The following is a 52900-nucleotide window of genomic DNA, read 5'->3' as shown; positions in this document are numbered from 1 at the left end:
GCCTGACAAACATGGAGAAACCCCATCTCTACTAAAAATACCAAAAATTAGCCGGACGTGGTGGCGGGCGCCTGTAGTCCCAGTTACTCGGGAGGCGGAGGCAGGAGAATTGCTTGAACCTGGGAGGCAGAGACTGCGGTGAGCTGAGAGCGCGCCACTACACTCCAGCCTGGGTGACAGAGCGAGACTCCATCTCAAAATAACAATAATAATAATAAAAACCCCAGGGAAATAGGTTTGTCGGAGGCCGCACAGCCAGCATGGACAGAGGTGGGCTGGGACTCAGGCAGGCTCTGAGCATTTCTTCATTATGATTTATTGGTCCCCTCCCTGTCCCTCCCACCCGTCCTCACCCACCCCACTGCGCCCCTGTGGAGACAGCGAGGGGTCCCCGTCACCCCAGGGCATCAGGCTGATCGGCCGGTGACCTTCCTGATCCAGGACACATACGGCAACACAGCGGTGACCACGGGGGGCTTGAAGATGTCGGTGCAGACCCTGGAGCTGAAGGACAGGACTCCGGCCAACACCTGGCCTTTGCCACACACCAGGGGCCCGCCTGAGTCACCCTGCGGGGACGACACACCACAGCTCAGCCTCTGCGCCCGCCGAGGGGACGAGGGGAGGAGGGGACGAGGGGAGCAGGGCCTGCCGAGGGGAGCAGGGCCGGGCCTGTTATCCCCAGGCTCAAGGAGACACAGGGGCTGCTCCCAGCCCACGCGCGTCCCCTCCCCCGCTCCCGCTGGCCCTGTGAACCCTGCTCCTTCTTCCCACCCTGGACCGTCTTTGATGGAGCAGAAGTCACAGCTCTGCCGCTTCCCGGCTGTGTGGCCTTGGGCAGGTTGCTAAACCTCTCTGAGCCTCAGTTTCTGCACCTGAGAAACGGACCCCTGCCAGTGCTTCCCCGCCCCCCAGCCCCTGACAGCACTCCCCAGAGAACGGGAGAGCCAGGAACCTGCCCGGTGGCTGTCCTGGCCCCGGCCCTGCCGCCAGCCTCATTCCCCCAGCCCCACCCGGGCGCCCCTCACCTTGCAGGGAGCCTGGTCCTTGGAGTCGCCCGCCAAGCAGACCATGCCGGGGGAGAGGCTGCCGTTCCAGAAGCGGCTGTTGTTACACATGCGGGTGTCCAGCACGTGGAGGTCCAGCTCCCGCAGCACTCGGGACAGGTGCCCGCCCTGCTGGGTCAGCCCCCAGCCGGCCATGCTGCACCGAGTCCCTGCAGCCACCACCTGGCGTTTACTGGGCAAGGCCAGCGGCCGGATGGTCCGGCTGGGCTTCACTTTCCCGTCCAGCTACGAGTGACAGGAAGGGGCAGGTGAGCAGGGGGAGGGGGTGAGAGTGCGGGGGGAGGGGCGGCAGCGGGGAGGGGAGGGGCGGCAGCGGGGGGAGGGTGGGCAGTGGGGGAGGGTGGGCAATGGGGGAGGGGGCAGCAGTGCGGGGGAGGGGCGGCGGTGGGGGGAGGGGTGGCAGCGGAGGGGGACGGGTGGCAGCGGGGGGAGGGCGTCAGTGGGGGTGAGGGGCACCCGTGGGGTGTCCAGTAGGGTGCCCAGTTCTCCCTGTCCCGTCCCTGCACACCTGAAGCAGCGCGAGGTCGTTCTCCAGGGCAGGAACCGGCTTGTAGCGAGGGTGCTGGACCACTGCCTTGATGTGGAAGGGGAGACCGGGGCTGTCCAGGGTGTGGAGCCCCAGCACCAGCCTCAGCCGGGCCGTCCTGGGGACAGAGGGAATCAGGGTGCTGCAGCCTGGCCCGGCGTGGATGACCCGCCACATACAGTCCCAACCCCCACTGTGCCCGTCGTCCACGGCCATCACTCACAGCCGCTGCCCCTCACAGGCCTTGGCTTGGCCAGTCCTTCCTTGTGTCTTCGCAACCCACCTCCTCCAGGAAGCCCTCCCCGCTCTCACCCCTGCCCCAGACTTCTGCCTGGCCCTGGCCCCAGGCAAGGGCTGTGTGTCCAAAAATCCAACCCCAAGCCTACAGCTTCACGAAAACCAGCCCTGGGAATTCCCTTCACTTGGGGCCCCAGGCTCAACCACAGTGATTTGTGCAGGGGTTGACACATGCCAATCTTCCTAAGTGTGCCCCAACTATAGAGCCAAGCCCTCTTTCCACGGGACTGAGGGGGGTCAATCTTTCCACCTTGTGAGACAGGCTTCCTGGTAGTGCAGCAGAGCTGGGAGACAGACGGGCTCCAGAGCGCCTCCTGTGAGCACCTGGATCAAGCCGCACCTGAAGCTAGACCTCCTCCTAGACTTTGCAGTTACACAAGCCGGTAGATCCCTTTTTGTTACTTTGACCATCTTGATCTGGGCTCTGTATGACGGGCCAGTCCTGAGGTAGGGCAACTCCATGATGGGTCATTTAGCGGCTTCCTGATCCCCGGGAACCAGGTCGATTCCCGAGCCACTCTCGAAGGCCGGCTTTGACCTCCTGGCCACAGGTGGCAAACACCCCCACCTGACCCTCCTTCCTTAGAGCAGAAGTCCCGGACTAAGTTGGGTCCATCAGCGGGTGAATGGACAGACACAATGCACTCCGTCCACACCAGCACTGTGGCTCAGCCGTGAAAGGAGCCAGGCTCTGACCCAGGCTGTGGTGTGGAAGGAGCTGGCCCTGCCAGTGCCTCTTGCAAGGAGTAAACCTTCTCCAGGAGTCCCACAGCCGCAGCTCACTTAAACCTGCCTAAGAGGGGGTCCGATAATGGGCCTAAATCTCCCAGAGCCCACCCCCTGCGGAGAATGGGGGCCGTCAGATGGATTCCCCGGACCCCTGGGGTGGGCAGGGCAGGGTACTCACCGCTGGGCCAGGCAGTGGGCAGCCGTCAGCACCCACTTTGGGTGCACCAGGACCCCCCCGCACAGGTGGGAGCCATCTCTCTGCAGTGAGGCCATGTACGGGCGCGAGTGGGGGATCACCTCCCGGCCCCCGATGATCTGGGTCTCAAAGGAGATGCCTGCCGGGATGGGGGACGAAGAGCCAGGTTGGGGCTACATGCCCCCCGCCGCCTGCCGCGACCGTCCTTGCCCAGCTCAGAGGCCCAGGACCCCAAGCAGATGTGCCATCCTAATGAAGTCCCCAATGTTCCCTGAAACTTTTAGGCTGACACGTGTGGGCTGCGCTTCATCCCTCCCATCCCCGTCTCATCCCCCCATCATGTTCCCCCCAGGCCACCTCCCAACCCCCTCTCCAGGACCTCCCCAGGCCCCACTGGGCCCCACAGCCAGAGGAGTCCTTCAAAACGCACATCAGGCCGGATGCGGGTGGCTCACACCTGTGATCCCAGCACTTCAGGAGGCTGAGAGAGGATCACTTGAGGCCAGGAGTTCGAGACCAGCCTGGGCGACACAGCGAGACCCAGTCTCTAAAAAAAACTTTTTTTTTTTTTTTTGAGACAGAGTCTTGCTCTGTCACCCAGGCTGGAGTGCAATGGCACGATCTCAGCTCACTACAAGCTCCGCCTCCTGGGTTCAAGCGATTCGCCTGCCTCAGCCTCCCTAGTAGCTGGGATTACAGGCACCCGCCACCATGCCTGGATAATTTTTGTATTTTTAGTAGAGATGGGGTTTCACCATGTTGGCCAGGCTGGTCTCGAACTCCTGACCTTGTGATCCACCCACCTCAGCCTCCCAAAGTGCTGGGATTACAGGTATGAGCCACTGCGCCTGGCCTTTTTTTTTTTTTTTTTTTTTTGAGACGGAGTCTCGCTCCGTTGCCCAGCCTGGAATGCAGTGGCGTGATCTCAGCTCACTGCAACCTCTGCCTCCTGGGTTCAGGCGATTCTCCTGCCTCAGCCTCCCAAGTAGCTGGGATTACAGGAGCGCATCACCACGTCTGACTAATTTTTTTGTATTTTTAGTAGCGACAGGGTTTTGCCATGTTGGCCAGGCTGGCCTCAAACTCCTAACCTCAGGTGATCCACCCGCCTCGGCCTCCCAAAGTGCTGGGATGACAGGTGTGAGCCACTGTGCCCAGCAAGAAATGTACTCTTTAAATAGGTAAATTGTCTAGTGCGTAAATTATTTCCTAATAAAGCTGTACAAAAATTATTTTAAATCAATCACAAATTTAAAAGGATCGATTTCATAATATAACGTAAATCAGTTCAAAATCTTCCTCTGAATCCCCATCATGCTTTGAAAATCGAGTCCCTGCTTGGGGGCCAGGTGCAGTGGCTCATGCCTGTAATCCCAGCACTTTGGGAGGTCAAAGTGGGCAGATAGCCTGAGGTCAGGAGTTGGAGATCAGCCTGGCCAATGTGATGAAACCCTGCCTGTACTAAAAATACAGAAATTAAAGCCGGGCGCAGTGGCTCACACCTGTAATCCCAGCACTTTGGGAGGCAGAGGCAGGTGGATCACGAGGTCAGGAGATCAAGACCATCCTGGCCAACATAGTGAAACCCCGTCTCTACTAAAAATACAAAAATTAGCCGGGCGTGGTGGCGGGCGCCTGTAGTCCCAGCTACTCGGGAAGCTGAGGCAGGAGAATGGCGTGAACCCGGGAGGGCGGATCTTGCAGTGAGCCGAGATCACACCACTGCACTCCAGCCTGGGCGACAGAGCGAAACTCCGTCTCAAAAAATAAAAAAATAATAAAATAATAAAGAATAAAAATACATAAATTAGCTGGGCGTGGTGGTGTGCATCTGTAATCCCAGCTACTTGGGAGGCTGAGACAGGAGAATCGCTTGAACCCGGGAGGCAGAGGTTGTGGTGAGCCGAGATCGTGCCATTGCACTCCAGCCTGGGCAAGAAAAGCAAAACTCCATCTTAAAAAAAAAAAAAAAAATAGGCTGGGCGCAGTGGCTCACGCCTGTAATCCCAGCAGTTTGGGAGGCCGAGGTGGGCAGATCACCTGAGGTCGGGAGTTTGAGACCAGCCTGACCAACACAGGGAAACCCCATCTCTACTAAAAATACAAAATTAGCCCGGCATGGTGGCGGGCGCCTGTAGTCCCAGCTACTCAGGGGGCTGAGGCAGAAGAATTGTTTGAAACCAGGAGGCGGAGGTTGCAGTGAGCCGAGATGGCACCATTGCACTCCAGCCTGGGTGACAAGAGCCCAACTCTTGCTGTGCCTGCAAGTTGCCTGCACCCTGGGCCTTTGTCTGTCTCACGCAGCTGCCTGTGTGCCTTTCCCCCACCGGCTTCCTCCCTTGGTTTATGCTCTTGTCTCCTGCAACGGCCCCCACCCACCCTCTTGCCCTCCGTGCTTCCTCTGCTCTGCTGGCCTCCTAGGACCAGCCCCTCCCAAAGACTGTTGCACACAGTCTCGTGCCTGGCCTCTCTTCCAGTCAGACAGGAGGGCAGGCCTAGAACAGCACGAGCCCTGCAAATTCGGATGGATACACAGAAGCAAAGGAGAAAGGAAGGAGCGACACAGGGAGGGAGGAAGGAGGGATGGAAGGAGGAATGGATGATGGATGGATGGGAGGGAAGGAGGGAGGAAAGGAAGAGAGAGGCATGATGGATGGATGGGTGGAGGGAAGAAAGGGGAGATGAAAGGAGGGAGGGAAGGATGATGGGTGGAGGGAACGAGCGAGGGATGGAGGGAGGGAAGGAGGGAGGTTGAAAGGAGGGATGGATGATGGATGGATGCGTGAGAGGAAGAATGGGAGGAAGGAGGAATGATGGGTGGATGGACGGGTGGAGGGAAGGAAGGGGGGATGAAAGGAGGGAGGGAGGGATGGATGATGGACCCATGGGTGGGGGGATGGATGATGGATGGATGGGTGGGTAGAAGAATGGGAGGAGGAATGATGGGTGGATGGATGGGTGGAGGGAAGGAAGGGGAGATGAAAGGAGGGAGGGAGGGAGGGAGGGATGATGGACCCATGGGTGGAGGGATGGATGATGGATGGATGATGGATGGATGGGTGGGTGGAAGAATGGGAGGAGGAATGATGGGTGGATGGACCGGTGGAGGAAAGGAAGGGGAGATGAAAGGAGGGAGGGAGGGAGGGAGGGAGGGATGATGGACCCATGGGTGGAGGGATGGATGATGGATGGATGATGGATGGATGGGTGGGTGGAAGAATGGAAGGAGGAGTGATGGGTGGATGGACCGGTGGAGGGAAGGAAGGGGAGATGAAAGGAGGGAGGGAGGGAGGGATGATGGACCCATGGGTGGAGGGATGGATGATGGATGGATAGGTGGGTGGAAGAATGGAAGGAGGAGTGATGGGTGGATGGACCGGTGGAGGGAAGGAAGGGGAGATGAAAGGAGGGAGCGAGGGAGGGATGATGGACCCATGGGTGGAAGGAAAGAAGAATGGGAGGAAGGATGATGATGACTGACGGCTGGATTCCTACCTCTGTCCATCTTCTTGGGTCCCCAACTCATCAAGAGCCCCTGTCACAGTCCAGCTGGAATGCAGGGGAGCCGCCACCCACCTTCTTCCTCCCTCACTGCTGGGCACCTAGTCCCAGCCAAGCCCTTGGTGGTGGCAGGCAGCGGGCGGGGATCGAGTCCCAGCTCTGCCCTCCCAGCTGGGCAGTCCTAGGTCAGTATCTCCTTTGCCGAGTGTCAGTTTCCTGCTCTGCACCTCGGGTGTGAGCGTGACCCCTGCCTTCTGGCTGCTGCCGGGAGGATGGACGAGGTGAGCCGGTGGACACCACACACTCCCACGGTCCCGGGATGTCCACTCAGGGTGAAGCTTAAGGAGCTCGGGATGCCCCAGGCCTCAGTCCCCTCCAAACAAGGATGAATCTCCGCTCTTACACCCAGGATGTCGGCGCCCACGCCCAGCCCTCCCATCCAGGGACCCACCGAGAGCGCTGGGCCTCAGTGTCCCCCCTGCATTCTGGCTCTCACTCACCTACCAACAGGGCCCCCAGGGCCAGCACCAGCAGTGAAGACACACAGGCCTCCATGCTGCTGTGGAGACCCAGTGTGGGTGCTGGCCCCAGCCCCGAGCCTCCCCACATGCGCTTCCTGTGGGGGAGGTGACGGTCACAGCCCCGCCCACCGCTGCACACCCTCCACCCTCCACCCTTGAGCATTTTAGAAAGTGTTTCTCAAAGAGGACTCGAGATGAAGCCGCACTCCATCATCACACCTGAAAAAGTAACACCTTTTTTTTTTTTTTTCCAGAGACGGAGTCTTGCTATGTCGCCCAGGCTGGAGTGCAATGGTGCGATCTCGGCTCACTGCAAGCTCTGCCTCCCCAGTTCAAGCCATTCTCCTGCCTCAGTAGCTGGGACTACAGGCGCCCGCCACCACGCCTGGCTAATTTTTTTGTATCATTAGTAGAGACGGGGTTTCACCGTGTTAGCCAGGATGGTCTCGATCTCCTGACCTCGTGATCTGCCCGCCTCGGCCTCCCAAAGTGCTGGGATTACAGGCGTGAGCCACCGCGCCTAGCCAAGTAACACTTTTATTATTTTTAGAGACAGGATCTCCGCTGCCCAGGTTGGAGTGCAATGGTGTGATCATGGCTCCCGACAGCCTCGAACTCCCAGGCTCAGGCAATCCTCCTGCCGCAGCCTCCCGAGTATGTGGGATGACAGGTGCTACCACCATGTGTGGCTAATTTTAAAATTTTTTATAGAGGCCAGGCTCCCAGGTTCACGCTTCTCCTGCCTCAGCCTCCCAAGTAGCTGGGACTACAGGTGCCCACCACCACGCCCAGCTGATTTTTGTATTCTTAGTAGAGATGAGGTTTCACCATGTTGACCAGGCTGGTCTCAAACTCCTGACCTCAGGTGATCCACCCGCCTCAGCCTCCCAGTGCTGGGATTACAGGCATGAACCACCGTGCGCAGCCACTACTTCCTGTCTCTGAATCGGACTCTAGGGACCTCTCAGGAGTGGAATCACACAGGATCTGTTGCGTTGGTGTCTCTCCGAGCATGATGTCCTCAAGGTGCATCCAGGCTGTGGCCTGTGTCAGGGCCTCGCTCCTTTATGTGGCTGTGTCACATCCCGTTGTGTGGATGGACCATGCTGTGCTTATGCATTCACCAGTGGACGGATATTTGGGCTGTTCTAGTTTTTGGTCTTCATGAATAAAGATACTGGCCGGAGGTGGTGGCTCACGCCTGTAATCCCAGCACTTTAAGAGACTGGGGCAGGAGGATCGCTTGAGCCCAGGAGGTTGAGGCTGCAGTGAGCCGTAATTGCGCTACTGCTCTTCAGCCTGGGTGACAGAGCAAGATCCTGTCTCAAAAATAAATTTAGGCCGGGCGCGGTGGCTCATGCCTGTAATCCCAGCACTTTGGGAGGCCGAGGCGGGTGATCACTTGAGGTTGGGAGTTCGAGACCATCCTGGCCAACATGGTGAAACCCCGTCTCTACTAAAAATACAAAAATCAGCTGGGCGTGGTGGCGCGAGCCTGTAGGCCCAGCTACTCGGGAGGCTGAGGCAGGAGAATCACTTGAACCCGGGAGGCAGAGGTTGCAGTGAGCCGAGACTGAGCCACTGCACTCCAGCCTGGCGACAGAGCAAGACTGTCTCAAAAACAAAACAAAACCAAACCAAGCAGCTATGGATGATCCTGAGACTTGGGTGTGGCTGTGCCAATAAAACTTCATTCACAATAGGGGCGGATGCCAGGTTTGGCCCTGAAGGCCATGGTTTGCTAAGACCCCAGGGCCCCATTTTCTGTCCGAACTTGGTGGGAAACCTCATCCTCACAGCTCCTTGACCCTGAATCAGCCACTGTGAGACTTTTCGGGTGCCCAGAAGCAAGGCCAGGAGCTTCTGGAGAGCCGAACGCAGGCAGGTTCCTGGAAGGCGGTGTGCCCTGGGAGGGCAGGGAAGCTCCGAGCTCTCCTCCATGACATGAAATAAAATGATGCTGGGGACTTCCTGACACCAGGATGTGAGGTGCCTGCCCTGTGTGCCTAGGGCCACGGCTCCCCACCCCAAGGGTGTGCCTGGACGGAGCTGGAGCCACCGGAGTGCTGATCGGGGGGCATCTGTGGCCCTGGGAGCCCTGAGCTGCTAAGATCAACGCCCAGGCGGCTGTGGACCCAGGACGAAGCTTCGCTGGATGCCTGCAGAGGCAGCTCCTGTCCCACTAGATGCATCTGGTCACAGGGAGGAACTCTGGGGGCCTTCTGGCCGCCCCTGTCCCACGGGCTGGGGGATGCTGCCCAGGCCTGTCTGACCCAAGTCATGAGAGGGTACAGGCTGCGGGACCCGGCTGCTCCCCGTGCCTCCCAGATCCACACCTGGCGTAGCCAGGGTCCCAGTGGGGCTGGCCGTGTGCAGTCACTCATGGACCTGGAGGCTGCCTCTCCCTCCCAAGCACAGCTTCTCTGGCCTCTCATAAAGTAGTTTTATTTAGATTTCAAACAAACCAAAGCAGGGAGAAGAGTCAGCCACGGTGAGTCCGTCCACCCTGTGCTGGATGTGGCTCCAGGCCTGGAGCTGACAGGCGGGACCAGGCCCCTCGGACCGATACACCTGGGCCTCCCAGGCTGGCAGTGTCAGGGAACGGCCCCCGCCCACATTCCCAGCAGCACCCCCGTGGCTCCTCCGGGGTGCGGCCAGTCTGGAAGCTGGGGGACCCCGGTAGAAGTCGGGCTCAGCTCCCCTCCCGAGAGGACAGGTGGGCCGGCCACTCCCACCCTGGGCCCCTGCCCACTGAGCCCCGAGTGACGTGAGTGGCGGTGGGGCAGCCCCTCTTCTCTGAAGCACGTGAAAACCCAGAACAGACATGGGGAAGGAGAAAAAGAGCCAAAACGAAACAACCAGAGGAGACGGGGACCAGCACAAAACCTCCGTGAGGTAGTCTGTCGTCAAGGAGCCACGGGTCCGGCCCTAGTGAGGTAAACTCTGCAAGTTTATTCTGGTGGTGTCAGGACTCCTCCGTGCCAGAGTCATCCTCATCGTCCCCGAAGCAGCTGTCGGCCTCCTCCTCCACCTCGCCGTCCTCGTAGTAGTCGTCGTAGAAGAGGTCCGAGCCCTCGTCGGGCGCCGGCGCCTTGGTCTTCACGCAGTACTCAGCCAGCGTGGTGGGCACCTTCACACCATCCCGCTCCGCGTCCACCTTGGTCCCCAGGACCTGCTTCCTGGGGGGACAGGGTGGGTGAGGGCGCCACCCACGTGCCTGGACCCGGCCCCTGCCCGGCCCCCCTCCCCCAGGTCCCACGCTCATCCCAACGCTCAGGTTTCTCTTAAAACGGCGTGTGGCGACCACTTAGGACAAAGCCCTGTACATGAGGAGCTCCAGGGGGAGAAATGACAGAGGAGGGGGCTCGGGAAGGGCAGGAGGTGCGGGTGGGAGGCTGGACGGGCACAGTGCAGTCACAACCGCCCGCCCTGCCCCGAAGCACACCCCACGGGGACCCATCAGGAGCTAGGAGAAAATAACGATGCCGGCAACAGGGAGGGCCCATGCAGCCCCATTAGGGGGAAAAACCCTTCCTGAGCGCAGGAGCAGAGGAAGCAGCTGAGGGGGGGCCCAAGGACAAGAGGCAGGACCATCCCTGGAGCCGGGAACCAGCACAAGCGCGACGGGAAACGCAGAAACGGCCTGAGCCTCTGCGTGGCCTCCCAGGATTCTAAACCTGGGGGCCTGGCCACCCCGCCTCTGGCAGGAAGGGAGGACAAGTTAGCCCAAACTTCCTGGAGGGCACCGTGCACACCCGGCCCTACGAGGGGCCGCACCGCGCACACCCGGCCCTACGAGGAACCTGCCCCCAGCTCCATCTCCAGGACACGCGTCAGGAACGAGGCTGCAGCCTCAGGCAATGGGCTCGGGACTCCAACCCGGCCCTCGATCCCCTATCACCGACCAGGCACGGCTCTGTTCTGGGCCTGGCTGCTACCGGGGTGTGCGGGTCCCACAGTGCCCGCATGGGAGGGCACCAGGAAACGGACAGACAGCCCCAAGCCCAGCCCACAAGCCCAGTGCTTTCTATGGGGATGCACGAAGCGTGGAGAGCAGGCGTCTGGCCTCAGGGACGTCCCTGGGCAGCGGGACCCAGTGGATGCCATGCTTTGCTTCCCAAGCTCTCCGACGGGCTGGGGGGGTGACGGTGCCCTGGGGACGGCACTGCACGGGTGGCAGCCGTGGGGAGACGCAGGGGAGGGCCAGGGTGGGAACCGACCTGCGCCGTGGAGGTGCCGCCGGCACACCGCCAACATGAGCTGGAAGACCGTCTGGCGGCGCTGTTCAGCAAGACCAACATCCCTGACCAAGCTGGGCTCCATGGCAGCCCGCCTGGCACAGCTCAGTGGGACTTGGGCTGCCACAAGGCCAACACACACACAGATTTAAAAACAGGCAGAAACAGCGACCACAGCAGTCCACATGGCACATGTGAGTTGGCCCGCAGGGAGTTTTGAGGGATAAAAATAGCGTGGCTTTTATTTCTGTGCTGGGATCTCAGGGGGGAGGTGGCTGGGAGGAACATGGGCCAGGTGACACGGCCGGGCCAGGGCCACTGAGGACATCGCACAGAGGGACGGCCAGGACAGCTACCGAGACCTCCAGAGGCCGGCAGGTGCTTGCAGGGCACTTCCCAGGACGCCACGCGGGGCCCGCCCACGACGGCTGCTCAGAGCCGAGACCGCCCAGCACCAGGATGCTGCCCCAAGATGACCCCATGACACCAGGTGCCAGTGAGTGCAGGACGGAAGGTGCCCTGGATGCTCGTGGGTCCTGGGGCGAGGAAGACACATGCATTATGTGTACAATATTTTAAAGGTTGTTTTTAAGATTCTGCTTATACAAAATACCAACAAAAATAGGTGAGGCCTCTGTGAGGAAATCTATGCAATTTCACTCTGAGAAAAAAAAAAAAGGATAGGAAGGGCCTCTACGTAACAAGAAGGGCAGGAACCATTAAGGCCGTCGACCCGTGAAGAAAGCCTCGTCTGTGTACACAGACACGCACGTGTTTACACATTCATGTGAACACAGGCACCCAAGAGAAGGGGCTGTGGGGCTCAGCTCTGGGGCACGAGGGCGACAGGAGGAGAGGGAGAGCCGTGGGTCACCACACACAGCCACGCAGGCGAAGTGGACCTCAGGAACAGAAGGCGCCGGGAGGCAGCTGCACAGCCGTACCCAGAGCTCGCCAGGCCAAGAGCCTGCAGGGACGCACTCCGGACACGAGTAAGGCCAACACCCCTGACTAACAGTCAGTCACTGGGCACACACAGCACGACCCCATCTCTTCATTAAAGCACAGACATGCGTTAAACTGAAAAGCCTGGAAGAATCTATGAAAACATTAACCACCAGGACAGGTGCAGTGGCTCACGCCTGTCATCCCAGCACTTTGGGAGGCCGAGGTGGGGAGATCACCTGAGATCAGGAGTTTGAGACCAGCCTGGCTGAGATGGTGAAATCCCACCTGTACTAAAAATTACAAACATTAGCCAGGCGTGGTAGTGGGCACCTGTAATCCCAGCTACTTGGCAGGATGACGGGGGAGAACTGCTCGAACCCGGGAAGTGGAGGCTGCAGTGAGATGGCACCATTGCACTGCAGCCTGGGCGAGAGAGTATAACTCTGTCTCCAAAAAAAAAAAAAAAAAAAGGGCCGGGCGCGGTGGCTCACGCCTGTAATCCCAGCACTTTGGGAGGCCAAGGCGGGTGGATCACGAGGTCAGGAGATCGAGACCATCCTGGCTAACACGGTGAGACCCCGTGTCTACTAAAAATACAAAAAATTAGCTAGGCGTGGTGGCGGGCGCCTATAGTCCCAGCTACTCGGGAGGCTGAGGCAGGAGAATGGCGTGAACTCAGGAGGCGGAGCTTGCAGTGAGCTGAGATTGCGCTACTGCACTCCAGCCTGGGCAACAGAGCCAGACTCTGTCTCAAAAAAAAAAAAAAAAAAAGAGGAAAAGGGGCAAGAAGCTGGGCTTGAACCTGGCTGGACCCTCTGCCACTCGGCCTGGCCTCCATCTGTGACTGGCACCCTGTAAATGGGCACCAGGAAGCTCCGCCACCCTCACCAGGACGGTGGGGCTGGGCGGCCCTGGGACCAGGGGCCGGGGTGCAGGCCGGATCTGAGTCTCTCCTCCCGTGACACCCCCGCCCGCCCTCACCGGATGATGTCTGTGTACTCCCGATCCTTCCCCTTGCTCTCTTTCCACTTCCTGTACATCACGGAAGCGTCCACGTTGGCAGGCGAGAAGGTGTTGGGCTCGTTCAGGAGGGAGATCACACTCAGGAGAATGGTCCTGCGGGGAGAGTGGGTCGGAGTGGGGCGGCCCAGGGCACCCCAGCCTTCCGGCTCTTCTCTGGCCCTAAGGGTCACGGGGACACCTGCACCCGCCCAGCAGGTGATCATCTGGCCTCACGGCCTCTGCTTGTCTCAGGCCCCAGAACAGCAGGGGCTGGACCTGCATCAGTCTCCTCCCTCCCACGCCAAGACCCCTCCGTCAGACCCGGGGCTGCCCTCACGCCCGCACGTCCCGCCTGGACTACACTCCAGGACACACGGGCAACACGGCCCAGTGCCTGTACCTGGAGACGAGGCCTGGGCAGCACACGTGGCACGAGGCGACCAACCCAGAGACGGCTGGGGAAGGAGAAGGCCCCAGGACTAAGGAGGGTGGGACACCTCTAGGTGGTTCCAGACGGTGGGGCCGGCCTGGGGTCCTGGTGGGAGTCTGCACCGACACCACAGTGCTGCAGGCCCCATGAAAGCACCCACCGTGCAGGTATAGTGAGGCCCAGGACCGCCAGCTGGCAGGTCCCGAATCAGGCCTCGGCACCACGGCCTGCAGGGGAGCCCAGCCTACCTGATGTTCTGGGTGGACACGGGAGGGAGCCTGGCCTACCTGATGTTCTGGGTGGTCATGGAGGGTGGGGTTCCACCTCTCTGAGGGCGGGCAGCTCCCCACTCTGGGGGTCGCCCACCGGCGGGTGGGGCCGGCCTACCAGACGTTCTGGGTGGACACGGTGGGTGGGGCTGGCTTACCTGACATTCTGCGTGGGGTTCCACCTCTCTGAGGGCAGCTCCCCGCTCTGGGGGTCGTCCACCGGTGGGTGGAGGATGGAGATACACACGTCCCCCGTCTGCACAAGGAGAAGACAGATCAGAACAGGTCAGAGGTCAGCACGGGCTCCCAGCGCCCCGGGTCCCGGTGGATGAGGACGTGAGGCCCGTGGGGGTCGCGCTCACCTCGTAGATGTTAGGGTGCCACATCTTGGTCAGGAACCGAAAGGCCGGTGGAGAGTACGGGTAGTCGATGGGGAACTTGAGGCGCGCCTGCAGGGGCAGAAGGCGGGTGGCTCAGCCCAGCCCAGCCCCAGGCCATGCCCCAGCTCACAAGGTGCCCAAGCCCATCCCACTCCCAGTGCTGGTGCCTGAGGGTGTGTGTGAGGGACACCCTATCCCGCCCAAGGCAGGGACTCTCACGGGCCTGGGGTCAAGTCCCCAGAAGGCTGCCTCGAGCCTTTTCTGAATCACCTGAGCTGATCCCAGTTCCTACACAGTCCAGGTGGCCGGGACCCGGCCCAGCACAGCTGCTGGGGAACATGGGCACTGGCTGCACACGTGGCTCCAGGCCCACTGCAGCCCAGGTCAGGCACATGGGACCCAGGCCAGGGGCACCCACCAGCAGACAGAATGGACTGGCAGGGGCTCCAGGCTCCCCTCGGATGGAGCCGAAGCCCAAGACCAGGGCTGCACCTCCAGGGCCTCGGCAGCCAGGGTGTGGGGAGGGTTAGCACAGATGACTGCTCACCTAGCAAACACTCGTGACACCTGCCCTGGCCCGGGGCTGTGGGAGGGGATGAGTCAGTATGGCCGTCTGCCCTCAGGTGTCCGGTCTTGGTGGGTCAGGCAGGCAGACCCATAGGTCACAGAAACCTGGCAGGACTCCTTCCCTGTCAGCATCGCCCCCTGTGGTCACCCAGGCCCTGGGGGTCCAGACCTGCTGGTTCCCTGTCAGCATCGCCCCCTGTGGTCACCCAGGCTCTGGGGGTCCAGACCCGCTGGCAAGGACGGTCACAGAGGGAGGACTGAAGCCACGTGTTGGGTGACAGAGCTGTCTGGCCTGTAGCCTGGGGCGTGATGCCACCCACGGCCCTCCTGGGCCACAGCAGGTAAACAAGGAAGCCTCACTGTTTTCCTGCTGGGTCCCAGTGCCAGATACAGGGGGTGTCTGGGTCAGGGGTCCTGGTGGCACTCAGCACTCCAAGGCACGAGGACAGCACCCCCAAAGAGCGATCGTGGGCAAGGCCTGGACAGGGAGGGAACTCGGGGGGTCTTGGATCGTGGGCGAGGCCTGGACAGGGAGGGCACTCGGGGGGTCTTGGGGGGTGTCCTCTGTTTGACAGGGAACTCACTGGGACCCCGTGAGGCAAGTGACTTGGCCGCGGCCACAGAGCAAGGCTGGAACTTCAGTCTCACAACTGCCCAGCAGTTCCCCAAGACTTCAGGCCCCCCAAGACTGGTGCTGGGTTTCAGGCGGCAATCCTTGACAACAGCCAAAGCCTCACCTCTACCAAACCCCACCAAGTACCAATGAGCCTCTTATTTTGGGCACCTCTAAGAATGTCTTTCACCCGGAGCAAACCCAGGCTCAGAGAAGGAAAGCGCTCTGCCAAGGGCACACAGCAAGTCGGCTATGGAGGGCTCTCTCTGGCCGCCCCTGCCCCAGGGCTCACTCCGGCTCCTGAAGGAACAGCGGTTGCAGGCAGTGGCTGGGCAGCAGCGGCCCTGGGCACTCAGCAGGTTCTGTATTTCCACGCTCCCCCACCCAGGCACAGCGGGAAGGGAGAGTCCTCGTGGGTGGCAGCACCCCCGTCTCAACGCTGGCTTCTGAGGACTGACCCTGCAGCAGATGTCTAGAGGCCCCCTCCCTGGGAAATCCGGAAAACCGGATTATCCCCTAATGCTGGCCCAGGAGGCTCTGCCCACAATCCCTGGCAACCAGTCTGGTGGGCAGCAGCCAGAAACCCGCATCCCTTCCTTCCAGAACAGCAGCCGCCTCACAGGCCTGGCTTCGAGGTGGGGCTGCCACTCCTCATAGCCAGCTGCTCCCCCAAGCAGACAAAAAGGGCTGGGGAAGGGGGCTGCTAAAATCATTTGGCAACCTCGAGACCCAAACTCTGTTCCCTGTGTGGGGACGCAGGATTCCAGATGCAGAACCCACGGGAGTCCCACCCTCTGCTGTAACCCAGAACCTCAGCTCAGGAATCGCCCCCAGCAGACCAGGCTGCTGCCCTCACAGCCGCTGAGCGGGTGCGGTTCAGACACTAATTAGCTCGGAGAGCAGACACGTATCGTGCGGGAGGCATCGGTCCCTCGGCCCCACGTCCGCAGCTGGCCGGGGCAGAGCGGCCAGCTCTTGGCTGTCGTGTCGTGTCCAGGCTCTTGGCAGGAAGTGATGGCGAGAGGGAGAGATTCCTGGACAGGGTGCTCGTTCCCCACCTCTCACACAGGGCCCCTCGCTTTGTCCCTCTGGCCCCAAGAACGAGGTCCCTGAATGCCAAAGGGAGTCAAAGGTCACGTCTGGATCGTGAGATCAAGAAAACTGCCCTGGTTTTGGCCTGAGTCCTTTTCACATGGGACAGAAACAGCCTCCCTGCTCCCAACAACAACAAAAACATCAAGAAACTGCTTGGAATTAAACCGCCAGAGGGCAGAAGAAATGGCCCAGAACTCGGGGTTTGGGTCACAAGAAGCCACCTGTTCAATGGAATCTGAGAAAGGCCAAGACCAGCTGGGATGAGCGAGCCCGGAGCTTCTGAGGTCGGGGTCCGGGACGCGGGCCCGAGCCGGGAGGCCTGGGGAGAGCTGCAGGGAGCAGGTGGGAGGGACGCTCCTACCTCGGCCTTCCCGAGGGCGCAGGTTACATAAAGCCGGGGATGGAGCCCAGGGCGCCTGGCCGGCTGCTATTGGCAAGGGTGGCCGCTTTCCAGGCAGGTCCTGGCTGCCAAGGCTCATCCGGGCCTTTGTTGGAGCCTGAGCGAGTGGCCGCGCCAGCCACCCCCAGGCTGGCCTCGCTCCCCCGCTCACGGGCCCAGCTCCCCAACAATAGCAGCTGCGGGGTCTGGGGGGGCCTCTTTGTCTCCTCCGGGGAGGGCGGGGAGGGCAGCTGAAAGGCCGGCGCGGCCTGGGCTCCGCTCCCTCTTTCCCGCAGGGGCGGAGGGGGAAGCAGCCGGAGTCGAGCCGCCGCCAAGGAGAAGGTGGGCAAGAGCCCCACGCCCAGATGCTACAGGGAAGGCCCCCGGCCACCCCTCCGGCGGCCAAGAGCCTAACAGGGGACCGGACGGTGCCTTAAAGGGAACTGGGGATTTTCGGGGACTGCAGCAGAGGCTGAAGGTCCCCGAGACCGTCCGAGGAGGGGGCCGGGCAGAGCTGGGTGGGGGAATCTAGCCATAGAAGGGAAACGAGCCCAAGCCAGGAGGCTGCGGGGCTCGCCCAGGAACAGCGCTAGGACCGCGGGGCAGGGAGCTGGTTCCCGGCGCCCGAGGTTGCTCGTGGGCTCCGGGACCCGGGCGGGGGTCGCCGCGCTCACCTTGAAGTAGCCGCCCTCGTAGTAGGTGTTGGGGGGCCCGAAGATGGCCACCTCCCAGTTGTATAGATCGCCTTCGTCCACCAGTGTCACGCGGAAGCCCTCGACAGGCTCTTCCTGCAGCCCCTTGAGCTCCAGCAGCAGCGCCTTCTGCGAGCTGGGCACCAGCGGCCGAGCCATGGCGGCGGCGGAGGGGCCCGGGGTGGGAGCCGTGCGGGGCCGCGCGACCACCGCGAGTTCGCGAGACGGGCCGGGCCGCGCACCGTCCGGGGGGGAGCCACCGGGGCCGCCGCCTGCCTCCTCCTCTGCGCCGCCGCCGCCGCCCGGGGACCCCGAGCGCTCCACCAGCTCTGGCGCCGCCGCCCCACCGGCGCTTGCCTTGGCCGGGCCCGCGCGCCCCGCCCCCCGCTGCGCCTGCGCGCTCCGCCGGGCCCCGACTGCGCCTGCGCGCCGCGGCCAGGCCCGACTTGCGCCTGCGCGTCCGCCCGCGGGGGACGCCGGGAAGTGGAGTCCCGGCCCCGGTCCCGCCTACCGCGCTGAGCGCCGCCGCCGGGAGGGAGGGTTCGAGCGCGCAGCCCCGGGCTTTTCCGGTCCCCGAGGCCGCTGCCGTCGCCCCCAGCTCGACCAGCACCGCGGACGCTGTGCGCAGGGAGGCGGGCAGGGCTGTTCTGCGCCGTCGCCGGCCCAGTCCCCCGGCTTTGGGGTTGTTTTGTGACGTTCCGGCGCGGGGCGGGGCCGCGGGCGGTGAACAGGGCGCGGCGCGGGGTCCTGACCGGGGCCGGAGGGGCAGGGCCGGTCCATCTGGCGCGACCCCGCGTCCCCGCCTCCGTTTCCCCGTCTGTACAGGGGACAGGCGCGAAGTCTGTCCTCGGGTCGCGCTGGACACGCGGAAGGGAGGAAGGGGCGGGAGCGAGGCGGGATCCGCAGACCTGGCTTCCAGGCGCGGCGCTGCCTCGGTTCCCCCGACAGCGGGAGTTCTGAGAAGTGGGCGAGGTCAGGGAGGGCTCTGAGGGGCGGGAGGGGCGAGGGCTTCCCTGGTCCCCGTTGAAGTCACCGTGTGGTGTGAGGCGAGTGCAGGCGCTGGAGCCATCAGAGGTTGGCAAGGTGCTCCTGCCCCCCAGAGAAATTGGGAAAAAGGCCCACCCCAGCCAGCATCGGCTCAGCACCTGTCCCGGGAGAGGCGCCAGCCCCACGGAGCCCCCACCCCAAGCTGAGCCGGAGCCTGGCTATGCCTTCCTCCCAGCCTGACCTTTGTCCTACCCGAGTCTTTTTTTTTTTTTTTTTTTTTTTTTTTTTTAATGAGACAGAGTCTCGCTCTGTGGCCTAGGCCGGAGCGCAGTGGCACAATCTCACTGCAACCTCCGCCTCCCGGGTTCAAGCTAGTGTCCGCCTCAGCCTCCCGAGTAGCTGAGATTACAGGTGCCCGCCACCACGTCCGGCTAATTTTGTATTTTAAGTAGAGATGAGATTTCACCATGTTGGCCAGGCTGGTCTCGAACCCCTGACCTCAAGTGTGTTGTTAGGTTTTGAAAGGAAGGGGAGGATGCAGTTTGGACTAACAAAGTGATCCGTCTGCGTCGGCCTCCCAAATGCTGGGATTATAGGCATGAGCCACCACGCCCAGCCCACCTGAGTCTTGACCCCAGCTGATTCCAGGCATCACTGTGACCGCACCTGACTTCTGACCTGGCTCAGTGGCTGCCCAGACACCCACATGCTCCTTGCCGTGAAGCTTGGTAAGGAGAACTGGCCGTGGTGAGGACGGGGCAGCCCAGCCTCCCCTGAGTCGTGCCCGTGACTGGGGTGGCCCTGCCCTCGGACTGTGCTAGTGGCATTGTTGCTATGCCCTGGGTACACACAGCTGCATCAACACACAGGCCGGGCGCAGTGGCTCACACCTGTAATCCCAGCACTTTGGGGGGCCGAGGCAGGTAGATAACGAGGTCAGGAGATCGAGACCATTCTGGCTAACATGGTGAAACCCCGTCTCTACTAAAAATACAAAAAATTATCTGGGCGTGGTGGCTGGCACCTGTAGTCCCAGCTACTCGGGAGGCTGAGGCAGGAGAATGGCGTGAACCCGGGAGGCGGAGCTTGCAGTGAGTTGAGATCGTTTGAGATCGTGCCACTGCGCTCCAGCCTGGGCAACAGAGACTCTGTCTCAAAAAAAAACAAAAACAAAAACCACAGTCTGGGACCAGGGCCACTCCGTCCCGCAGGTGCCCCAACACCTGCCCCCAACCTCATGAGTCTGGTCCCCAGCAGAGGACCAGCAGGCAAACCTGTCTGGGGAAAGGAAAACACCATCAGGAGTGGAGAGGGAGGGAGGGATCTAAGAAAGAGCTCTGGGCCGAGCGGTCACTTCCAGAGCTGTCCAGGGCCCAGGCCGTGGCGTCCTTGCCCGTAAGGGCCTCTGGGTCTCCTCCCTCAGGCCCCTCTGCGCGGCACCCTGGGGGCCTGGAGTAAAAGGAGGGTCTCGGGACTAGTGGGGCCCTCTGGCTGTGGCCCCTTCACCAAAGTTCCCAGGGTTTTCTGAGCCTCAGTCTCTTCCGTGGCACAGGTGGCGGATATATTGCCAGCACCATGGAGCGGGCAGGCAGCAGCTCATGGGTAAATTAATGCTAATTAGAATTAATCACGATTCCTCCTCTAAGGGCTCCCAAGATCTCTTCTTCTGTACACCCACATCCCAGGAAGCACTGTGTGAGTGAGGGAGGTTTTCTTTCTCTCTCTCTTTTTTTTTTTTTTGAGAAGGAGTCTCACTCTGTCGCCCAGGCTGGAGTGCAGTGGCACGATCTTGGCTCACCGCAACCTCCGCCTCCTGGGTTCAGGTGATTCTCCCGCCTCAGCCTCCCGACTAGCTGGGATTACAGGCGTGCGCCACCACGCCCAGCTAATTTTTTGTATTTTTAGTAGAGACACGGTTTCACCATGTTAGCCAGGATGATCTCGATCTCCTGACCTTGTGATCTGCCTGCCTCAGCCTTTCAAAGTGTTGGGATTACAGGCGTGAGCCACCGCGCCCAGCCTAGGTGGGGGAGATTTTCAAGCCCCTCCAGCTTGTCCCACACGGCCCAGACCCCCAGGGAGGTTCAGGCTCACACCACCCTGGAGCGGTGGACACCAGGGGCTTCCACCTGCCTGCTTGGGGGCTCCCTACTCTGTGGGAACGGGTTTGAATTGGACTGACCCAAGCCCTGGCTGCAGGGAGAGGTCATCCCATCAGTTCCCAGGGCCCCCACCCTGGGCTGCAATGATTGGTTCAGGAACAAGCATGTGACTCCTGACGTCCAATGAGATTCAGCCCTGGGACATTTCTCTGGGATCACAGTGCTGGGGTGGCTGAGCTGGAAGGACCTGGGCCTGGAGTTACCGGGTCATGGTGTCACCATGGGGCTGCGAACAAAGGCGGCATCACAGGAAAGCTGAGCCGGCTGATGAGAGGGGAAACGTTGATAATCCTATTAATGATCTTGGATCCAGCTGTTACCTGACCTCCCCTAGATGTTCCAATGATGCAATCCCATAAATTCTTACTCTCTTAGTTTGTTTGTTTTGAGATGGAGTCTCTGTGTCACCTAAGCTGGATTCCAGTGGTGCAATCTCAGCTCATTGCAACCTCTGCCTCCCAGGCTTAAGCAATCCTCCCACCTCAGTCTCCGAAGTAGCTAGGATCACAAGTGTGCACTGTCACACCCAGCTAATTTTTGAATTTTTATAGAGATGGGGTTTTACCATGTTGGCCAGGCTGGTCTCGATCTCTCAGCCTCAAGTGATCCTCCTGCCTTGGCCTCTTACAGTACTGGAATTACAGGCTGAGCCACCACGCCCAGCCTTTTTAGTTTATTTTCCTTTCCTCCCTCCCTGCCTCCCTTCCTGTTGCTCAGGCTGGCCTTGAACTCCTGGGCTCAAACAGTCCTCCCACCTCAGCCTCCCAGGTAGCTGGGACCACACGTGCACACCACCACAACCAGGTTAAATTCCTTCTTCGTGCCGGGCGCGGTGGCTCACGCTTGTAATCCCAGCACTTTGGGAGGCTGAGGAGGGCGGATCACCTGAGGGCAGGAGTTCCAGACCAGCCTGACCAACATGGAGAAACCCCATCTCTACTACAAATACAAAATTAGCCAGGCGTGGTGGCACATGCCTGTAATCCCAGCTACTAGGGAGGGTGAGGCCCAAGAATTGCTTGAACCTGGGAGGCGGAGGTTGCGGTGAGCCGAGATCGCGCCATTGCACTCCAGCCTGGGCAACAAGAGTGAAACTCCGTCTCAGAAATAAATAAATAAATAAATATAAATAAATTCCTTCTTCATTAATTAAGCCAGTTTGAGTTAGGTTTTCCATCGCATGGCACAGAAGAACCTTAAATTCAAATCTAGTTTCTGCCATGACCTTGGAAATATTCCTCAAACATTAAACCTAGTCTCAGATTTATTTTTATTTATTTATTTAATTTTATTTTTGAGATGGCGTCTTGCTCTGTCACCTGGGCTGGGTTGCAGTGGCTCCTTCTCGGCTCACTGCATCCTTTGCTTCCCGGGTTCAAGTGATCCTCCTGCCTCAGCCTCCCAAGTAGGTGGCTTGTGCCACCATGCTGGCTAATTTATATTTTTAGTAGAGATGGGGTTTCACCATGTTGCCCAGGTTGGTCTGGAACTCCTGACCTCAAGTGATTCACCCTCCTTGGCCTCCCAAAGTGCTGGGATTACAGACGTGAGCCACCGTGCCTGGCCTATGAGTTTCAGTTTTTTATTTTATTTTATTATTTTATTTTGAGACAGAGTCTCACTCTGTTGCCCAGGCTGGGGTGCAGTGGCACGATCTTGGCTCATTGCAATCTCTGCCTCCCGGGTTCAAGCGATTCTCCTGCCTCAGCCTCCCGAGTAGCTGGGATTACAGGTGCGCCACCATACTCGGCTAATTTTTGTAGTTTTAGTAGTGACGGGGTTTTGCCATGTTGGCCAGGCTGGTCTCGAACTCCTGACCTCAGGTGATCCGCCTGCCTCGGCCTCTGAAACTGCTGGGATGACAGGCGTGAGCCACCGTGCCTGGCCCAAGTTTCAGTTTTTTAATCTGAAAGTGGATTAGATAAGATAGTTGTGCAAAGCTCCTCCTGTGGAGCCCGAGATGTCACTGAGACTCTTATACGATGGCGTCTTGCTGCTCTCGTGCCCTGTAGGGAAGAAAGACATGACCTCAGAAGGCAGAGGGGTGCATGTGGGAGGATATGGTCCTCAGGGAAGAGGGACACGGAGCCAGGACACAGCAGCTGTGGGGCCTTGGGCAACATGGCCAGACCTCATCTCCACACACACACACACAAATGTTTCTTAAGCAGCCAGGTGTGATGGTACACACCTGTGGTCCCAGCTACTTGGGAGGCTGAGGCAGGAGGATCTCCTGAGCCCAGGAGTTTGAGGCTGCAGTGAGCTGTGATTTTACCACTGCACTCCAGCCTGAGCCACAGAGCGAGACCCTGTCAAAAAAAAAAGGAAAAACGCAAAAGGCTGTGGGGCCCGTGTGCTTCCAGATGCATCAGAACTGGCTTCCAGGTCAGCTTTCATCTGTGCAGTCACAGGCCAGTTCCTCACCGTGGAAGAGGGAATAAGGCCCCCAAGACAGCCACATCCTGATCCCCAGAATCTGTGGCTGTGCCACCTCAGGTGGCAAAAGGGACTCTGCAGGTGTGATAAGAACCCTGAGATGGCAGAGCATCCAGGGTGATCGGGGGCCCATGTCCTCACAGGCTCCTTTTAAGAGGGCGGTGGGGGGCGGGGGCCGGGAGTCAGAGACTGGAAGAGATTGCACTCTTGGAGGTGAAGGGGGAGGAAGGGCCTGGAGCTGAGGGATGCGGGTGCCTCTGGACTCTGGGAAAGGAGGAAACAGGTTCTCCCTGGAGCCCCCAGGAGGGACCAGCCCTGTTCATGCCTTGATTTTAGAAGTTCTGCCTTCCAGAGCTGTGAGATGATACGTTCGTGCTAAGTCACTAAATTTGTTACTGCAGCTACAGGGATTAACACACCTCAATGACTTCCAGCTTCTTCCTCGGGGAAAATTGCTTCCTTCTTTCCCTCCCTTCCCCTCCCCCTCCCCTCCCCTCCTCCTCCCCTCCCCTCCCCTCCCCCTCCCCTCCCCTCCTCCTCCCCTCCCCTCTGCTCCCTTCCCCTCCCCCTCCCCTCTCTTCCCGTCCCCCTCCCCTCCTTTCCCCTCCCCTCCCCTCCTTTCCCCTCCCCTCCCCTCCCCTCCACTCCCCTTCCCTTCCCTTCTCCTTCCCTTCCCTTACCCTCCTTCCCTCTCTCCTTCTCTTCCTTCCCTTCTATGTGCAAATCTAGGTTCTGGGGATTGAGCAGTGAACAAAAGCAGCAAACTTCTTGCCCTTGGGTTCACAGGGAGAGAGGCCACAAACCAGCATAGAAATACATAAATAGTTTCTAAAGAATGCCGGGGGTAAAGAGCCACCAGGATGGTGTAGGAAGGCATCTTGAACTCAAGAGGTGACATTTGAGCAGAGACCCAGCTGGCGTGGGGAAGCAGCAGGCAGGTCTGCGGGAACAGTGCTGCAGGGAGAGGGAACAGCACGTCCAGGGGCCCTGAGGTGGGGACAGCCCGACTGGCTAGAGGCCCAGGGTCTGGGTGGTCAGTGCGGGACAGAGGTGAGAAGACACTGGGGAGCCTCCCGCTCAGCTGTCCTGAGTGCCGGCTTTGTTCACAGACATGGCGGAGGTGATGGCTGCAGAATCTGGCCCATGCACCCAACCCAGGCGCCCAGCACTGTGCTCCTAAAAACAGCTCCCGGCTGCATCTGACTGGCCAGCTGGGTTTCTCTGAACCCATCGCTGAGGCTAGGGGAGGGAATGCTCTGACTGGCTGGTGGGGACTGGGGGTCCAGGTGGGCGAGGGTGTTGGCTGGACCAGCCAGGGGCGGTGAAGAGCTGGGGGTCCAGGTGGGCGAGGGTGTTGTCTGGACCAGCCAGGGGTGGTGAAGGGAGGGCAGGCACGGTGCCTCAGGATGAGGTGCGGTGAGGGCTGCTGTGGAGCCCGGGAAGGCGTCTGGCTGTGGTCTCAGTGCTCAGTGGATCGGGTGAGAGGCTTCCACGGAGACCAGAAACTCTGGAGGAGCCCAGGGTCCAGGGAGCTGGCCGGAAGCTCCGTCTTGGATGTGTCAGGCTTGGGATGTCCCCAGGGATCCAGGAGAGGAGAACTCTTGGGAGGCGGGGAGGCCCTGGACGGTGCCACCAGAGGAGCTGGGGAGAGAGAGGAAGCTTCCAAGGGGGGCTGTGGGGTGGGGCAGGAGCCTGTGGGTGCTGCCGGAGGGGACTGCCGTGCTCTACGCTGCTGTGAGGCAAGGGAGGACGGGTCAGCTTCCCGGCTGCACTGACGAGGGTCACGCCGGGATCAGGACAGACGGGGTCCTTGGGACCTGAGGGCAGGCACAGTGGGCGGCACAGGGTCAGGGATCAGGGGAGGCCCCAGGGAGCTGGGCGGGGCGGGGGAGCTGGGCAGGGCGGGGAGGTGGGTGGGGCAGGGGAGGGGGGCTTCTGTTGGCCTTGGCCTCAAGGGACCGGGGCAGAGTGTGAGCTGCACCCTGGGACCAGCTTTGTTGTCCTCTGATTGGTCACTCCTGGAAGCCTCCATGCCCTGCGTCCCTGTCTGGGTGTCCAGGATTTAAGCCCACCTCAGCCTGCCTGGCTGTGGGCTTTGGGAGGACAGGGGCCTCTCCTATGTTTTTTTTTGTTTTTTTTTTTGAGATGGAGTCTCCCTCTGTCGCCCAGTCTGGAGTGCAATGGCACAATCTCGGCTCACTGCAAGCTCTGCCTCCAGGGTTCACACCATTCTCCTGCCTCAACCTCCCGAGTAGCTGGGACTACAGGCGCCACCACCACGCCCAACTAATTTTTTGTATTTTTAGTAGAGACGGGGTTTCACCGTGTTAGCCAGGATGGTCTCGATCTCCTGACATCGTGATCCGCCCGCCTCGGCCTCCCAAAGTGCTGGGATTACAGGCGTGACCCACCACGCCCGGCTCTCCTGTGTTTTGTGTCTTGTTGCTCAGCCCCCAGCCCGTGCCCACCGGAAATGCTGCTCAGCCCCCCAGCCCATGCTCACCGGAAATGCTGCTCAGCCCCCAGCCCATGCTCACTGAAATGCTCTGGTGTATGACCTGTAAGGGGCGCTTGTGATAGCCTAACAGCACCTGTGGATGGAGTGGGCACCTTTCATTAATCTTTGTTACCCATTGCTGCGTAATAAATCACCCCAAATTTAGTAGCCTAGAACCATGACTGTCATTTATTCAGCTCCTGAGTCTGCACAGCAGGAGCTGCCGTCAGCACAGGCATCGCAGCTGGTGCCCAGTCCAGAGGGTGAGCGTCCTGCAGGGGCCCTGCCTTGGAAGGAGCTCCAGTCCCGGAGGGGGATGCGGATTCTACCTCTCCATCTGCCTCTGCAGCGGGGAGTGTAAACATTATTGTGGCTTTTTTTGGGAAACAGGCGATTTGCCAGGATTCATTCCTGTATTGATTCATTGGTTCATTCATCACCTACCCTAAGCCCAGCTCAGTGCTGGGAAACTGGGAGACAGGAGCAGTCTCTGCCATTGTGGAACTTGTAAAAATTTAAAAATTCTGTTCCCGGCCAGACACTGTGGCTCATGCCTGTAATCTCAGCACTTTGGGAGGCCGAGGTGTGTGGATTACAAGGTCAGGAGTTCAAGACCAGCCTGAGCAACATGGTGAAGCCCCATCTCTACTAAAAATACAAAAATTAGCCAGGCATGGTGGCACGTGCCTGTGATCCCAGCTACTCAGGAGGCTGAGACAGGAGAATTATTTGAACCTGGAAGGCAGAGGTTGCAGTGAGACAAGATTGAGCCACTGCACTCGAGCTTGGGCGACAGAGCAAAAAAAAAAAAGTCCAGGCACGGTGGCTCACGCCTGTCATCCCACCACTTTGGGAGGTCAAGGCAGGCGGATCATGAGGTCAGGAGATCATGACCATCCTGGCTAACACAGTGAAACCCCATCTCTACTAAAAATGCAAAAAATTAGCCGGGTGTGGTGGTGAGCGCCTGTAGTCCCAGCTACTTGGGAGGCTGAGGCAGGAGAATGGCGTGAACCCAGGAGGTGGAGCTTGCAGTGAGCCGAGATCACACCACTGGACTCCAGCCTGGGCGACAGAGCGAGACTCTGTCTCAAATAAAAAAATTAAAAAAAAATAAAATAAAATTCTGTTCCCGTGTGTGGTGTTAGGATAGATGGTAGTTTTCTTCTTCGGTTCCTGGATCATAGCTCCCGAAGCCCTAGTTGCAGTCTCTCGCTGCACTGCTGAGCTCGTTAGGCCTCAGGAAATAATCTCCCACCCTCCTCTGAGCTGCAGAGCTCTAATCTTCTTACCTTTTTGATTATGGGTCTTGGGACCCTCCCCAAAGAGGGTCCTGCCCTATACCCCTGGGGAAGTAATGTTGACATCATGAAGCTTCCATAAAATCCCTAGGCCGCGTGTGGTGGCTCATGCCTGTAATCCCAGCACTCTGGGAGGCCGAGGTGGGTGGATCACCTGAGGTCAGGAGCTTGAGACCAGCCTGGCCAACATGGTGAAACCCTGTCTCTACTAAAAATACAAAAGTTAGCCAGGTGTGGTGGCGGGTGCCTGTAATCCCAGCTACTCAGGAGGCTGAGCCAGAAGAATTGCTTCAACTCAGGAGGCGGAGGTTGCAGTGAGTTGAGATTGCACCACTGCACTCCAGCCCGGGTGGCAGAGCAAGACTCCGTCTCAAAAATGAACAAACAAACAAAAAACCACGAAACCCTAGAGAACTGGGTTCTGGGGAGCTTCCAAGAGCTGAACACGTGGAGATGCCTGGAAGCTCCGAGATGGTGCCCTGTGCATCCTCACGGCACTCCAAGCCCCACCCTACACGTACCTCATCTGTGGTCCCTTCTTCTGTTATCTTTGCCACATCCTTTATAGTAAACCAGGAAACACAAGTGTTTCTGAGTTCAGTGAGCTGCTCCAGCAAATTAATTGAACCCAAAGGGGTGTTGGGAACCCCAACTTGAACCCAGTCAGACCGAAGTCCTGGAAGCCCAGATTCGCAACTGGTGTCTGAAGAGGGAGCAGGCTCGGGCACTGAGCCCTCGGCCTGTGGGATCTGACGCTATCTCTGGGTAGAAGGTGTCAGAGCTGAGTTAAGAGGACACCCAGCTGGCAACTGCTAGTTGGTGTGTGGGAAAAAACGCTCCCACATGTGGTCACAGAAGTCTTTTCTGAGTGGATGACTGTGATGAGGTGGTGAGACCAGAGGAGAAACAAGGCTTGAGTGTTCCCTGTGTCTGATTGGACCCTCCACAGGAACGGGCTGTCGGGACTCCCCTTTAACAGGAGACACTGAGGCCAAAGGAGTGAAGTCACCTGCCAGCAACCATTCGGAGCTAGGGTTCTGGATTCACTTTTTTTAAAAATTTTTTTGAGATGGAGTCTTGCTCTGTCACCCAGGCTGGAGTGCAGTGGCGCGATCTTGGCTCAGTGCAAGCTCTGCCTCCTGGGTTCACGCCATTCTCCTGCCTCAGCCTCCAGAGTAGCTGGGACTACAGGCGTCCGCCACCACGCCCTGCTAATTTTTTGTATTTTTAGTAGAGACGGGGTTTCACCATGTTAGCCAGGATGGTCTCGATCTCCTGACCTCGTTATCTACCTGCCTCGGCCTCCCAAAGTGCTGGGATTACAGGCGTGAGCCATCGTGCCCGGCCTGTTTTTTTTTTTTTTTTTTTGAGACAGGGTCTCACTCTGTCACCCAGATTGGAGTGCAGTGGCTCAATCTCGGCTCACTGCAACTTCTGCCTCCTGGGTTCAAGTTATTCTCCTGCCTCAGCCTCCTGAGTAGCTGGGATTACAGGCGCCTGCCACCACAGCCAGCTATTTTTTTTTTTTTTTTTTTTTGTATTTTTAGTAGAGACAGGGTTTCACCATGTTGGCCAGGCTGATCTCGAACTCCTGACCTCAAGTGATCCGCCGCCTTAGCCTCCCAAAGTGCTGGGGTTACAGGCGTGAGCCACCGCGCCTGGCTGGATCCGCTCTCGCAGTCTGAGAAGTGATTCTGGTTGGTGGTGGTGGGCACTGGGGGTTACCGGACGACCCTCCCCACCGGTGGTGAGTGGGAGGCCCTGTGCGTTCTAGAGTAGGCCGGGCGCAGATCCCAGCTGAGCCCTTGCTGAGGGTGTAACCTCCGCTGCCTGGGCCTGGGAATCAATCACATGAGGCACTTCAGTTCCTGGGAAGTGTTGGGGCTGTTGTCTCCCCAATGTCACTACCATCTGCCCAGCTGGCCTCTTCGTTTGACATCTGGGGAGACTGAGGTTCAGGGAGGATACCTGGGCCGGGCGGGGCTGGGGGGCCCGGGCCCTGCGTTCCAGAAGAACCGCCTGCTCTCCGGCCTCAGGCTCCGCAGGGCCCCGTGGGGCGTCCCCCTCCGCTGCTCCCACCAGGCCGGGTCCAGAGGTCCCGGCGTTTCCGGCCTCGAATCCAGCCTCCAGCCGCCGCGGTTCCGGGGCCGTGGGGGGCCTGCTGGGGAAAAGCGTCTTCTGCGGGCACCGGGGCTGGGAGGCGGGCGCGCACACACACACCAGCGTCAGCCTCGCAACAGATTTTATTAGCGTGGGGCAGGGGCTCCCGCGGGGGTGGAGGGCGGCCGCGGCGCTGTGTGGGGACGGGGCGGCTGCTTCCTGGGAGCCCCGGCCGCCTCCGCAAGGCTGGGCGCCTCGTTACGGCAGGCCCTCACCGGGGCGAGGGGAAGGCTCCGCGCGCCCCGCACGCGGGGACCCCCCCCAGTGCAGATCCCGGATCCGCGCGGCCCACGGGGCTCAGCCCACCGGCTTGACCTTCGCGATGAAGAGCGCGGCGGCCCTCTCCAGGAACTCCTCGCGGGTCATGGGCGCGCTGGGCCGCCGCCCCCCGACGGCGCGGTCCAGCGCCAGCGCCAGGCTGTCGGGCCCCAAGCGCGAGCCGGCCTCCAGGAAGCGCGCGGGCGCGGCGGCGTCGCTGGCCTGCAGCGCGCCCTCCAGGGTGTCCAGCACGGCCTGGCCCACGCGGCGGTCGGCCACGGCGGCGGCCGGGTCCTCCAGCAGCTGGAAGAGCGCGCCGGCGCGCGCCACGAACTCCAGCAGCACGAAGCAGGTGAGCGTGCCCGCGCGGAAGACGCTCAGCGGCACCGCCTCGTGATCACGGCACTGCACCTTGCGCAGCAGCGGCGCCACCACCTCCTCGGGGGCCTGGCCGTCCCGGCAGATGCGCCTGAGCAGTTCGCTGTAGGTGCGCCCATCCAGCCCCGGCCTCTTCCTGCGCCCGCCGGCGCTCAGGCACTCGTAGGCCACACTCACGTTGTTGTTGAAAGCGGCCCTGCGGAGACGGGGACGTTGGGGGCCGGCAGAGCCCTCGCGCCCACCCAGCCCCAGCCTCCCCTCCTCGCCAGGCCTATGCCCTAGCCTCCCCTCTCCCCCTACCCCCCATCTCCGGCCTCCCCTCCTCCTCACCCTCTATCCCTGCAGCTCCTCTCTTGAGCCCCCGCCTCCCTCCTCCCAGCCCAGGCCTCCTCCTCCCAGCCCCCTCCTAGCTCGGGCCTCTCCTCCCCCAGCATCCCCAGCCCTGGCCTCTCCTCCCCCCAGTATCCCAAGCCCAGGCCTCCCTCCTCCCAGCCCCTACCCAGCCCAGGCCTCCCTCCTCCCAGCCCGGGCCTCCCTCCTCCCAGCCCCTACTCAGCCTGGGCCTCCCCTCCCCACCCCACCAGCACCCCCAGCCTGGGCCTCCCTCCTCCTAGCCCCTACCCAGCCTGGGCCTCCCTTCCTCCCAGCTCCCACCCAGCCTGGCCTTCCTCCCAGCACCCCCAGCCCGGGGCTCCCTCCTCCCAGCCCCCACCCAGCCAGGCCTCTCTCCTCCCAGCACCCCCCAGCCTGGGCCTCCCCACCCCACCAGCACCCCCAGCCTCAGCCTCCTCCCAGCCTGGACCTCCCTCCTCCCAGCCCCTACCCAGCCTGGGCCTCCTCCTCCCAGCCCCCACCCGGCCTGCCCTCCCTCCTCCCAGCACCCCCCAGCCCAGGCCTCCCCTCCCCACCAGCACCCCCAGCCTCGGCCTCCTCCTCCCAACCTGGGTCTCCCTCCTCCCAGCCCCCACCCAGCCTGGCCTCCTTCCTCCCAGCACCCCCAGCCCGGGCCTCCCCTCCCCACCAGCACCCCCAGCCTCGGCCTCCTCCTCCCAACCTGGGTCTCCCTCCTCCCAGCCCCCACCCAGCCTGGCCTCCCTCCTCCCAACACCCCCCAGCCTGGCCTCCTCCTCCCAGCCCCCACCCAGCCTGGCCTCCCTCCTCCCAGCCCCCACCCAGCCTGGCCTCCCTCCTCCCAGCCTCCACCCAGCTCAGGCCTCTCCTCCCCGCAGCTCCCATCCAGCCCTGGCTTCCCAGCTCCAACTGGACCGGCCTCAGGGCCTCTGCAAGGGCCATGACACTGCTCAGATGTCGCCTCCCGACCCCTAACTCCTTTCCTCCTGTTTTCTTCCTAGTGGTCATCCTGTCTTACTCGCTGTCCCACATCCCTGTGAGCTTCATGTTTCCCACCAGAGTGTGAGCACATGCCCTCCAGGGCCGGACGTTCATCTTGGTTATAGCCCTGGTGCCTAGAACACTGTCCTGCACACAGTAGGTGCTCAGTAAATGTCTGTTGAATCAACCAACAGGCATCTGTCTGGGGCATCTGGCCCCAGTGAAGAAGGAATTAATGAAATCAACTGTAACCTAATAGTAGTAGTAACAAATTTTAAAATCCTCTTAAAGTTGCTGCAAAGCGTGACCCCCCCCCTTACACTCAAAAGAGAATGTTAACAGCCTGTCTTCTCTCTGTAGTTAGTGGACCTTATCTATACTCTCCAACTCCACATTCCTCAGTTTATTACAGGCCCAGCAAGTTCCTGCTTACCTCCCTAGCACAGCTGCAGGGTCACAAGACTGATAAGTTTAGGTTGTAAGACATGTTTTTCTCAAGATGTAAGAAATGTTGGCCAGGCACGGTGGCTCACGCCTGCAATCCCAGCACTTTGGGAGGCCGAGGTGGGAGGATCACAAGGTCAAGAGATTGAGGCCATCCTGGCCAACATGGTGAAACCCCGTCTCTACTAAAAATACAAAAATTAGCCGGGCGTGGTGGTACACGTCTGTAGTCCCAGCTACTCGGGAGTCTGAGGCAGGAGAATCGCTTGAACCTGGGAGGTGGAGGTTGCAGTGAGCCAAGATGGCGCCATTCCACTCTAGCCTGGGCGACAGAGGGAGACTGTCTCAAAAAAAAAAAATAAATAAATAAATAAAAATAAAAATAAATGCCGTAATGCTTAACTGCCTTTGTTTCTCGCCTCTGTAACTTACTTCCCGCCTCACGTAGTTCCCGCCTTACCATGTTTAAAAGTAGGAAAAGCCCTTTGTTCGAGGCTCAGAGTTTCTGGACGTATGTCCGGCTGAGCCGGTGATCACCTTGATAAACTCTCCTGAACCTTTTTCGGTCTCTCCAGTCTTTGTCCCGCAACACCAGGACCCTCTGGTCTCCCTCCCTGCAGCAGCAGCACCTGTTTACACGTGGCCAAATACTGTGCTCAACATTTAACACAACTGACATTTCTTTTTTTCTTTTCTTTTCTTTTTTTTTTATTTTGAGACAGAGTCTCACTCTGTCATCAGGCTGGAGTGCAGTGGCATGATCTCAGCTCACAGCAACCTCCACCTCCCGGGTTCAAGCGATTCTCCTGCCTCAGCCTCCTGAGTAGCTGGGATTACAGGCATGTGTTACCACACCCGCCTAATTTTTGTATTTTTAGTAGAGACGGGGTTTCACCATGTTGGCCAGGATGGTCTGGATCTCGAGTGACCTCGTGGTCCGCCCACCTCGGCCTCCCAAAGTGCTGGGATTACAGGTGTGAGCCACTGCGCTCAGCCTGTGCTGAACATTTAACACAGCTGACATTTTATTTTTTCTTTTATTTTTTTTTGAGACAGGGTCTCACTGTGTTGTCCAGGCTGGAGAGCAGTGGTACAATCAGGGCTCACAGCAGCCTCCACCTCCTGGGCTCAAGCGATCCTCCTGCCTCAGCCTCCCAAGCTGCTGGGATTACAGGTGACAGCTGCTGCTCGGGGCCAGTGGTGGTATTTCTCTCCCCACAATCCCCCAGACAAGGCCCCACAGTCAGCCTGAGGGTCAAATCCGACCTGCTGCCTGCCTTTGTAAATAAAGCTTTATCGGAACATAACCACGTCAGTCTGCTGACATGTGGCCTGTGGCAGCTTCAGACCAGAACCGTACAGCTGAATGTCAGGATGGAGGCTGCTGCGCACAGCTGAAATGTTCACTATCTGGCCCTTTACAGAAGAAGGCTGTCAGCCCTGCTGCCGGCTCTGGGGTGGGTTCGATTCCTTGCCCCAGTGAGGAGCCTGAGGCCTTACTCCGTGCTACTCGTCTGCTGGTAGTGTGACACACGCTCCCGTGGAGGGCACCAGGGAGTGGCCAGTGTGGGGGCCGCTGCAGGACCCTGGGTGGGCTGCTTAACCCTCCGGCCTCACTCCCCCCATCAGTTCCCGGCCAGGCCTCATGCTAGTGGCCTGTTACTTCCTCTGGGACACATAGGGAAACTGAGGCTCAGGCCAGCCCCCATGGTCTGGCCAAGGGTCCCAGAGAGGAAGTGGCCAACCTCAGGGCTTACGCTTTTCCCTTCTGGGAGCTCAGCTTCATGGTGAGGAGGGCAGCCTTCCCTCCGGCATGACCTGGGCACACGACTTCACCTTTCTGTGGGCCACCTGTGGTAGGTGCCGGGGAAGTGCTGAGCCAGCATGCAGTAGGTGCTCAGTAAATGCAGGGTTGGTGTGCAGTAGGTGCTCAGTAATGCAGGGCTGGTACACAGTAGGTGCTCAGTGATGCTGGGCCAGAATGCAATAGGTGCTCAGTAAATGTGGGGCTGGTGTGCAATAGGTACTCAGTAATGCTGGGGCGGTGTGCAGTGGGTGCTCAGTAAATGCTGGGCCAGCATGCAATAGGTGCTCAGTAAATGTAGAGTCAGCGTGCAGTGGGTGCTCAGTAATACAGGGCCAGTGTACAGTAGGTGCTCAGTGAATGCAGGGCCAGTACACAGTAGGTGCTCAGCAAATGTGGGGTCAGTGTGCAGTGGGTGCTCAGTAATGCTGGGTCTGTGTACAGTGGGTGCTCAGTAAATGCTGGGCCAGCGTGCAATAGGTGCTCAGTAAATGTGGGGCCGGGGCAGGTTGGTGTGCAGCAGGTGCTCAGTAATGCAGGACTAGTGCACAGTAGGTGCTCAGTAATGCTGGGGTTGTGTGCAGTGGGTGCTCAGTAAATGCTGGGCCAGGATGCAATAGGTGCTCAGTAAATGTGGGGCTGGTATGCAGTAGGTACTCAGTAATGCTGGGCTGGTGTGCAGTATGTACTCAGTAATGCTGAGCTGGCGTGCAGTAGGTACTCAGTAATGCTGGGCTGGTGTGCAGTGGGTGCTCAGTAATGCTGGGTCTGTGTACAGTGGGTGCTCAATAAATGCTGGGCCAGCGTGCAATAGGTGCTCAGTAAATGTGGAGCCGGGGCAGGTTGGTGTGCAGCAGGTGCTCAGTAATGCAGGACTAGTGCACAGTAGGTGCTCAGTAATGCTGGGGTTGTGTGCAGTGGGTGCTCAGTAAATGCTGGGCCAGGATGCAACAGGTGCTCAGTAAATGTGGGGCTGGTATGCAGTAGGTACTCAGTAATGCTGGGCTGGTGTGCAGTAGGTACTCAGTAATGCTGAGCTGGTGTGCAGTAGGTACTCAGTAATGCTGAGCTGGTGTGCAGTAGGTACTCAGTAATGCTGGGCTGGTGTGCAGTAGGTGCTCAGTAAATGCCAGGCGGGTACACAGTAGGTGCTCAGTAATGCTGGGCCGGTGCACGGTGGGTGCTTGGTGAATACGTGCCTCCCTGGTCATCACTGCTGCTCAGTTCAGGGCTTAGGGATGGACGTGCCATCTCAGCGAGCTCGAGGGTCAAAGCTCTGCTATGGAGGAGGAAACTGAGGCCCAGAGGCGGGAGGGCAGCGACCTGCAATTCAGCTCTGGGCCCATCTGGCTGTACGCTCCTTTTCCCTCCCAAGTAGTAAAGGCCCCATTTGTTGGCCCTTATAATCTGCTGAGCGCTTTTACCATCCATGAGGTCATCCCCAAAATGCGCTGGGGGCAGGCGCAGTGTCAGCGCGGCGGCCCGAGCTCCCATCACGCCTGACTTCACGACCGCGAGCCGAGCCCGGCTGACCCCTCCGCATGACCCAGCGGGAGCCGGACCCGGGCCCCTCTCATCAGGATCTGCTGTGAGGTCGGGCAGGCTGCTGCCGCCTCACAGCTCACACCCCAAACCTAGAGGCCTAAAACCAACAAGCATTTACTATTGTCACAGCGTCTCGGCGGCGGCTTTGCTGCGAGGCTCTGGCTTGGGGCCTGTTACGAGGTTGCCGTGGCCACATTCCCCCGGGGCTCGACGCGAGGCGGCCCACTCCCCCGCAGGGGAGCCCGCGCGGCTCTTGGCAGCGGCTGCAGGTGCTCCCTGGGAGCTGCGCGAGCGACCCCACCGCATGGCGGCTGCCCAGCCGAGCCAGCAACCCACCCAGGAGGGAGGGGGACACCACGATGTCCTTCGTGACCCGCCTCGGGGGCCACACTCTGTCCGTTGCCTCTGCAGTCCCGTTCCGGCTGTGCAGGGGGAAGGGACGGCACCAGGCCGTGAACCCCGGGAGCCGAGGCTCGCAGGGGCATCTCGAAGGCTGGCGACGGCAGCGCTGCTCCGCGGATCCCTCCGCCACTTCTCCACCCCACCGAGGGTGAGGCTCTGGGCCTTGCTTTGCCCCCTGAAACGTGCAAGGGGGCGTGGCCCACTTTCAGCGGGAATGTTATGAGCCATCGTGCTACTTCTCAGCCCACTTCTCTTGCGGTCATGATTGCAGGCGCGTGTCAAGATCAGACAAGCCCTTGGTGGGGGTGGGGTGGGGGGGTGCAGTGGCTCCTGCCTGTGAGCCCAGCACTTTGGGAGGCCGAGGCAGGAGGAGTGCTTGAGTCCAGGAGTTCAAAACCAGCCTGGGCAACATAGTGAGATCCCATCTCTACAAAAATTTAAAAATCAGCCAGGTGTGGTGACCTGCGTCTGTGGTCCCTGGTACTTGGAAGGCTGAGGTGGGAGGATCCCTTGAACCCAGGAGGTCAAGGCTGCAGTGAGCTGAGATTACACCGCTGCACTGCAGGCTGGGTGACAGCAAGAGCCTGGCTCAAAAAGAAAACTGGGCCAGGCACAGTGGCTTATGCCTGTAATCCCAGCACTTTGGGAGGCTGAGGCGGGTGGATCACTTGAGGTCAGGAGTTCAAGACCAGCCTGGCCAACACGGTGAAACCCCGTCTCTACTAAAAATACAAAAATTAGCTGGGCGTGGTGGTGGGCGCCTGTAGTCCCAGCTACTTGGGAGGCTGAGGCAGGAGAATGGCGTGAACCCAGGAGGCGGAGCTTGCAGTGAGCCGAGATCACGCCACTGCACTCCAGCCTGGGCGACAGAACCAGACTCCATCTCAAAAAAATAAAAAAAAACAACAACAAAAACAACTGGACATCCCCTGCAGAGTAAGCGAGAAGAGTTTTGGTTGTGTTGAAGCCACTGAGGTTTGGGGTTGTTGGTTCCTGTGGTGCTCGCAGCTTCTCCTGACAGGTCTGTGGGCCAGGATTACCCATTGCCATCCACCACCACTTCTGCACAAATTCTCTCCTCTCTGGGGGCGACAGCCCTGGTCCGGCTCCCCAAGCATCCACACGGCCCCTCGGTGTGCAGGGCTCTGTGCCTGGCCCAGGCCTGCCTCGGGTGTTCGTCTGCCCCTCCCAGCTGTGCACACTCTCCTTTTCTGCGCCTGGCCTTGTGCATCTACGGAGTGGGGGTTCTTGTGAGGACGGGAGAACAGGGCCGGAGCCAGGTGCTCAGGACAGCAGCCGGCATACGTGTGGGAGGCCCCACCTGCGCTTATTTCGGGCTGTAATTAGGGCTGCAGCTCAGTCACAGCTGCCTTGAGGGGCAGGAAGACACACAAAGAGGTAATTACAGCCTGGTGAGATCACAGTCATGATGACGGCAGGAGACAGGAAGGTGACAGCCGACTTCAAGGCGGCCATACCCGCCCCTCCTGGGCTCCCGGGCGGCTCCCAGCAGAATCATCAGGTGAGGGAGGAGGAGGAAGAGGAAGGCAGCAAGCTCTGGGCTCGGAGGAGGCCGGGGCTGGAACGTCAGCTCTGCCTGTGATGGTGGCCTCTGGGCCTTGGTTTCCCTGATTGCAAAATGGAAAGTGGGAGCCCAGCCAGGGCTCCGTCTGTGTCGGCTCCTACACAGAGCGGTTTGTAAGGCGTGTGAGCATTTGTTAATACAGGAAAGATTCTATTTATGGAACGTCTCCAGAAAGAGACACAGGAGCCACTCTGCACCTTAGACTTCTGCTTCCCACTCCTGCCCCCAGCAGACGCCGGGCGGTGTCTGGGACATCTGTGGTTGTCACGACTTGGGGAGCTCCTGGCAAGGAGTGGGTGGAGGCCAGGGACGCTGCTCAGCGCCCTGCAGTACCCAGGACGGCCCCCAGAGGACGAGTCGGGGGAACCCTGGCCCAGATCAGCTGGGGCTTCGTTTTCGTGCACGTTTTCCTGGCAGTGACCTGCAGGGGGCAGTGCAGCCCTTGCTGCTACGATGAGCACCGTGGTGGCTGAGGAGGCCTCCGGGGCTGCACTCTGGGGCTCTCTGACCCCAGCTCTGCCCTTGGTGGCCGTGTGGCCTTCAGCAAGTCATGTAACGTCTGTGCTCCAGGGGGCCTTGGAGACGACCAGGAAGGTGGCAGGAGGGGGATACTGTGGCTGCCGTCACCAGCCCTGGTGGCCGGAGCTTGCCATTTCTCAAAAGAAGGTGGCAGAGAGGATTTGGGGTGACTTCTCCCCCAGTCTACCATGGTGATGCTCTTAGGAGCAGCCCCAGTCAGCCCCTCAGCCTTTGGGCATCCACACGCTGGACTGAGTGGGGACAAATCTGCCAAGCTCTGGGCTTCTCTTCCTGACTGGCCAGGTGACCTCAGGGGTTCCTGACGGTCCAAGGATGGAGGGGCGGCCGGAGCTGCCTGCTGGGAGGACGGGAGCAGGCCTGGCTCCATGAGCACAGAATCAGATGCCATGCAGGTCTGCGCACCTGTCTTCTGCATTCCCCATTGGCTGTGTCTCTGGGGAGCCCAGGCGAGCCCAGGGCCGGCATGCATCTGCCACCAGCACCACCCTTGCCCTGAGTCCCTGCTATGAGAACTCTTCCAGCCAATGGCTCCACTCCTGTCCTGGGGTGACTGGTGCCCACCAAACTCATGCCCATCCAGAACCTCAGACTGAGAGCTTGTTTGAGACAGCAGCTTTGCAGATGTAGATAGTTGAGGTCACACTGGAGTAGGGTGGGGCCTAGTGGTGTCCTTATGAGGGAACACAGGACAGAGACACACAGGAGGCCATGTGACGACGGAGGCAGAGACTGCAGTGATGCGGCCACAAGCCAAAGACTGCTGGCCTCCACCGGAAGCTGGGGAGGCAAGGAAGGCTCCTTCCCTGGAGCCTCCAGAGGGAGTGTGGCCCTCCTGACACCTCGATTTCAGACTTCTGCCCTCCAGAACTGTGAGAGAATAAATTTCTGTTGTTTTAAGCCACTAAGTTGGAGGTAATTTGTTCCAGCAGCCCTCGGAAATTAATATAAACATAAATATCCTCATCTGCAGTGTCTATGGGGTGAATGGCTTGTGCAGTGCTCAACCTGAACAACCATACGTGGTGGGCCTGCTGTTGACCCCTTTTCCTCCTTGGGAGATTCTCTTCCGGATGTCCTGGGAGGCCATCTTCCTCCTGCTCCCCCTTCACCTCTGGTCTCACCTTCTCACCCTTTCTTGTGGGCTCTCTGGGCTAGGTGCCCTCAGAGTGTGGTCCTGAGCTCTTCTCATCTCTCCTGAAGCCTTCAGGACCCCTCCAGTTCAGTCTTCTGTCCTGGTCCCGTGTCTCAGTTGCAGACGCTTCTTTCTACCTTCCTGTCTCCAGGCTCCTCCCAGCCTCCAGCTTAATCCGCAAGTGGCTCTGGCAGCTTCTTCAAACCAGGGGCCTTCAGAGCCACTGGGCCACTGGAGCAAGTCTGCTCCTTGTCCAGGTCCCCAACACCCTGCCACCCTTATCTGAGTATGATCTTGGACACCTGTGCACCGTGACCGTGGTGGGGGGACACTCCCCGTCTCTCTTCTCCCCCCGAACTTCTCTGAGACTCTGGCGAGGGCTGCCATGGTCGGCGCTTATGCCCTGGTTATGAGGCTGAAAGGGCACCTTTGCTTGGCATCCTTCCCAGCCTGCTCTTCCCACCCCCTTCCTGGGTTCTCTTGGGCGCACCCCCTTATAAAATCACCTGCACACACAATGCCTACCTCAGGCTCCGCTTCTGGAGACCCCCCCTCAACAAAAGACAGCAGCCCATCCATCCCCAACGTCAACACATAGTCCTCAACCACCTTCCCTGGGCTCAGAACTGGCCCCAGCCAGGGGACACCGCGCGTAGGCACCTGCAGCCTCGCATGCTTCAGCCAAATTCCGTGGCTTTCCCGCCTCCCGTGTGTCCCACACTCAGGGTCTAAATTTGCATCTGCTGGGCCTCTTCCCTGCAACCCGCCACGCACATCGCCAGGCTCTTCCAGGAATCCCCACCTGCCCGCTGGGAGCCTGTCCCCTAAGGTGGGGGCCCTGGGTGACTGCGCTGCTCTTTGTAAATATTCACATTCTGGCCGAATGTACGGGGATGCCATGAGGCTGCTAACGAGGCGACTAGGAGGACCTGGCTCGGGGGCTGGCTCTGCGACCTCGGGCCAAGTCCTCTCTGAGCTGCATGATTTTGAAAATCATGAACTGCAAGGGGAAACTCAGCACCTGCAAAAAGGCATCACAGAAGGCGAAGCCGGCCAGAAGGCCGCATGCAGCGCGCTGTCCAGCGTCGGACCCAAGCCCGGACCCTCCAACCCACCTTGTCCGGTCCATCCCAGCCAAGAAGGCACCGCGGACTACAACTCCCAGCAAGCCCCGGGCCCCCGCGCCGGCGCTGCGGGTAGGGATCCGCGCGGAGCATGCTGGGAGTTGAAGTCCGTCGCCGCCCCACCCGCCCAAGCCGGCCCGCTGCTCACCTCTGGGAGTGGTGGGCCAGGCGAAGGTGCCACAGCGCGCGGCCCAGGCGCTGCTGCTGCAGCAGGAGCTGGCCCGGGGGCTCCCCGGCGCCGCCGTTTACAGGCGAGCGCAGGCCCATGTTCTCGAAGTAGTGAGCCAGGAAGGCGATCGGCTCCTCGGGCCGCGCCTCCAGCACCTTCAGCAGGGCCGCACGTAGCATTTCCGTCACGCCGACCTGCCGCAGGAAGTCCTCCTCGCTCTCGGCCGCCCCCGCCGCCCGGGATACCGACTGGCGGCCGCTGTCCGTGAAACCTGCCGGCGGTGCTACCGCTTGCCGCCGCTTCTCCACTGCCGCCATCTTCGCTGAGGGCAGCGGGACCGGAAGCACCGCCATATTCCACTGTGGGCTAGAGCCCCCCCCAAGGCGGCCATCTTGATTAAGGGCAGAGGGCACCGGTATCCCACTGGGAGACTTTGGGAAGTGACAAGCGCACGCTACCACTTTCCTTGTGTCCTTATTGGCACTCTCTCTTCTCCTCCCTCTTTGTGTGTATTGATTGGTTCTCCTGGCTTTGGCCTCGGTCCTGAATTTTGCCAGACTCCAAAATGGCTGCCTCGGAAGTGCTCCGTTTCTGGCACGAAGCCCGATTGCTTGCCATTTGGGTGGTGAGCGAGTCCTTCATTAGCATGGTCTCCTAGCAACCAGTCTCCCTGGTTACCAGAGAAGCCTGACGGAGCATGCGCGGGGCTGGACCTGCCCAGGACTGCTGGACCCAGCCTCGCGCCCGGCCCCCAGACCCTTTTCTCGTGTTCATCTCTGAGCCTTGGTGCTGGGGTCGAGCTCAGCCTGGCCTTCCGCCTAACTCAGTCAACGTCTGAGTGCGTAGCTCACCTCGTGGGAGAAGCCCCCTCCCCAGCTCCGCTGCAGCTGCGCTGAGCCCCTATTGGCGGCCACCCGGGCGAGCATCCCAGGCTGTTACCCCCCTGACCGCCAGAGGGAGCTTTCTGACACCGCAGCCTCCAGAGCTCTAAACTTTCCCAGGGCTCCCCAGTGCCCCGGGGCTGGCACCTGCCGGCCTCCAACGCCTGACCTCGCTTCCAGCCGCCCTCCCGCCCCTCCCAACCCTCCGCAGCCCCCAGCCCACCTCAAAACACAAGCAGTCTCCTCCATAAGCCGCCTCTCCGTGTGTTTCCCCAGGCAACCTGGATGTATCTTCCCTCGTTTCTCCCACTGCTTTCGGGGACTCCTGGTTAAGCTTCTCACCAAGGAAACCACTAAGCCCTCGCGTTTTCCCGCCCCCGGCAGAGCTTGCTGGGTGCCGTCCCCGTCCCTCAGGGGCGTTGCCCCGGGCAGGGGGCAATGAGAGCTGTTTGCGGGGGCCATTCCACCATCCTCCGACCACAGGACTCTCTGGCGGGCAGACCAAATGCCCTTTGTAAAACGTAAGGTAGAGGTTCCTCTTCAAATGAGACTTTCCTCCCCATCTAATTAGGAATAAATACTAACTTCTCTTAGAAGCAAAATTTATTCAAAGACCTGTGGTAGGCCGGGCGCGGTGGCTGAAGCCTGTAATCCCAGCACTTTGGGAGGCCAAGGCGGGCGGATCACGAGGTCAGGAGATCGAGACCATCCTGGCTAACACGGTGAAACCCCGTCTCTACTAAAATACAAAAAATTAGCCAGGCGTGGTGGCGGGCGCCTGTAGTCCCAGCTACTCGGGAGACTGAGGCAGGAGAATGGCGTGAACCCGGGAAGCGGAGCTTGCAGTGAGCCGAGATCGCGCCACTGCACTCCAGCCTGGGCGACGAGCGAGACTCCGTCTCAAACAAAAAACAAACAAACCAAAAAAAGACCTGTGCTAACATTCTTTGTTAATTAATTGTTAATGTTATATTGAATATATAATGTAATAAAGAAATCAATGTACTTTATGTTCTTAGCTCCCACAATGTAGCCTAAATATTTGCCTGGCATGCTTATACTGGTCCAAGCAAGCATTAGGTCATAGTCTGTTCCTCTTCCTTTTTTTTTTTTCTTTTTTTTTTTTTGAGAAGGAGTCTCGCTCTGTTGCCCAAGCTGGAGTGCAGTGGCGGGATCTCGGCTCACTGCAAGCTCCGCCTCCCGGGTTCACCCCATTGTCCTGCCTCAGCCTCCCGAGTAGCTGGGACTACAGGCGCCAGCCACCGCGGCCAGCTAATTTTTTGTATTTTTAGTAGAGACGGGGTTTCACCGTGGTCTCGATCTCCTGACCTTGTGATCCGCCTGCCTCGGCCTCCCAAAGTGCTGGGATTACAGGCGTGAGCCACCGCGCCCGGCCTCTCTTCCTTATTTGAAGGTGTTTTTACCTTTCTCAGCATTCCACAAGCTACTTCTTCCTTCCTTTGTTCTCCTCTGCCTTTGCCTCTTTTTAAAAGTTCCAAGCTGCTAGCCAATCGGGACAAATACAGAATGTGAGGTCCCGTTCCAGCCAATGGAAACCGGACACAGCAGTAGGGTGGACACATCAGGTTATAAATGACCCTATCTCTTTTGTTCTGGATACTCTCGTGGCAAAACTGCTGGCGAATGTACCCTTTCTGCAGAAAGTAAAACAGTGGCCTTGCTGAGGAAATTAAATTTATATTCAAGTGCTATTTCTTTACGGCACTGGGGAACAAGCATTTCTAACACTTTATTCTACAGCCCCGGACTGTGGAATGAGGGAGATGGAGCCATCAGGGCAGGGCCCACAGTCAACCCTCTGCTGTCCGGAGCCCTCAGACCTCTCCTCTCCACGGAGTGGGTGTCAACTGAGAAAAATGACACGTTTCTATCATTTTAGGAGGTTTATTTGCCAAAGCCTCAGGAGGTCCTGACGACAGGGGCCCAGGGTGGTCGGGGCACAGCTTGGTTTTACGCATTTTTAGGGAGACATGAGACATGAATCAATATATGTAAGAAGTATGTGGTTCCATCCAGAAAGGCGGGGACCACTCAGGGAGGAGCTTCAGGTCACGGGTAGGTGAGACAAACGGTGGCCTTCTTTTGAGTTTCTGATGAGCTTCTCCTCCAAAGGAGGCGATCAGAACATGCAACCATCTCTGTGAGCAGAGGGATGACTTTGAGTAGAATGGGAGGTAGGTTTGCCCTGACCAGTTCTCAACTTGAAGGGGTCCAAGCTATTTTGCTTTCACAGGGGGAAGGGCTGGCCACTCAGGAGGGGCTGATCCCGACCTAGCCGGTCCCCCTTAACCCAGCCCAGGCTGACACCTGGGGCAGAAACCTCAGAGAAGCTGGTGGGTGGGTGCCGTCCTCAGCCAGGTGCCGGCAGCGTTTCCAGAGGTGGTAGGTGGGCAAGGCCAGGAGCAGCAGTCCCAGCACCGCACTGCTGGTCCACAGAGCCGCGGGCAGCTGGTCACCCGCAGGTTTGGACGCTGGGGAGAGAGAGCAGGAGACCCCGGTCAGAGCCCTCCAGGCCTCTGCAGGCTTGGGAAGGGAGGAGCCCCTCAGAGGCTACATGTGCTTCCAAAGTTACCACGTACCCTGAAATTTCACAAAGGACTTTACCATGACCCTTTCGAAATGCGCACAGCACCTTAGAGTTTAGAAATGGGCAGTCCAGGCCGGGCACGGTGGCTCACGCCTGAAATCCCAGCACTTCGGGAGGCCGAAGCGGGCAGATCACGAGGTCAGGAGTTCGAGACCAGCCTGACCATGGTGAAACCCTGTGCCTACTAAAAATACAAAGTTAGCTGGGCATGGTGGCAGGTGCCTGTAATCCCAGCTACTCGGGAGACTGAGGCAGGAGAATCACTTGAACCCAGGAGGTGGAGGTTGCAGTAAGCTGAGATTGCACCACTGCACTCCAGCCTGGGTGACACAATGAGACTCTGTCTCTCAAAAAAAAAAAAAAAAAAAAATGGGCAGACCAGAGAGAGGACGGCTCACCACCATGAAGGGTGCTGAGCCTACAATCTGTACTTTGAAGACTTAGTCTGGGGAAAAAGGAGAAATGTAATATATCTCCTTCATACTATTTTATATTGATTACCTGTTGAAATGATAATGCTTGGGATATATTGGGCTCTGTGAAATGTATGACCACACCTTTTTTTTTTTTTTTTTTTGAGATGGAGTCTTGCTCTGTCCCCCAGGCTGGAGAACAGTGGTGAGATCTTGGCTCACTGCCACCTCTGCCTCCCGGGTTCAAGTGATTCTCCTGTCTCAGCCTCCCGGGTAATCCTCAGCTGGGATTACAGGCACACGCCACTACACCTGGCTAATTTTTGTATTTTTAGTAGAGATGAGGTTTCACCATGTCGGCCAGGCTGGTCTTGAACTCCTGACCTCAGGTGATCCTCCTCCTCGGCCTCCCAAAGTGCTGGGATTACAGGCATGAGCCACTGTGTCTGGCCAACACTTTTTTTTTTTTGAGACTGGGTCTTGGTCTGTCACCCAGGTGTGATCTCAGCTCACTGCAGCCTCAACCTCCTGGGCTCAAGTGATCCTCCTGTCTCGGCCTCCCAAAGTGCTGGGATTACAGGCATGAGCCACCATGCTTGGACCGACCACATCATTTTTACTTTTAATTTTTTTTTTTTTTTGAGATGGAGTCTTGCTCTGTCTCCCAGGCTGGAGTGCAGTGGCGCAATCTCGGCTCACTGCAAGCTCTGCCTCCCGGGTTCATGCCTTGCCTTTACTTTTAAATTTGAAATTACCTGTAGGAAGTAGAAAAGTTCCTCTTCAAAGCTCATCTTGGTTTACAAATAAAATAATAGACATAGACACTAGAAATAATAGCTTCTTACTCTAAAGCCTCCTATCAGCTATTAGTTCTTACACTTTAGCCCAGTTAGTTGCTTGGGCTTACCCAGGCATATCTGGAGAGTCCCAGGCAAGTCTTAGCTCATAGCTTATGCCCCTTCCTTATTTGGAAATGTTATTGCTTCCTTAAACCTTTCGTAAGCAACTTCCTTTCCTTGTTTGTCCTCTTTCGCACTTACCTATTTAGGAAAGTTTTAGGTTGTTAGCAAACCGGGTATCAGTTTAAGACTGTGATGTCCTGCTCTAGCCAGTGGATGCAGAACACAGCAGTAAGGGCGACCCAAATGTGTAAGGGATAAATATGTCTGCTTTTCCTTTGTTCAGTTGTGCTCTCGCCATTGTTCCATCTACGATGAGCACCCTTTCTGCAGAAAGTAAAAATGGCCTTGCTGAGAGAATTAAATTTGTTTGAGTGCTATTTCTTTGTGGCATGGGGGGACAAGCATTTCTAGCATTACCTATGTGGGCCGGGTGCAGTGGCTCACGCCTGTAATCCCAGCACTTTGGGAGGCCGAGGCGGGAGGATCACCTCAGGTCAGTCGTTTGAGACCAGCCTGGTCAACATGGTGAAACCCCATCTCTACTAAAAATACAAAAATTAGCTGGGAGTGGTGATGGGTGCCTGTAATCCCAGCAACTCAGGAGGCTGAGGCAGGGGAATCGCTTGAACCCAGGAGGCAGAGGTTGCAATGAGTCAAGATTGCACCACTGCACTCCAGCCTGGGGGACAGAGCGAGATTCTGTCTCAAAAAAAAAAAAAAAGGAAAGAAATTACCTATGTGGCCACATTCTGTTTCTGCTTCTATTCCAAAGATTGTCCTATCTACAAGGCTTAGAGTTTACCAGGTGCCTTGACATCTACACAGTCCCTGACGTTTACAAAAAGGACCCACAGTTAAGAGAAGCTCACTGGACAGACGGGGAAACCGAGGCTGGACAGACAGGGAAACCAAGGCTGGACAGACGGGGAAACCGAGGCTGGACAGATGGGGAAACCGAAGCTGGAGAGACGGGGAAACTGAGGCTGGGCAGACGGGGAAACCGAGGCTGGAGAGACGAGGAAACCGAGGCAGGGCAGATGGGGAAACCGAGGCTGGAGAGATGGGGAAACCGAGGCTGGGCAGACGGGGAAACCGAGGCTGGACAGACGGGGAAACCGAGGCTTGGCAGATGGGGAAACCGAGGCTGGACAGATGGGGAAACCGAGGCTGGAAAGACGGGGAAACCGAGGCTGGGCAGACGGGGAAACCGAGGCTGGACAGACGGGGAAACCGAGGCTGGGCAGACGGGGAAACCGAGGCTGGAGAGACGAGGAAACTGAGGCTTGGCAGACGGGGAAACCGAGGCTGGACAGACGGGGAAACCGAGGCTGGAAAGACGGGGAAACCGAGGCTGGGCAGATGGGGAAACTGAGGCTGGACAGATGGGGAAACCGAGGCTGGGCAGACGGGGAAACCGAGGCTGGGCAGACGGGGAAACCGAGGCTGGAGAGACGGGGAAACCGAGGCTGAGCAGGGCAATTTCTTGTCTAAAGTCTTCATCCAAGGAATCTCTCGCTCCCAGCCCTTCCCGCCACCCTCCCTGCCCCCAGGGACCAGAACTCACAGCTTGTTGGGATCACTTCTCCCTGCGTGGGCCCAGCCTGGGAGATCTCAGGGCGGCGAGTCCTGGTGGAGCCTGGGCTCTTGGGGGTGTGTGTGGAGCCCTGCTGGGGGACCGGCTCCGGGGAGGTCGTGTTGGGAGGCTCCGGGGAAGTGGCGTTGGGAGGCTCCGGGGAGGTGGCGTCGGGAGGCTCTGGGGAGGTGGCGTCAGGAGGCTCCGGGGAGGCGGTGTCGGGAGGCTCCGGGGAGGCGGCCTCAGGAGGCTCCGGGGAGGTGGCGTTGGGAGGCTCCGGGGAGGTGGTGTCGGGAGGCTCCGGGGAGGTCGTGTTGGGAGGCCCCGGGGAAGTTGGGCTGTGCAGGACTGGAAACAGAGTGAGGGTTTTTTTCTCTGCTGCCCCAGGCCTACCTCTCCTGCCTCAGTCTCCGCATCTGGGTGAAGGGCTTGGACCAGAACCTCTCCAAGCCCCTTCCCTGGACCACACTGGTGAGTCACATTTCCACATTTCCATTTATTCTTTTTTTTTTTTTTTTTTTGAGTCAGAGTCTTGGTCTGTCACCCAGGCTGGAGTGCAGTGGTGCTATCTCGGCTCACTGCAACCTCCACCTCCCGGGTTCAAGCCATTCTCCTGCCTCAGCCTCCCAAGTAGCTGGGACTACAGGCACCCGCCACCAAGCCCAGCTAATTTTTTGTATTTTTAGTAGAGACAGGGTTTCACCGTGTTAGCCAGGATGGTCTCGATCTCCTGACCTCGTGATCCACCAGCCTCAGCCTCCCAAAGTGCTGGGATTACAGGTATGAGCCACCGTGCCCAGCCTCTTTTTTTTTTTTTTTTTTGAAACGGAGTTTTGCTCTTATTACCCAGGCTGGAGTGCAGTGGCACAATCTCGGCTCACCACAACCTCCGCTTCCCAGGTTCAAGCGATTCCCCTGCCTCAGCCTCTGGAGTAGCTGGGATCACCGGCGCGTGCCACCACATCTGGCTAATTTTGTATTTTTGGTAGAGACGAGGTTTCTCCATGTTGGTCAGGCTGGCCTTGAACTCCCGACCTCAGGTGATCTACCCGCCTCGGCCTCCCAAAGTGCTGGGATTACAGGCGTGAGCCACCGCCCCTGGCCTGGTTTTTTTTTGTTTTTTTGTTTTTTTTAGAGATGGGGTCTCACTCTGTCATGCAGGCTGGAGTGCAGTGTCGTGATCATGGCTCACCGCAGCCTTAACGTCCCAGGCTGAAGCCATCCTCCCCACTTAGCCTCCTGAGTAGCTGGGACCACAGGTGTGCAATACCACGCTCAGCTAATTTTTAAATTTTTTTGTAGAGATGGGAGGTCTCGTATTTTGCCCAGGCTGGTCTGGAACTCCTGCGCTCAAGTGATCCTCCTGCCTCGGCTTCCCACGCCCGGCCCACGTTTCTGTTTCTATTTGGCATGCTGTTCTAGTTGATAAAGCCCAGAATTTGTTGTTGTTGTTGTTATTGAGATGGAGTCTCGCTGTCACCCAGGCTGGAGTGCAGTGGCGTGATCTCGGCTCACTGCAACCTCCGCCTCCTGGGTTCAAGCGATTCTCCTGCCTCAGCCTCCTGAGTAGCTGGAATTACAGGCGCCCGCCACCACGCCAGGCTAATATTTGTATTTTTAGTAGGGACCGGGTTTCACCATGTTGGTCAGGCTGGTCTCGATCTCCTAACGTCATGATCCACCCACCTCAGCCTCCCAAAGTGCTGGGATTACAAGCGTGAGCCACCGCGCTTGGCCACATCTAATTTTTGTGTTTTTAATAAAGATGGGGTTTCACTATGTTGGCCAGGCTGGTCTTGAACTCCTGACCTCAGGTAATCCACCCACCTCAGCCTCCCAAAGTGCTGGGATTACAGGTGTGAGCCCGGCCTAAAGCCTATAATTTATAAAGTGCTTTGAAATCCACACGGTCCCTGAAATTTACAAAGGACCCACGGTCAGGGAAGTCCACTGGACAGATGGGGAAACTGAGGTACCACAGTGGGCAGGATGGGAGTCCGGGCATTCCAGGGCCCCCACTCACTGGCAACATCACCCCAGCAGCCTCCTTAATCTCCACGTGCCTCAGTTTCCTCAACTGTCAAAGGGGTGAGAGTCACCTCTTTGGGCTGCCCTGAGAGTGAGTGGGTCCCGCGTTTATTATGATGGGCTGTGGACGGAGGAGAGTTGGGAGGAGGCTGGCGTGGAGACAGGAGGTGCTTGGGGGCTTTCTGCTCTGGCCTTCTGCTCCATCCTCTGTGGGACTGATGGGGAGACTGAGGCCCGTGAGGGCCCGTGTTCTGTAAAATATCCCTCAAATCCAGCCTCCTCTCTGCCCACCCCAGCCCCACGCCCACCACCAAGACCTCCCGGGTCCATCCCCGGGAGCCCTTTGCTTGAAACTCACGACCTCACATCCATTAACATGGGTATCAGGGTGCCCCGTGGGAGGACAAATCCCTCTTTCTTTAGTGGGAGAAGCCGGCAGGGGCTTCGGGATTGGACAGAGCGTGAAGGGAGCACCGCCTGGGCCCCAGCCCACATTAAATGTCTTCATCCGAGCATTCAGCAAGGGTTTATTGAGCACCTGCTATGCCCCAGGCCCTGTTCTAGCTTCTGTGGGGGAGACACAAGATTTCTACCTCGGGAACCACAGTGGGAGAAGGTCATGGAAAAGAGAATGTACGGGACTGGGGGATGTCAGATGTCATCCAAGGTGTCAAGAAACAAAACGGAAGGGAAAGGGGGCTCACACGCGTGTGCGTGTTTGTACACGCGTGTGCCTGTGTTTGTACACCCGTGTGCTTGTGTGCCTGTGCACGCGTGTGCACGTGTGCCTGTTTGTACACGCGTGTGCACATGTGCCTGTTTGTACATGCGTGTGCACGTGTGCCTGTTTGTGCACGCGTGTGCACGTGTGCCTGTGTTTGTACACGCGTGTGCACGTGTGCCTGTTTGTACATGCGTGTGCACGTGTGCCTGTTTGTGCACGCGTGTGCTTGTGTGCCTGTGTTTGTACACGCGTGTGCACGTGTGCCTGTGTTTGTGCACGCATGTGCTTGTGTGCCTGTGTTTGTACACGTGTGTGCTTGTGTGCCTGTGTTTGTACACGCGTGTGCACATGTGCCTGTTTGTGCACGCGTGTGCTTGTGTGCCTGTGTTTGTACACGCGTGTGCACATGTGCCTGTTTGTGCACGCGTGTGCTTGTGTGCCTGTGTTTGTACACGTGTGTGCGTGTGTGCCTGTTTGTGCACGCGTGTGCTTGTGTGCCTGTGTTTGTACACGTGTGTGCTTGTGTGCCTATGTTTTGTACACGTTGGGGATCGGGGGTTGACCCTTTAAACGGGAACCCAGGGAAGCCTCACGGAGGAGGCAACATTCTACAGAGACCTGAGGGGGAGGAGGAGAGAGCCGTGGAAAGATCCGGAAGAAGGGTATTCCCCGCAGAGGGCAGAGCCGTGCAAAGGCCCCGGGGCAGGATCACGCCTGGCGTGTTGGAGGAACAGCGAGGAGGCCCGTGTGGCTGGAGCAGAATGAGGAGGGGGAGAAAGGGTGGAGGGAGGGCAGGAAGGCGACAGGGCAGGTCGTGCAGGTTCCTGTGGGCCCCGGGGAGGGCTTGGGCTTTGACCCCAAGGCAGGAGCCATGGAGCGCTGTGGGCAGGGAAGGGGTGGGACCTGTGCTGGGGGGCAGGTGCTCGGCAAATACATGTTGCGTTGATGAACGTCGCTCTGGCTGCGTGGGGGAATCCAGTCCTCCCAGCGCCCCACAGCACAGGTGCTGCCCCCCCCCACCCCGTCCCGAAGTGCTTGTCAAGGCTGGCGAGCGGGTGGGTCTCCAGGGCACCCAGCGGACTCACCGGGGATGGCCTGGCGGTGGCTGAGCTCCAAGCCAGGCAGCCTCATCGTGGCCTGGCAGTAGAGGGCGGACGGGACAGGGGTCCCCAGGGGCGGCAGCCGCCAGCGCTCTGTCACCCTGAACAGCACGTCCTCATCCCCCTGGGGCTCCTCCTCCTCCTCCTCCACCTCCGGGCCCAGGGCCTGCGCCCCCTCCAGTTCCTGGCCCCCCACGAGCAGGGAGAAGGAGAGCGCGTTGGGGTCCACGGGCGTGACCTTGTGGGCCGTACAGGCCACCTCCGGGTCACCAGGCACCAGGGCTTCCGGGGAGACGGTCAGCTGGTCCGGGAAGGCTGTGATGGAGGGTCGGGGGTGAGGGCTGAGCCCAGAGTCAGGACTGGACAGGATGGAGGGGCCGGAGCCCGGAGGGGCTTGGAGCTGGGGCCAAGGATGCGTGGGGGCTGCTGATGAACAGGCAGCGGGGACGGCCTGTGCGCAGGCCCCGTGGCCCCACCCTGGGAGGCTGGAACAGACTGGAGGGTGGGCCAGGGCCGGCCCTGGGAGGGTTGGGGTGAGCTGGGGGGAAGCGAAGGCTGGGGACCTGGGTTCGGGGAGCTGTGCATGGAGCTGGGACCGGGCCTGCAATCTGGGAGGCTTCCAGGAAGAGGTGGCATAGGGAAGGAGCCGTGAGTCCAAGGGTCAGAGAGAGGCAGGGCGCGGGGGGACGCCTCACCGTACACAAGGAGCCGCACGGTGTGCTGGAAGGTGCGGCCCCCGCAGGAGCCCACGCACACGCGGGTCCCGGCCGCCGACAGCGAGGCGTTGCGCACGGTGAGGACGCTGCGGCCCGTGTCCGACTGCACCGCGCCCAGGCTGGTGTCCAGGCCCCGCCACTGCACCGCGGCCCCGCGGTCCGCGCAGGTCAGGCGGCAGGTGAGCTGGCGCGAGGCGCCCAGGGCCACGGCCACCACCGGCTCCGGGGGCTCCACCTGCAGGGGCTTCACCTGGAGAGACTGGCCTGCGGCGACCGCGGCTCTCGCTCAGCCCCGCGGAGTCCCGGACCCCGCCCAGCCCCCTGCCCTGCGTCCCGCTCCACCCCCGGACCCCTGCCCCGCCGCTACCCGGACTCCCAGGCTCGGTCCCTGAACCCCGCCCCGACCGCCGCCTCTGCCCCTGTCCCCCGAACCCCAGCTGCCTGGAGCCAGTTTCGCTGCGGGTCAGAGGGCCGCGCGGAGCCCCCCAACTTCCCCTCTCAGCCCCTGCCTCCTCCGAGCCCCCTCCTCTGGCAGGATCACCAATCACCCCCTCTCTCGGAGCCCCTTAACTCTGAGCACCCCTCCTCTCTCCCGCGCCCCCTCCGAGCCCCCTCCTCTCCTGCGCCTCCTCTTAACTCCCTCCTCTCTCCCGCGCCTCCTCCCCGCTCACCGCGCCCCTTCCTCTCTCCCGAGCCCCCTCCCCTCTCCCGAGCCCCCCCTCTCTTCCGAACCCCCTCCCCTCTTCCGAACCCCCTCCCCTCTCCCGAGCCCCCACCTCTCTCCCGAGACCCCCTCCTCTCTCCCGGGCCCCCTCCCCTCTCCCGGGCCCCCTCCTCTCTCCCGCACCCCCTCCTGTCTCCCGGGCCCCCTCCTCTCTCTGGAGCCCCCTCCCCTCTCCTGAGCCCCCTGCTCTCTCCTGCGTCCCCTCCCCTCCGCGCCCCCTCCTTTCTCCTGAGCCCCTCCTCTCTCCTGAGCCCCCTCCTCTCTCCTGAGCCCCCTCCTAACTCACTCCTCTCTCCCGCGCCCCCTCCCCTGCTCACCGAGGAGGAGCCCCAGAAGCCCCGCCAGCAGGAGGGCCAGTCCGCAATCCATGCTCAGTCCCCTCTGTCCCGAGGCCGCGGGGAAGCCGCTTAAATAGAGGCGCCCACTCCTTCCCGCCGCCCCGCGACCCCGCTCCAGCTGCTCCCCGGGGGCTTCCCAAGGGGCTTTCCTGGCCTGACCCCCGACCCTGGAGGCGGCAGAGAGGCAGGGGCTGGGGGCCAAAGATGGGGCGGGGGCCCCGGGGCCACTCAGGACGGGCGGGCAGGAAGGTCTGGGTCTGTTCCAAGCCTCATTTTCAGGGACGGGAAGATCGCAGACGGAGGCCGGAGGGTCGAGGTCAAGTGTACAGAAGTGGGACAGAGGCTGGGCAGCGCCGCCCCCACCCCGACGGCGGGTCCCCTGCACTTTCTTTTCTTTTTTTTTTTTGAGTTTCACTCTTGTTGCCCAGGCTGGAGTGCAATGGTGCGATCTCAGCTCTCCGCAACCTCTGCCTCCCGGGTTCAAGCGATTCTCCTGCCTCAGCCTCCCCAGTAGGTGGGATTACAGGCATGCGTCACCACGCCTGGCTAATTTTGTATCTTTAGTAGAGACAGGGTTTCTCCATGTTGGTCAGGCTGGCCTCGAACTCCCGACCTTAGGTGATCCGCCCACCTCGGCCTCCCAAAGTGCTGAGATTACAGGCGTGAGCCACCGCGCCCGGCCCGCCTGCACTTTCCCGGGCGGCCGCACAGGGGCAGTGGAGAGCAGCCTCGCCCTGCTCCGGAGCTGCGGGCCGGGTCTTGTCGGCTGGGGTCCCCTGGGGGTCAGGTGAAGGTCGCTGGGGATAGAGGCCCCCTGGACTGAAGTCTTCTGGCCGTGGTGGAGCTGTGAGACCCTCCAGGACGTGGGACAAGTCACCCCATCTCTGGGCCTGGCTTCCTTCCATCACACGGCAGAGGCCGCCCACCTAGCAGGCCTGGCTGGATCCTGGGAGCCCGAGTAGGGGCTGCCTCTGTTCCTTGGTCTACACTGAGACCTGGATCTCGGTCCACAAGAGGGATCTGGAAGGGATGCTTGGCTGGACTCCCACTCACAGCTGCTATCAGCGAGTCCTGGGAACCTCAGCTTCCAAACGCACTGGAATCCACCCACCTGTTCCTCCAAGCCCCCCACACTGGTTCTGTTTCCGCTTGTGGCTTGTTTACCCCCTGCACCACTGGGACCCTCC

General features: G+C 59.6%; 4 protein-coding genes and 1 long non-coding RNA gene across 5 annotated transcripts; 1 reads left to right on the top strand and 4 right to left on the bottom strand.

Annotated features, from left to right (window-relative positions):
- Positions 1-395: 395 nt before the first annotated feature.
- GZMM (granzyme M) lies at positions 396-6928 on the bottom strand. Its single transcript, XM_003779003.5, has 5 exons — positions 6817-6928; positions 2798-2954; positions 1576-1711; positions 1029-1292; positions 396-569 (listed from the first exon to the last, which is right to left on the bottom strand). The coding sequence occupies exons 1-5, from the start codon at positions 6923-6925 to the stop codon at positions 408-410; spliced, it is 828 nt and encodes a 275-aa protein (XP_003779051.5). The 5' UTR covers positions 6926-6928; the 3' UTR covers positions 396-407.
- A 2338-nt stretch (positions 6929-9266) lies between these two features.
- Positions 9267-17822, bottom strand: CDC34 (cell division cycle 34, ubiqiutin conjugating enzyme). Its single transcript, XM_009252509.4, has 5 exons — positions 17433-17822; positions 14087-14173; positions 13883-13980; positions 13005-13139; positions 9267-10016 (listed from the first exon to the last, which is right to left on the bottom strand). The coding sequence occupies exons 1-5, from the start codon at positions 17607-17609 to the stop codon at positions 9803-9805; spliced, it is 711 nt and encodes a 236-aa protein (XP_009250784.2). The 5' UTR covers positions 17610-17822; the 3' UTR covers positions 9267-9802.
- Positions 17823-18713: 891 nt separating this feature from the next.
- LOC129051716 (uncharacterized) lies at positions 18714-25697 on the top strand. Its single transcript, XR_008516148.2, has 2 exons — positions 18714-20039; positions 25342-25697. It is a non-coding gene; the product is annotated as an uncharacterized LOC129051716 (long non-coding RNA).
- A 3361-nt stretch (positions 25698-29058) lies between these two features.
- TPGS1 (tubulin polyglutamylase complex subunit 1) lies at positions 29059-40363 on the bottom strand. Its single transcript, XM_002828352.4, has 2 exons — positions 39686-40363; positions 29059-29825 (listed from the first exon to the last, which is right to left on the bottom strand). Exons 1-2 carry the CDS (start codon positions 40057-40059, stop codon positions 29291-29293), a joined length of 909 nt encoding a protein of 302 aa, XP_002828398.3. The 5' UTR covers positions 40060-40363; the 3' UTR covers positions 29059-29290.
- A 2122-nt stretch (positions 40364-42485) lies between these two features.
- On the bottom strand, positions 42486-51744 carry MADCAM1 (mucosal vascular addressin cell adhesion molecule 1). Its single transcript, XM_054541340.2, has 5 exons — positions 51693-51744; positions 50631-50915; positions 49921-50250; positions 46075-46431; positions 42486-43079 (listed from the first exon to the last, which is right to left on the bottom strand). Exons 1-5 carry the CDS (start codon positions 51742-51744, stop codon positions 42880-42882), a joined length of 1224 nt encoding a protein of 407 aa, XP_054397315.2. The 3' UTR covers positions 42486-42879.
- Between the last annotated feature and the right edge of the window lie 1156 nt (positions 51745-52900).

Source organism: Pongo abelii, chromosome 20, assembly GCF_028885655.2.
Source record: "Pongo abelii isolate AG06213 chromosome 20, NHGRI_mPonAbe1-v2.0_pri, whole genome shotgun sequence".
NCBI lineage: Eukaryota > Metazoa > Chordata > Mammalia > Primates > Hominidae > Pongo > Pongo abelii.
The sequence above is the reverse complement of the archived record's forward strand: the minus strand, read 5'-3'. Positions and strand labels throughout refer to the sequence as shown.

Excerpts from the sequence above, each read along its gene's own strand:
- TPGS1 (XM_002828352.4), bottom strand. The coding sequence starts at position 40,059 with ATGGCGGTGCTTCCGGTCCCGCTGCCCTCAGCGAAGATGGCGGCAGTG. Across the intron at positions 29,826-39,685 it reads CTGGCCCACCACTCCCAGAG|GGCCGCTTTCAACAACAACG; the intron begins GTGAGCAGCGGG and ends CCGTCTCCGCAG.
- MADCAM1 (XM_054541340.2), bottom strand. The coding sequence starts at position 51,744 with ATGGATTGCGGACTGGCCCTCCTGCTGGCGGGGCTTCTGGGGCTCCTC. Across the intron at positions 50,916-51,692 it reads GCTTCTGGGGCTCCTCCTCG|GCCAGTCTCTCCAGGTGAAG; the intron begins GTGAGCAGGGGA and ends CGGTCGCCGCAG. Across the intron at positions 43,080-46,074 it reads AGAAGTGATCCCAACAAGCT|CGTCCAAACCTGCGGGTGAC; the intron begins GTGAGTTCTGGT and ends CTCTCTCCCCAG.
- CDC34 (XM_009252509.4), bottom strand. The coding sequence starts at position 17,609 with ATGGCTCGGCCGCTGGTGCCCAGCTCGCAGAAGGCGCTGCTGCTGGAG. Across the intron at positions 14,174-17,432 it reads ACGAGGGCGGCTACTTCAAG|GCGCGCCTCAAGTTCCCCAT; the intron begins GTGAGCGCGGCG and ends CTGCCCCTGCAG. Across the intron at positions 13,981-14,086 it reads GGCACCCTAACATCTACGAG|ACGGGGGACGTGTGTATCTC; the intron begins GTGAGCGCGACC and ends CTCCTTGTGCAG.
- GZMM (XM_003779003.5), bottom strand. The coding sequence starts at position 6,925 with ATGTGGGGAGGCTCGGGGCTGGGGCCAGCACCCACACTGGGTCTCCAC. Across the intron at positions 1,293-1,575 it reads ACGACCTCGCGCTGCTTCAG|CTGGACGGGAAAGTGAAGCC; the intron begins GTGTGCAGGGAC and ends TGTCACTCGTAG. Across the intron at positions 570-1,028 it reads AGGACCAGGCTCCCTGCAAG|GGTGACTCAGGCGGGCCCCT; the intron begins GTGAGGGGCGCC and ends TCGTCCCCGCAG.